Source organism: Leptodactylus fuscus, chromosome 2 (genome assembly GCF_031893055.1).
Source record: "Leptodactylus fuscus isolate aLepFus1 chromosome 2, aLepFus1.hap2, whole genome shotgun sequence".
Taxonomy (NCBI): Eukaryota; Metazoa; Chordata; class Amphibia; order Anura; family Leptodactylidae; genus Leptodactylus; species Leptodactylus fuscus.
Window position 1 is genome coordinate 402,251 of NC_134266.1, and position 72,089 is coordinate 474,339.

General features: G+C 46.3%; 1 protein-coding gene across 4 annotated transcripts; it reads right to left on the minus strand.

Moving 5' to 3' along the window:
- Positions 1 to 19,188: 19,188 nt before the first annotated feature.
- On the minus strand, positions 19,189 to 56,010 carry LOC142194252 (nectin-3-like protein). 4 transcript variants are annotated; one of them, XM_075263269.1, is made up of 9 exons: positions 55,955 to 56,010; positions 50,187 to 50,510; positions 49,025 to 49,336; positions 41,974 to 42,079; positions 35,785 to 35,945; positions 33,027 to 33,117; positions 32,513 to 32,575; positions 23,231 to 23,296; positions 19,189 to 19,243 (listed from the first exon to the last, which is right to left on the minus strand). In XM_075263269.1, coding segments are annotated over exons 1-9 (1,179 nt in total). In that variant the 5' UTR covers position 56,010; the 3' UTR covers positions 19,189 to 19,242. The 4 variants fall into 4 exon arrangements, with proteins under 4 accessions (XP_075119370.1, XP_075119372.1, XP_075119369.1 ...); XM_075263268.1 differs by lacking the exons at positions 19,189 to 19,243; positions 23,231 to 23,296 and adding an exon at positions 28,274 to 29,363; XM_075263271.1 differs by lacking the exons at positions 19,189 to 19,243; positions 33,027 to 33,117 and having other exon boundaries at positions 23,256 to 23,296.
- Positions 56,011 to 72,089: the final 16,079 nt, after the last annotated feature.

Here is a 72,089-nt window from a genome sequence, read left to right on the forward strand (position 1 = left end):
TAAAGTTATTTGCGCAGGTTTGGAGTCACAGAAGTCGCGCAGATATAAAACCTCAGATAGTCAAAGAACATTGGAAAGATGGAGATTATTCTTCTCCCATAGTCATTGTGCAGGAGCCCCCTTTACTCCCCTGGTGTGGGGCGGGGGGGGCGGGGGGGGGGGGGGTCCTGACCTCCGGGCTCTGCACTACTTTCGGGATCCTCAGGTTTTTCCTGCAGGGCTCATGGTTTTGCTCTCCATATTTGATTACAAGCTTCATTGGGCCGAGCACAAATACAATAATACTTGGCGGCCATCTGTAAGCTGTATACACTTCACTGGACGCCCACCCCCTCCCCCACCGCGCCGCTCCGATCATACCAGAGACATTAAAGGGACGGCAAACCCAAAGGTAAAAGTGAACACAAACTCTGCCATCATCTATATTCCTCATACAGTTGTCAGGTCCATCTTCCCTCCTCATACAGTTGTCAGGTCCATCTTCCCTCCTCATACAGTTGTCAGGTCCATCTTCCCTCCTCATACAGTTGTCAGGTCCATCTTCCCTCCTCATACAGTTGTCGGGTCCATCTTCCCTCCTCATACAGTTGTCGGGTCCATCTTCCCTCCTCATACAGTTGTCGGGTCCATCTTCCCTCCTCATACAGTTGTCGGGTCCATCTTCCCTCCTCATACAGTTGTCGGGTCCATCTTCCCTCCTCATACAGTTGTCGGGTCCATCTTCCCTCCTCATACAGTTGTCGGGTCCATCTTCCCTCTTCATACAGTTGTCGGGTCCATCTTCCCTCCTCATACAGTTGTCGGGTCCATCTTCCTTCCTCATACAGTTGTCGGGTCCTTCTCCCCTCCTCATACAGTTGTCAGGTCCATCTTCCCTCCTCATACAGTTGTCAGGTCCATCTTCCCTCCTCATACAGTTGTCAGGTCCATCTTCCCTCCTCATACAGTTGTCAGGTCCATCTTCCCTCCTCATACAGTTGTCGGGTCCATCTTTCTTCCTCATACAGTTGTCGGGTCCATCTTCCCTCCTCATACAGTTGTTGGGTCCATCTTCCCTCCTCATACAGTTGTCGGGTCCATCTTCCCTCCTCATACAGTTGTCAGGTCCATCTTCCCTCCTCATACAGTTGTCAGGTCCATCTTCCCTCCTCATACAGTTGTCGGGTCCATCTTCCCTCCTCATACAGTTGTCGGGTCCATCTTCCCTCCTCATACAGTTGTCGGGTCCATCTTCCCTCCTCATACAGTTGTCGGGTCCATCTTCCCTCCTCATACAGTTGTCGGGTCCATCTTCCCTCCTCATACAGTTGTCGGGTCCATCTTCCCTCCTCATACAGTTGTCGGGTCCATCTTCCCTCCTCATACAGTTGTCGGGTCCATCTTCCCTCCTCATACAGTTGTCGGGTCCATCTTCCCTCCTCATACAGTTGTCGGGTCCATCTTCCCTCCTCATACAGTTGTCGGGTCCATCTTCCCTCCTCATACAGTTGTCGGGTCCATCTTCCCTCCTCATACAGTTGTCAGGTCCATCTTCCCTCTTCATACAGTTGTCGGGTCCATCTTCCTTCCTCATACAGTTGTCGGGTCCATCTTCCCTCCTCATACAGTTGTCAGGTCCATCTTCCCTCCTCATACAGTTGTCAGGTCCATCTTCCTTCCTCATACAGTTGTCAGGTCCTTCTCCCCTCCTCATACAGTTGTCAGGTCCATCTTCCCTCCTCATACAGTTGTCAGGTCCATCTTCCCTCCTCATACAGTTGTCGGGTCCATCTTCCCTCCTCATACAGTTGTCAGGTCCATCTTTCTTCCTCATACAGTTGTCGGGTCCATCTTCCCTCCTCATACAGTTGTCGGGTCCATCTTCCCTCCTCATACAGTTGTCGGGTCCATCTTCCCTCCTCATACAGTTGTCAGGTCCATCTTCCCTCCTCATACAGTTGTCAGGTCCATCTTCCCTCCTCATACAGTTGTCAGGTCCATTTTCCCTCCTCATACAGTTGTCAGGTCCATCTTCCTTCCTCATACAGTTGTCAGGTCCATCTTCCCTCCTCATACAGTTGTCAGGTCCATCTTCCCTCCTCATACAGTTGTCAGGTCCATCTTCCCTCCTCATACAGTTGTCAGGTCCATCTTTCTTCCTCATACAGTTGTCAGGTCCTTCTCCCCTCCTCATACAGTTGTCAGGTCCATCTTCCCTCCTCATACAGTTGTCGGGTCCATCTTCCCTCCTCATACAGTTGTCGGGTCCATCTTCCCTCCTCATACAGTTGTCAGGTCCATCTTCCCTCCTCATACAGTTGTCAGGTCCATCTTCCCTCCTCATACAGTTGTCGGGTCCATCTTCCCTCTTCATACAGTTGTCGGGTCCATCTTCCTTCCTCATACAGTTGTCAGGTCCATCTTCCTTCCTCATACAGTTGTCGGGTCCATCTTCCCTCTTCATACAGTTGTCGGGTCCATCTTCCTTCCTCATACAGTTGTCAGGTCCATCTTCCTTCCTCATACAGTTGTCGGGTCCATCTTCCCTCTTCATACAGTTGTCGGGTCCATCTTCCCTCCTCATACAGTTGTCAGGTCCATCTTCCCTCCTCATACAGTTGTCAGGTCCTTCTTCCCTCCTCATACAGTTGTCAGGTCCTTCTCCCCTCCTCATACAGTTGTCAGGTCCATCTTCCTTCCTCATACAGTTGTCAGGTCCATCTTCCCTCCTCATACAGTTGTCAGGTCCATCTTTCTTCCTCATACAGTTGTCAGGTCCATCTTCCCTCCTCATACAGTTGTCGGGTCCATCTTCCCTCCTCATACAGTTGTCAGGTCCATCTTTCTTCCTCATACAGTTGTCAGGTCCATCTTCCCTCCTCATACAGTTGTCGGGTCCATCTTCCCTCCTCATACAGTTGTCAGGTCCATCTTTCTTCCTCATACAGTTGTCAGGTCCATCTTCCCTCCTCATACAGTTGTCAGGTCCATCTTTCTTCCTCATACAGTTGTCGGGTCCATCTTCCCTCCTCATACAGTTGTCAGGTCCATCTTCCCTCCTCATACAGTTGTCAGGTCCATCTTTCTTCCTCATACAGTTGTCAGGTCCATCTTCCCTCCTCATACAGTTGTCAGGTCCATCTTTCTTCCTCATACAGTTGTCAGGTCCATCTTCCTTCCTCATACAGTTGTCAGGTCCATCTTCCCTCCTCATACAGTTGTCAGGTCCATCTTCCTTCCTCATACAGTTGTCAGGTCCATCTTCCCTCCTCATACAGTTGTCAGGTCCATCTTCCCTCCTCATACAGTTGTCGGGTCCATCTTCCCTCCTCATACAGTTGTCGGGTCCATCTTCCCTCCTCATACAGTTGTCGGGTCCATCTTCCCTCCTCATACAGTTGTCAGGTCCATCTTCCCTCCTCATACAGTTGTCAGGTCCATCTTCCCTCCTCATACAGTTGTCAGGTCCATCTTCCCTCCTCATACAGTTGTCGGGTCCATCTTCCCTCCTCATACAGTTGTCAGGTCCATCTTCCCTCTTCATACAGTTGTCAGGTCCATCTTCCCTCCTTATACAGTTGTCAGGTCCATCTTCCCTCCTCATACAGTTGTCGGGTCCATCTTCCCTCCTCATACAGTTGTCAGGTCCATCTTCCCTCTTCATACAGTTGTCGGGTCCATCTTCCCTCCTCATACAGTTGTCAGGTCCATCTTCCCTCCTCATACAGTTGTCGGGTCCATCTTCCCTCCTCATACAGTTGTCGGGTCCATCTTCCCTCCTCATACAGTTGTCGGGTCCATCTTCCCTCCTCATACAGTTGTCGGGTCCATCTTCCCTCCTCATACAGTTGTCGGGTCCATCTTCCCTCCTCATACAGTTGTCGGGTCCATCTTCCCTCCTCATACAGTTGTCGGGTCCATCTTCCCTCCTCATACAGTTGTCAGGTCCATCTTCCCTCCTCATACAGTTGTCAGGTCCATCTTCCCTCCTCATACAGTTGTCAGGTCCATCTTCCCTCCTTATACAGTTGTCAGGTCCATCTTCCCTCCTCATACAGTTGTCAGGTCCATCTTCCCTCCTCATACAGTTGTCAGGTCCATCTTCCCTCCTCATACAGTTGTCAGGTCCATCTTCCCTCCTCATACAGTTGTCAGGTCCATCTTCCCTCCTCATACAGTTGTCGGGTCCATCTTCCCTCCTCATACAGTTGTCGGGTCCATCTTCCCTCCTCATACAGTTGTCAGGTCCATCTTCCCTCCTCATACAGTTGTCAGGTCCATCTTCCCTCCTCATACAGTTGTCAGGTCCATCTTCCCTCCTCATACAGTTGTCAGGTCCATCTTCCCTCCTTATACAGTTGTCAGGTCCATCTTCCCTCCTCATACAGTTGTCGGGTCCATCTTCCCTCCTCATACAGTTGTCGGGTCCATCTTCCCTCCTTATACAGTTGTCGGGTCCATCTTCCCTCCTTATACAGTTGTCGGGTCCATCTTCCCTCCTTATACAGTTGTCAGGTCCATCTTCCCTCCTTATACAGTTGTCAGGTCCATCTTCCCTCCTCATACAGTTGTCAGGTCCATCTTCCCTCCTTATACAGTTGTCAGGTCCATCTTCCCTCCTTATACAGTTGTCAGGTCCATCTTCCCTCCTTATACAGTTGTCAGGTCCATCTTCCCTCCTCATACAGTTGTCGGGTCCATCTTCCCTCCTTATACAGTTGTCGGGTCCATCTTCCCTCCTTATACAGTTGTCAGGTCCATCTTCCCTCTTCATACAGTTGTCAGGTCCATCTTCCCTCCTCATACAGTTGTCGGGTCCATCTTCCCTCCTTATACAGTTGTCGGGTCCATCTTCCCTCCTTATACAGTTGTCAGGTCCATCTTCCCTCCTCATACAGTTGTCGGGTCCATCTTCCCTCCTCATACAGTTGTCGGGTCCATCTTCCCTCCTCATACAGTTGTCAGGTCCATCTTCCCTCCTCATACAGTTGTCGGGTCCATCTTCCCTCCTTATACAGTTGTCAGGTCCATCTTCCCTCCTTATACAGTTGTCAGGTCCATCTTCCCTCCTTATACAGTTGTCGGGTCCATCTTCCCTCCTTATACAGTTGTCAGGTCCATCTCCCCTCCTCATACAGTTGTCAGGTCCATCTTCCCTCCTTATACAGTTGTCAGGTCCATCTTCCCTCCTTATACAGTTGTCAGGTCCATCTTCCCTCCTTATACAGTTGTCAGGTCCATCTTCCCTCCTCATACAGTTGTCGGGTCCATCTTCCCTCCTTATACAGTTGTCGGGTCCATCTTCCCTCCTTATACAGTTGTCAGGTCCATCTTCCCTCCTTATACAGTTGTCGGGTCCATCTTCCCTCCTCATACAGTTGTCAGGTCCATCTTCCCTCCTCATACAGTTGTCGGGTCCATCTTCCCTCCTTATACAGTTGTCGGGTCCATCTTCCCTCCTTATACAGTTGTCAGGTCCATCTTCCCTCCTCATACAGTTGTCGGGTCCATCTTCCCTCCTTATACAGTTGTCGGGTCCATCTTCCCTCCTTATACAGTTGTCAGGTCCATCTTCCCTCCTTATACAGTTGTCAGGTCCATCTTCCCTCCTCATACAGTTGTCAGGTCCATCTTCCCTCCTTATACAGTTGTCAGGTCCATCTTCCCTCCTTATACAGTTGTCAGGTCCATCTTCCCTCCTTATACAGTTGTCGGGTCCATCTTCCCTCCTCATACAGTTGTCGGGTCCATCTTCCCTCCTTATACAGTTGTCAGGTCCATCTTCCCTCCTCATACAGTTGTCAGGTCCATCTTCCCTCCTTATACAGTTGTCAGGTCCATCTTCCCTCCTTATACAGTTGTCAGGTCCATCTTCCCTCCTTATACAGTTGTCAGGTCCATCTTCCCTCCTCATACAGTTGTCGGGTCCATCTTCCCTCCTTATACAGTTGTCGGGTCCATCTTCCCTCCTTATACAGTTGTCAGGTCCATCTTCCCTCTTCATACAGTTGTCAGGTCCATCTTCCCTCCTCATACAGTTGTCGGGTCCATCTTCCCTCCTTATACAGTTGTCGGGTCCATCTTCCCTCCTTATACAGTTGTCAGGTCCATCTTCCCTCCTCATACAGTTGTCGGGTCCATCTTCCCTCCTCATACAGTTGTCGGGTCCATCTTCCCTCCTCATACAGTTGTCAGGTCCATCTTCCCTCCTCATACAGTTGTCGGGTCCATCTTCCCTCCTTATACAGTTGTCAGGTCCATCTTCCCTCCTTATACAGTTGTCAGGTCCATCTTCCCTCCTTATACAGTTGTCGGGTCCATCTTCCCTCCTTATACAGTTGTCAGGTCCATCTCCCCTCCTCATACAGTTGTCAGGTCCATCTTCCCTCCTTATACAGTTGTCAGGTCCATCTTCCCTCCTTATACAGTTGTCAGGTCCATCTTCCCTCCTTATACAGTTGTCAGGTCCATCTTCCCTCCTCATACAGTTGTCGGGTCCATCTTCCCTCCTTATACAGTTGTCGGGTCCATCTTCCCTCCTTATACAGTTGTCAGGTCCATCTTCCCTCCTTATACAGTTGTCAGGTCCATCTTCCCTCCTCATACAGTTGTCGGGTCCATCTTCCCTCCTTATACAGTTGTCAGGTCCATCTTCCCTCCTTATACAGTTGTCAGGTCCATCTTCCCTCCTCATACAGTTGTCAGGTCCATCTTCCCTCCTCACAGCACAGCACTATCAGCCTGGAGTTCCTGGCCCTCAGCTCTTGGCAATGCTAACTGCTTAACTTTTCAGCAATGTTAGCTTCACTGGTAACAGCCTGACATGTTTCCTTACTGCTCACTGCAAGTAATTCATCAGAGGCTTCTCTAAGATAGCTTGCCACTTCCTAAAATAAGTGATTGTTTCAAAACAAGGAGAGCCTAGTCACTGCCCCGCTCCCCCCATGGCTGCAAAAAAATGCCAAGGGGGGAGCGGGGCAGTTAGCATTGCCAAGAGCTGAGGGCCAGGAACTCCAGGCTGATAGTGCTGTGAATTTAGGCAGGTATCAGTGCCTGGAGCTATTAGTGTTAGTGTCAGAGTCCAGGCAGCTAAAGGCAAACTGAGTGTAGCGAGTGGAATATGAGGAAGCACTCTGCTATATTTACATTGCTGTTTTAAATAGTTAGAAACATTGTAACCAGCTCGTTTAGTTGCTATTTATACTGACACAGGAGTGAGATAACAATAGTATATAAGAGCATCCTGTGTATCTCCCAAAAGCAACTTACACATTGGATCTGATATGGGGTGTTGAAGGGATCTGAGGAAAGGAGGGGGAGGATCCTTGTTTATTTATATTTTTCCCCTTGACATCCTAGTAGCTGGAATACCTGTGTTGGCTACTATACCCCCAATCAGACCTATGCGACTATCTGTAGTCTAGCTATCCTACATTGTGATAGGTGATGGTGGTTCACTTGTGGGGGAGCAATTTTATAGTAAATGTTTTAGCCGGTACAGACTGAGCGCCCACAACCTAGAGATAGAGACGGGGCGATACAGGCAGACGTACAAGCTACGGGAGAAGAGACTGTGCCAGCACTGTGACCAGGGGGCCCTAGAAGACCAGACCCACTTCCTGCTACACTGCACCAAATACTCAGCTGTGAGGGCCGGCTACTACCAAAGACTCTCTGCCCACATCCCAGACTGGGAGAAGAGGAAACTCTACTGTAAGGATTGGAGTCAGGGTCAGGCAGTGCAAAGTGACACAGCTGGGAAAGCAACACTGTGCAACTAATGACAAAAGGGGTTGTAGGCCCTGCGGCTATAACTATGCTGTAGTATCTGAGATGAGACAGACCCATGCACTTCCTAATTGAAGTGCGCCTACCACAGCTCCTACACTTCTATCCCGGCGGCTAGGATAAGGGGAGAGGAGGCCCTGAAAGTCCTAGGGACTGGAGTCACGGGGTCACACCTAAACAGAAAGCACAGTGTAACTGCAATGCAAAACAAAAGACTAAACAGCATGGAACCAGGGAGGAGAACAAGTCCCAGCAAGACACAGAAGAGAAGGCAAGGTCAGACGAGCAAGAGGTCAAGCCAGGAGATATAATAAAGGTACCGAATCAGAAGACAAGGGAGAGTCAAAAATACAAACCGGGTATATAACCAAGGAACAGACCGAATACAAACAGACAGGGAATCAGACTGAGCAGAGGAACCAGGAAACACAAAGTGAATGGCTGGCAAGGATCCATGCCTGGGTGGGGATTAAATAGCAGCAGAGAACACACCTGATGGCTAACGGCATGGAGACTGAAGGTAAGGAAAAGATTAACCCTTAATGACCTAAGCACACCCAATAGAACTCCTAACACATCTCCCAGGGAGACGCCGCGCAGCAAGGAGACCGCGGCGACTCCGTATCCTGACATCTACATCCTACTGGGAGAAGAAGAGGCCACTGTGGAGATCGCTGCCCAATACGTGTCCAGCTGTCACCAAATGAGGGGAAGATGAGACTCCACGGACTGTTATATTTATCCCAATACACCCGCCCCACCCCCACCTCCCCATATAGCGGTCACCGACTAAGAGGAAGATGAGACTCCACGGACTGTTATATTTATCCCAATACACCCGCCCCACCCCACCTCCCCATATAGCGGCCACCAACTAAGAGGAAGATGAAACTCCACGGACTGTTATATTTATCCCAATACACCCGCCCCACCCCCACCCCACCCCACCTCCCCATATAGCAGTCACCAACTAAGAGGAAGATGAGACTCCATGGACTGTTATACCCCAAATCAGCTACCCAACCCCTCATACTCAACCCCCCCCCACACACACACACACACTTTACTAGCTTTGGGAATGCCAAATATACATTCGGACGTGCCAATAAAGCCTATTTGATTTGATTTGCCTTTATGGCATCCTCCGTACCTCGAGCACCTTGTACAGTATTATTTACCCTACAAGCAGGTCATTGGCTTGCATATATATATATACAGTATATACATATATCCCTGCAGGCCGCTGTTGTAGGATCTATAGACTGTATTTGTATTGCTAGTTCTTGCTTCCCTATGCTATATACTTACCCTGGTTGTCACCTATTCTCCCCTGTATATACAGTTGTACGTTGTATAGAGGTGACGTCCAGCAGGGGGGCGACCCATTAACCCATTAATATGACGCTACAATAGTCAAATCAAGTGAATCAGGGTCAGCGGAAATTTTTTTGAGAAGAGCAGAATGTGAGATGTTATTGAGGTATCGGTGATGTATATGAGCCCTGAGTCAGTGCGTGCGCCGCCTCGGAGTCCCGCTAAGACTGCAGACTATGGTGGAAATGTTAGGTAAGTGGAAGAAACACGAAAACACATCAAAGAATAGAAAAAGCCTGTCTCAGGTGATGTGTAGGGGGGAGGGGGAGGGGGAGGTCACAGGAAGCCGAATAATCAAAGAAAATCTGAAAGGAAAAAAATCCCTCAATGGTGAAAAAATTATAAAGAAAGTCGTAATAAAGAGCAGAAAAGGAGCAAACGAGAGAAAACCGAAAATGTGCTATAAATAGTGATCAATAAAAGTCATAAAATATACAGTGTATACATAACACAGTGCTGCATATAGGTGCTATACAAGTGCTATGTATATGATAGGGGTTTCATGGTGAAGAAGATCGCCCATATGTACTAAACACTCACAGCCGCAGGCTATCCCTCCTGACCGCACCATGGACATGCACACTTGGCTTAGCTCAGTCCTGTCCTGAACTCACCTGAGCCGACACAAATTTAGATTTTTGCTAAATTTGCTGAAAAACAACATTTCACAAGTCACAACATTTGCATCAGTCTCCTAATTTTCGGCTCTGGCCGTGTCCCCTGAGCTGCATCTAACACACCCCGACAGTAATAGAAAGTAATAGAGAGATAATGTAGCGGAATATACTGAACAGAGAAGAGAGGGATAAATAAAGACACACAAATAAAGTCTGCGCCTCATTCATGTAGTGAGAAGATTGTTTATTAAGTGAATATTAGAAAACATAAAAAAATATAAATTATAAATCGTAGCAACCCCTCCCCCCCCAAAAAAAAAAGATAAAATAAAACTCTTATCATTTATAGTGTTCATAGATAGAGATGAGCGAACGGCGTTCCATCCAATATCAGGCTGCTCGAGATATTCAATTACAACCGAACATCACGTGGCAAACGCAGTAAAAATCCGTATCCCCTCCCACTTTCCCTGGCGCTTTTTTTGCACCAATAACTGCGCAGGGGAGGAGGGAAGGAACTACGACAACGGAGGCATCGAAAAAAATCGGAAAAAGTAATTGGCGGCCGGAAATAGTGGATTTAATATCGGGGTCATATGAGACTGTGAGACAGGGACAGATGTACAGGCAGGTTAGCTAGGGGTTACCTTTATTTAGGGGGGGTGTCATAGTGGACTTGGTGACTCTCCTGAGGTGAATGGTGGGATCCCCTGACACGAAGCATTTTCTCCCATAGACTATAATGCGGTTCCATATTCCTTCCAATATTGAGCGGTTATTCAGAACGAATATCGAATCTTGAATATTTCAGTGTTCGCTCATCTCTATTCATAGAACTTAGAGGGGGAAAAATATTTTTTTTTTTAGTTTTTTTTGCAATTTTAAAAAATAAAATGCACCTTTTTATTTACAAGAAGTAACACAGGCAGATCGTGGAGTGTGAGAGCTGTGACGCGGCCGTACCAAGGCCACAATCCCTTCATGGGTTAATCCGCCCGCCTCGCTTTGTTGACGGTCGGTCAGGGAAAGGCAAATTTATTTTAGGCAATGACGTAAAAGATTCCGGTTTCTGCCGCACTGAAGGAGAGAAGACAGACGAGGCCGAGCTCATAGATAAGACGGGTAACATTAACCTTGTGTTCACATTGTACAAGTACAAACAATGCAGAGATGGGCAGTCGTCCATCCAGCTTATAGCGCCACCCCTGTCTTGTGACTCTACCTGGTACTGCAGCCTATACATGTAAAACTGCAATACCAGACAACACCCATGGCTAGGGGGGCGCTGGTTATTATATCTAGTCCCAGACAACCTTTATAGCTGGAGGTTTAGGCTGTGTCAGTGCTTTATATATTAAGGACAGATAGATGTATATAGAGAGTCGGGATTATTGGCCCTAAAAAGGGTTTGTTTAGAGGTAATGTGAAATGTGTCCCCAGAAAATGACCGGTTTCCTAAACTACTTTATTTTTACTTTCTATTTCTCTCTCTATTTTTTTTTAATACTATATCCTGCAATTTTCACTCTTCTTCTAAGCCTAATAATGTTCTAAGCCTTATTTACATCACAGGCAAAGTTACAATAGAAAATAACACCTCTATAGATAATAGTGACACGTCACGACATCACTACTGACAATAGATGATGTCACAGCTTAGCTCCTCCCCCTCCCTGCACTGAGCATGTCCTCAAAACGCTCCCATAGACATCAATGAGTCGGCTCCAGTCTATTGCTGCCTATGGCCATAACTGTGCTGTAAAGCAGATCACTAAATGCTGTAAAGGCGAGATGGCTGCCCCCTAATCATTTTAAAAAAATCTGCAATTAGAAAATAAAAACAGATCTGGTTTTAATAAATGAATTTAAAAAAATTAGGGATACATTTCTTTAAAATCTTGAGACAACCCCTTTAAGTGACTAAATAATGATACTATAGAGAGTGCATAAATAACACCGCCATAAATAACACCGCCATAGATAAGACCACCATAAATAACACCGGCATAGATAAGACCACCATAAATAACACCGCCATAGATAATACCGCCATACATAACACCGCCATAGATAATACCGCCATACATAACACCGCCATAGATAACACCACCATGCATAACACCGCCATAGATAACAACGCCATAAATAACACCGCCATAGATAACACCAGCATACATAACACCGCCATACATAACAACACCATAGATAACAATGCCATAAATAACACTGCCATAGATAAGACCACCATAAATAACACCGCCATAGATAAAACCGCCATAAATAACACCGCCATAGATAACACCGCCATAGATAACACCACCATGCATAACACCGCCATAGATAACAACGTCATAAATAACACTGCCATAGATAACACCGCCATAGATAACAACGTCATAAATAACACCGCCATAGATAACAATGCCATAAATAACACCGCCATAGATAACACCGCCATAGATAACACCGCCATAAATAACACCGCCATAGATAACAATGCCATAAATAACACTGCCATAAATAACACCGCCATAGATAACACCACCATAAATAACACCGCCATAAATAACACCGCCATAGATAACACCGCCATAGATAACACCACCATAAATAACACCGCCATAAATAACACCGCCATAGATAACACCGCCATAGATAACGCCATAAATAACACCGCCATAAATAACACCGCCATAGATAACAACGCCATAAATAACACCGCCATAGATAACAATGCCATAAATAACACTGCCATAAATAACACCGCCATAGACAACACCACCATAAATAACACCACCATAAATAACACCGCCATAAATAACACCGCCATACTGTACACATAAATAATGCCACTAATGCTATTTCTAGGGGATACAACCTGTCCTGGCCATGTGATTGGCGCTCTGGTCACGGCTCGGTGCAGTTATACGCAGTTGTCACAGGTACGGATGGTCACATGACTAGGGCACGTTGTTTTGATGGTTTTATTGAATAACAGTTATTCAAGATCTCGGCACACCATGTATGATAACGTATATTACATACAACACTGATGGTCATACACCATAACAATATCTTTGGGGCCGCAAGGGGTTAAACACGCTAGCTCCATTGTTCTGCTCCACGTGAGACTAATGACCTGTAATCACTGACTGACGCCAATCGTCTCCATGACTACCTGCCATACGAATCCCCCAGCGCCTTATGGCGGTATATCATTATCTCGCGCTCCTGTCCTCACTGTTAGGAATGGTCTTACTACGGGATTATTCACACAGGACTAAACTGATACTTTGCTGTGATTGTGGCAGAAATTGCAACTTTTTGCCGCAATTTGACCAAAACATGAAGAAGTAACAACATATATGGTAGTGTGACAGGGACACGCCTTCTTAAAGGGGAGTGTCCAAAGATTTCAATGTATTCTTCAGGAGTCTGACTGGGGGGTTGTCCGACCACTGGGCATGAGAATGGGGTCGTGAGGCATCAGCTAGTGCGCAGCACTCCCAAGACTGGCAGCGGGAATACCTGTCTCAGGCTGAGCCCCCCACGGCATACCTCCCAACTTTTGAAGAACCGAAAGAGGGACAAAATGTGCAGCAAATTTAGCCCCGCCCACTTTTGTGTTGACTCCACCCACTCATTAATTTTTCATGTGCCCGCACACAGTATAATCCTCCTACAGTCACCCGTAAATTATATGTCCCCCTTCTATCTCTCCCCCAGTTTCATATACACCCTTCATCTGCCCCCAGTTTCATGTCCCTCTTCCATCTCTGCCCCCAGATTCATGTCCCCCATCTCTGCCCCCAGATTCATGTCCCCCATCTCTGCCCCCAGATTCATGTCCCCCATCTCTGCCCCCAGATTCATGTCCCCCCCATCTCTGCCCCCAGATTCATGTCCTCTCCATCTCTGCCCCCAGATTCATGTCCCTCCATCTCTGCCCCCAGATTCATGTCCCCCATCTCTGCCCCCAGATTCATGTCCCCACATCTCTGCCCCCAGATTCATGTCCTCTCCATCTCTGCCCCCAGATTCATGTCCCCCATCTCTGCCCCCAGATTCATGTCCCCCCTCCATCTCTGCCCCCAGATTCATGTCCCTCCATCTCTGCCCCCAGATTCATGTCCCCCATCTCTTCCCCCAGATTCATGTCCCCCATCTCTGCCCCCAGATTCATGTCCCTCCATCTCTGCCCCCAGATTCATGTCCCCCATCTCTGCCCCCAGATTCATGTCCCCTCCATCTCTGCCCCCAGATTCATGTCCCCACATCTCTGCCCCCAGATTCATGTCCCCACATCTCTGCCCCCAGATTCATGTCCCCACATCTCTGCCCCCAGATTCATGTCCCTGCATCTCTGCTCCCAAATTCATGTCCTCTCCATCTCTGCCCCCAGATTCATGTCCTCTCCATCTCTGCCCCCAGATTCATGTCTTCTCCATCTCTGCCCCCAGTGTCATGCCGTCCTCTCCTTCATCTGCCCCCAGATTCACGTTCCACCTCCACATTAAACTTACCTTCTCCTCCGCTCCCTCGCCGCTGTCTGCCCGCCTCTCTCTCTGACACATGCGGCTGAAGCTGCTCGCGTGCTCGCTTCGCCGCTGACACAGGTCAGCTCCTCGCTTCAGCCGCATGTGTCAGCGAGAGAGAGAGAGAGACGCAGCGGCGAAGCGAGCACGCGAGCAGCTTCAGCCGCGTGTGTCAGGGAGAGAGGCGGGCAGCGGCGAAGCGAGGAGCTGACCTGTGTCAGCTCCTTGCTTCAGCCGCATATGTGTTCAACTCAGATCTGCGTCCTCTGGACGCAGATCTGAGTTGAAACCGGGACATACCTCCCTCCAACCGGGACCGCGGGACATGTCACCCAAATCGGGACTGTCCCGCGGAAATCGGGACGGTTGGGAGGTATGCCCCACGGTGCGGAAAGGAAGTGGTTTTTTGTTGCAGATTTTGTTGTTCTTTGTGACTAATTCCAATATACAGCACATATACACTCACCGGCCACTTTATTAGGTACACCATGCTAGTAACGGGTTGGACCCCCTTTTGCCTTCAGAACTGCCTCAATTCTTCGTGGCATAGATACAACAAGGTGCTGGAAGCATTCCTCAGAGATTTTGCTCCATATTGACATGATGGCATCACACAGTTGCAGTCGCAGATTTGTCGGCTGCACATCCATGATGCGAATCTCCCGTTCCACCACATCCCAAAGATGCTCCTCTATTGGATTGAGATCTGGTGACTGTGGAGGCCATTGGAGTACAGTGAACTCATTGTCATGTTCAAGAAACCAGTCTGAGATGATTCCAGCTTTATGACATGGCATTGCATTATCCTGCTGAAAGGAGCCATCAGATGTTGGGTACATTGTGGTCATAAAGGGATGGACATGGTCAGCAACAATACTCAGGTAGGCTTTGGCGTTGCAACGATGCTCAATTGGTACCAAGGGGCCCAAAGAGTGCCAAGAAAATATTCCCCACACCATGACACCACCACCACCAGCCTGAACCGTTACCGATACAAGGCAGGATGGATCCATGCTTTCATGTTGTTGACGCCAAATTCTGACCCTACCATCCGAATGTCGCAGCAGAAATCGAGACTCATCAGACCAGGCAACGTTTTTCCAATCTTCAATTGTCCAATTTCGATGAGCTTGTGCAAATTGTAGCCTCAGTTTCCTGTTCTTAGCTGAAAGGAGTGGCCCCCGGTGTGGTCTTCTGCTGCTGTAGCCCATCTGTAGCCTCAAAGTTGGACGTACTGTGCGGCGTTCAGAGATGCTCTTCTGGCTACCTTGGGTGTAACGGGTGGCTATTTGAGTCACTGTTGCCTTTCTATCAGCTGGAACCAGTCTGGCCATTCTCCTCTGACCTCTGGCATCAACAACGCATTTCCGCCCCCCACAGAACTGCCGCTCACTGGATGTTTTTTCTTTTTCGGACCATTCTCTGTAAACCCTAGAGATGGTTGTGCGTGAAAATCCCAGTAGATCAGCAGTTTCTGAAATACTCAGACCAGCCCTTCTGCCACCAACAACCATGCCACGTTCAAAGGCACTCAAATCACCTTTCTTTCCCCCCATACTGATGCTCGGTTTGAACTGCAGGAGATTGTCTTGACCATGTCTACATGCCGAAATGCACTGAGTTGCCGCCATGTGATTGGCTGATTAGAAATTAAGTGTTAACGAGCAGTTGGACAGGTGTACCTAATAAAGTGGCCGGTGAGTGTAAATAATATCGCCTTACTGTACCCCAACTAATGCCACTATATAGCACACGTAAGTAATACTGCCATAATAGTGTAATATAGACAGATAGATAAACCACAAGGTGCGGTCATTGTTCGGGTTCACGTACAGACCTGAGGCGAGTTACACCGCCATATACAGGAAGTACGTAGTATACAGCCTGGTGCTGCTCTGCCAATAACACTAATCTGCTATGGGGACAAAGAATTGGGCATATGAAAAGCCAACACGTCCAATCCTTCTTCCCATAGTGGTCAGTGTCTTAGAGGGTCGGTTTTGGAATGTCTTAAAGGATTAACAATTTCTCCTTCTGCATAGGAATATAAGGTATATATGCTGTATACCCCACACACGTATCACACCCCATATATACAAGTTACCGCCACCGCATACCAAGTGCTAGACACTATTTTGGGTGAATGCAGATAACAGACGGGGTTTATTGTTGTTGTTTTAACATAAAGGAGACAAAAAGAAACATAACAACTAGGGTTGAGCGATTGGCGATCGAGTAAATTTCACAATCGCAGTCGGAGGTTATTTCCCACAATACTTGGCTACTGGCCAAACATTGTGGGAAAGGCTAATGAGAGAGTACTATTCGAAACAGCCGCTTAACCCCCTGCGCGCTGGCTGCATCCATTCAGTCTAATTGGGAGTGTGCTATTCGAATAGTACTCGCTCACCTCTAGACTAGCTAACATCTCTAGTAGCTAACACTTACCTGCACAGATCCGGGGCTTGTGTCTTAGGTGTAGGCGGGTACTGGGAGGAGAGACGTGAGTGATGCACTCACATCTCCCCGCCCTGTACCCGCCCACACTCTCCTAAGCCATAAGCCCCGGCTACTCCCAGCATCAGTAACACTAGCCTAAGAAGGTGGGGGAGCGCACAGCGCTCTGAAGGCCTGTAAATGAGAGAGAAGAGGAGCGAGAACAACAGGGAGCGGCAGCGGATCTGTGCAGGTAAGTGGACACCAGGGAGACTAAGTAACCAGAGGATTTTTTTTAATCACTACACAGCGTGAAGTCTAATAATTAAAGCCTTCAATTTTTGGACTCCATGCTGTGTAGTGAATAGGATTGTTTTTAAAATCCAATCTTCAATTATTTAAAAAATCCCATTGATTTGCTTTAGGATCGGAATTGGGATCGGGATCGGATGGAAAAAGATCGGAAATCAGATTTTAAAAACAATCCTGAAATCTCAAGATCGGCTCAACCCAATAATAACAAAAACAAGCGAAACAGCAACACAACAAAACGGGGAAGCACCAAAAACCTAACGGGGGGCGGAGCTATAAGGAGCACAGATCCAGTCATCGCTGCCCAGTGAGGCACCCTTTAGTTTTTGGAAGGGGCCGGCCAGGGGTGCAGCTTGTACAGAATGGTAAGTGATATCTTACATGCTGGCATTGAGTAACAATCCCCTCCCCCCCCCCTCAGTGCCAGCGTTCCCCATGATCTCACAGTCTAACAATTCCACTCTCTAAAAGTATAAATATCTCAAAGAGCAAACACAACGTCACAGAGACAGGCAGAGCGCCGAAACGCCAAAAATATCCCCTCCAAATGGCTGAAAGAAGGAAAACATGAAATAAGTACAAACAACCTCTACGTTATACCGCCGCTCCAGGTCTGCGCCGCACCGTGTTCATTGATGTCCACGCTTAGAACAAGTCGGATTCCTTGTCAACGGATTTGACACAAATTATCCAAAAGTTTCAAGACTTTGAGGGCTCACTGCTCACGAATCTCTGTTATACTCTGCCACTTGGGCAATGCCAATGTTATGACTCTTGCGTTACAACGCCGTGAGGTCGGTGCACCCCATGTGACCACTGAGGCCCAATCACGTGACATCACCCAGTGGACTAGAGAGAGATAACAATCCCACAAAATTCTTTCTAGATTCCACCGATGGATTTTCAAAAATTGTAAATGATCATAGTTCTTTTTTTCACTAATGACCGACCCTATAGACAGGCCCCTCCCATCAGATTTGTGGGGTCTGACACAACGGCAGCTGATATGGAGAGAATGGAGCAGGAAGCAGACAGCGCTGTTCTCTGTGTGGTGGCAGAACTGGGTCATTGCACCTTAAGATCTGTTGGGTTGGAGTTGATCTGCATGAACTGGTCTGAGCGCAGAGCTCTCTGCTTCCTGCTCTATTCTCTGCGTATCACCTTCTGAGAACAGCTGATCCCTGGGGTGTGAGGCATCGGACCCCCCATCCATCTAGTAACATCTCACTGTATTCCGGTATCCACACAGCTGATAGTGCAGAGACAATAGGCGGACACGTCCTGTCTATTGTAGTTTATAGCTTTGCTGTATAGACCAGGACAGAACGACCAGAGTCATCTCATTACTCCCTATTGTAGGACTGGAGGAGCAGCTCAGGCGGCCTCGTAACACTCTCACATAGATATGGAGCTGTGCGCCGCTCCCTGACAGTCTTTGGTCTCGGGGAATTGTCCTCCACCAGATTCTGGAGATATTTACGGTAATTGAAATGTTTTTGGACCACATTTGTTTTTGGAAGGGCCCGGACAGTCCACTTTGTAGGTTTTTGGTAATAATTGTCTTTTCGGTTACTACTCCTGCTGTCCTGGATTCGAATCTGACCATGGATGTCCTCTGCATGGAGTTTGCATGTTCTCCCCTTGTTTGGGTTTCCTCTGGTTCCCGGGATTCCTCCAAAAACATCCAGATGGGCTCATTGGTGTCCTGTGTCATTGGCCCCAGTGGACCCTGAAGCCACTGTACTGCGCCACTGAATAGGCCGCAGCTCTATAAGCAACTGGAAATAAATTAAATAAATAGGTAAATACCTAAAAAACATCGAGCGGCGACCCCACAAGTATTGTGAGCAAACTACAAGTCCCCGGTACCTGAAGGGGAAGGCTCCAAAAATTGGCCATTCTAACTTGGCCATAATAATATTCGGAGCGTCCAGATTGTAAGCTCTGCGACTTCAGATCCCAAGGACTGGTGAGGATTGTCTCCATGGCAAAGACGCAACAATGGCGTCACCTTTAAGCAGGGGCGTCACTAACATGCGTGTAGAGATAGCAATCATATCAGAGCCACGTGCCGGGGGCGCTACTGCCCCATAAGTCACCAGTAGTAGTAGTAGGAGGACTACAAGTCCCGGGAGTAACAGCCCCACAGGGGCATCTAGTCATGGAGATCTGTCACATCTACAAGTCTGTACAGGTCAGAATCTGCAAGGAAGAAATGCATAATATTAGAATTATAGAAAATACATTGAAATACAAGCAGAATAGTGAGCGCAGCTCTGGAGTATAATACAGGATAAGTAATGTAATGTATGTACACAGTGACTGCACCAGCAGAATAGTGAGCGCAGTCTGGAGTATAATACAGGATAAGTAATGTAATGTATGTACGCAGTGACTGTACCAGCAGAATAGTGAGCGCAGCTCTGGAGTATAATACAGGATAAGTAATGTAATGTATGTACACAGTGACTGCACCAGCAGAATAGTGAGCGCAGCTCTGGAGTATAATACAGGATAAGTAATGTATGTACACAGTGACTGTACCAGCAGAATAGTGAGCGCAGCTCTGGAGTATAATACAGGATAAGTAATGTAATGTATGTACACAGTGACTGTACCAGCAGAATAGTGAGCACAGCTCTGGAGTATAATACAGGATAAGTAATGTAATGTATGTACACAGCGACTGTACCAGCAGAATAGTGAGCACAGCTCTGGAGTATAATACAGGATAAGTAATGTAATGTATGTACACAGCGACTGCACCAGCAGAATAGTGAGCGCAGCTCTGGAGTATAATACAGGATAAGTAATGTATGTACACAGTGACTGTACCAGCAGAATAGTGAGTGCAGCTCTGGAGTATAATACAGGATAAGTAATGTAATGTATGTACACAGTGACTGTACCAGCAGAATAGTGAGCGCAGCTCTGGAGTATAATACAGGATAAGTAATGTAATGTATGTACACAGTGACTGTACCAGCAGAATAGTGAGCGCAGCTCTGGGGTATAACACAGGATAAGTAATGTAATGTATGTACACAGTGACTGTACCAGCAGAATAGTGAGCGCAGCTCTGGAGTATAATACAGGATAAGTAATGTAATGTATGTACACAGCGACTGTACCAGCAGAATAGTGAGCGCAGCTCTGGAGTATAATACAGGATAAGTAATGTAATGTATGTACACAGCGACTGCACCAGCAGAATAGTGAGCGCAGCTCTGGAGTATAATACAGGATAAGTAATGTATGTACACAGTGACTGTACCAGCAGAATAGTGAGTGCAGCTCTGGAGTATAATACAGGATAAGTAATGTAATGTATGTACACAGTGACTGTACCAGCAGAATAGTGAGCGCAGCTCTGGAGTATAATACAGGATAAGTAATGTAATGTATGTACACAGTGACTGTACCAGCAGAATAGTGAGCGCAGCTCTGGAGTATAATACAGGATAAGTAATGTAATGTATGTACACAGCGACTGCACCAGCAGAATAGTGAGCGCAGCTCTGGAGTATAATACAGGATAAGTAATGTAATGTATGTACACAGCGACTGCACCAGCAGAATAGTGAGCGCAGCTCTGGAGTATAATACAGGATAAGTAATGTATGTACACAGTGACTGTACCAGCAGAATAGTGAGCACAGCTCTGGAGTATAATACAGGATAAGTAATGTAATGTATGTACACAGTGACTGTACCAGCAGAATAGTGAGCGCAGCTCTGGAGTATAATACAGGATAAGTAATGTAATGTATGTACACAGTGACTGCACCAGCAGAATAGTGAGCGCAGCTCTGGAGTATAATACAGGATAAGTAATGTAATATATGTACACAGTGACTGCACCAGCAGAATAGTGAGTGCAGCTCTGGAGTATAATACAGGATAAGTAATGTAATGTATGTACACAGCGACTGTACCAGCAGAATAGTGAGCACAGCTCTGGAGTATAATACAGGATAAGTAATGTAATGTATGTACACAGTGACTGCACCAGCAGAATAGTGAGCGCAGCTCTGGAGTATAATACAGGATAAGTAATGTATGTACACAGTGACTGTACCAGCAGAATAGTGAGTGCAGCTCTGGAGTATAATACAGGATAAGTAATGTAATGTATGTACACAGCGACTGCACCAGCAGAATAGTGAGCGCAGCTCTGGAGTATAATACAGGATAAGTAATGTATGTACACAGTGACTGTACCAGCAGAATAGTGAGTGCAGCTCTGGAGTATAATACAGGATAAGTAATGTAATGTATGTACACAGTGACTGTACCAGCAGAATAGTGAGCGCAGCTCTGGAGTATAATACAGGATAAGTAATGTAATGTATGTACACAGTGACTGCACCAGCAGAATAGTGAGCGCAGCTCTGGAGTATAATACAGGATAAGTAATGTAATGTATGTACACAGCGACTGCACCAGCAGAATAGTGAGCGCAGCTCTGGAGTATAATACAGGATAAGTAATGTAATGTATGTACACAGTGACTGCACCAGCAGAATAGTGAGCGCAGCTCTGGAGTGTATACATACAGTCCTATGAAAAAGTTTGGGCACCCCTATTAATCTTAATCATTTTTAGTTCTAAATATTTTGGTGTTTGCAGCAGCCATTTCAGTTTGATATATCTAATAACTGATGGACACAGTAATATTTCAGGATTGAAATGAGGTTTATTGTACTAACAGAAAATGTGCAATATGCATTAAACCAAAATTTGACCTGTGCAAAAGTATGGGCACCTCAACAGAAAAGTGCCAGTAATATTTAGTAGATCCTCCTTTTGCAAAGATAACAGCCTCTAGTCGCTTCCTGTAGCTTTTAATCAGTTCCTGGATCCTGGATGAAGGGATTCTGGACCATTCCTCTTTACAAAACAATTCAAGTTCAGTTAAGTTAGATGGTGGCCGAGCATGGACAGCCCGCTTCAAATCATCCCACAGATGTTCAATGATATTCAGGTCTGGGGACTGGGATGGCCATTCCAGAACATTGTAATTGTTCCTCTGCATGAATGCCTGAGGATTTGGAGCGGTGTTTTGGATCATTGTCTTGCTGAAATATCCATCCCCGGCGTAACTTCAACTTCGTCACTGATTCTTGAACATTATTCTCAAGAATCTGCTGATACTGAGTGGAATCCATGCGACCCTCAACTTTAACAAGATTCCCGGTGCCGGCATTGGCCAAACAGCCCCAAAGCATGATGGAACCTCCACCAAATTTTACAGTGGGTAGCAAGTGTTTTTCTTGGAATGCTGTTTTTTTTGGACACCATGCATAACGCCTTTTTGTATGACCAAACAACTCAATCTTTGTTTCATCAGTCCACAGGACCTTCTTCCAAAATGAAGCTGGCTTGTCCAAATGTGCTTTTTCATACCTCAGGCAACTCTATTTGTGGCGTACGTGCAGAAACGGCTTCTTTCTCATCACTCTCCCATACAGCTTCTCCTTGTGCAAAGTGCGCTGTATAGTTGACCGATGCACAGTGACACCATCTGCAGCAAGATGATGCTGCAGCTCTTTGGAGGTGTCTGTGGATTGTCCTTGACTGTTCTCACCATTCTTCTTCTCTGCCTTTCTGATATTTTTCTTGGCCTGCCACTTCTGGGCTTAACAAGAACTGTCCCTGTGCTCTTCCATTTCCTTACTATGTTCCTCACAGTGGAAACTGACAGGTTAAATCTCTGAGACAACGTTTTGTATCCTTCCCCTGAACAACTATGTTGAACAAGCTTTGTTTTCAGATCATTTGAGAGCGGGCTGTCCATGCTCGGCGACCATCAAACTTAACTGAACTTGAATTGTTTTGTAAAGAGGAATGGTCCAAAATCCCTTCATCCAGGAACTGATTAAAAGCTACAGGAAGCGACTAGAGGCTGTTATCTTTGCAAAAGGAGGATCTACTAAATATTAATGTCACTTTTCTGTTGAGGTGCCCATACTTTTGCACCGGTCAAATTTTGGTTTAATGCATATTGCACATTTTCTGTTAGTACAATAAACCTCATTTCAATCCTGAAATATTACTGTGTCCATCAGTTATTAGATATATCAAACTGAAATGGCTGCTGCAAACACCAAAATATTTAGAGCTAAAAATGATTAAGATTAATAGGGGTGCCCAAACTTTTTCATAGGACTGTATATACAATGTCCTTACCATTCAGATCCTTCCATGACTTGTACTTCACTTTCTTCATGTTCTTTAGTCCTTTCTTTTCTTTGCCTATAAATAAATACATTTATGAATAAATTATAATAATCTTCCTTCTCCTCTATTACATTCTACTCCTCAGTGATCAGATGGGATATTGGGGTCGGGGGGGGGGGGGGGGTATTTAGTTTAGAATAAAACATTTAATCAGTTCAGCCTGATGAAGTTCTCACTACATGACATGTTCGTCGCTTGCTCTCTTTGTTACACCATCTGCTCTGTCCCTATGCACTGGATGTTTTTAAAAAGATGAAATAAAGTCTTCTGCTGTTAAAGAACCCGTTGCTTGGTGAGTGCCCTGCGCTTTTTGCTACTTTTTGCATACATCTCAGTGGCCTCCATATAACACTGCACCTCTCCTGCGGTCTCTGATGGTACAAGAAGCAGATCTCATACTCTCAGCGGCGGCTTCTTACAGAAAGATGTCTCCAATAAGACAACCCCTTTAATACTCGTCTTCAGGAGTCCACAGGACTCCAGTGTTGCAAGGCTGCAGTGCTAACCACTAGGCCACCGTGTTGCCCTGATACATAACTTTATTGACACATCATCAATGATACATAACTTTATTGACACTTCTTCAATGATGTATAACTTTATTGACACTTCATCAATGATACATAACTTTATTGACACATCATCAGTGATACATAACGTTATTGACACATCGATGATACATAACTTTATTGACACTTCATCAATGATACATAACTTTATTGACACATCATCAGTGATACATAACGTTATTGACACATCAATGATACATAACTTTATTGACACTTCATCAATGATACATAACTTTATTGACACATCATCAGTGATACATAACGTTATTGACACATCAATGATACATAACTTTATTGCTATAAAAGCACCCATGTATATAAATGCAGCGTTTTCCTTTTGACCTATGAGTTTGACATCATCGTACAGACAGGTTAATAAATAGATAAAACAGCCAATATATTACAGAAAGGCCGATAATACTCATCGTTTACTAATAATAATAATACTAATAATTTACTCATCTAAAGCCTGAAGAAAAATATCAAGCATATAATCCTGATACGCATGACCCTACAGAGAACAAAGGGGTTAATCTCCGGATGATCAGTTTCATCTATAAGGACCTGTCACCTCCTCCACCATCTCCAAGTCTTTGCTTCCTTCTGTAGTCGCCGCTCCTCTGATTCAAACACAGTTGGAGTTTATTCTCTAGTCCCCACCGTTCCTGAGCAATCATTTCTGTTGTTTTCAGCACAACAATACTCTCTGCTGTCAGGTGGGCGGTCCTTCTCTAGAGTAGATAGTCTGGGACTGCCCACCTGACAATAGAAAGCTTAAATGTGCTGCAAATAGCAGAAATGATTGCTCAGGAACGGTGGGGGCTAGAGAAAAAAATCCCAACCGTGCTGGAATCAGAGGAGTAGAGACTGTTACAGGACAGGTGCATAGTAGATAAGGCTGGATAAAGACACAAGACCTTCAAGTGCAGCTTATAAATCTATCAAATTAACCCAGAGGAAGGTGAAAAACCCCAATCGGGGAAAAATAATCATTTCTAACTCCAGATATGACAATTGGACTAAGTCCAGTGGCGTAACTACCACCATAGCAGCGGTAGCAGCTGCCACAGGGCCCGGGACATCAGGGGCCCGGTGACAGCTGCTACCGCTGCTATCATTATTCTCGGAGGTCTTTTCGGACCCCCGAGTATAATGATCGGGGCCCCCTGTTGGTGGAATACTTTCCACCAACAGGGGGCCCCGAAGCTGCAGCAATGGCTGAGACACAGGAGCTGCAGCTCTGGCTCCTGTCAGCGCTGCAGGACGCTCACCCTCTCTCCCCCCTCCCTTTCTCTGCTGTCCTCTGCCCACCAATGAGAGTAGGAGGCGGGGCTTATCCCTGCCGAGCTCCTGCCGTCTGCACTGGAGGAAGAAAGGAAGAAGGAAAGTGAAACTAAAGCTACACAGGTACGTACTGGGGTTACTTATTAATGTCAGGCATATGGGGTGATTACTTGTGTTTTAGTAACTCCATGTGCCTCATATTAATAGCAGTTAACCCCATCATCTCCCTCACATTAACCCCTGTGTGCCTCACCATAAGAGTTACTGATATGTGAGAGACATGGAGGTAATAATAATGAAGATACTTTATTATTACCTCCATGTCTCTCATATATCAGTAACAATTATGGTGAGGCACACAGGGGTTAATGTGAGGGAGATGATGGGGTTAACTGCTATTAATATGAGGCACATGGAGTTACTAAATTGTAATGCACATGACCAGATTTTTTATCCACAATTTGTCCTGGTATAGCGGTCAGCGGGTGACGTGACAGTATTTAGTCCTGTAGGGGCCACTATGGGACATAATACTGTGTGCAGGGGCCACTATTGGGTATAATACTGTGTGCAGGGGCCACTATGGGACATAATACTGTGTGCAGGAGCCACTATTGGGTATAATACTGTGTGCAGGGGCCACTATGGGGGATAATACTGTGTGCAGGGGCCACTATTGGGTATAATACTGTGTGCAGGGGCCACTATTGGGCATAATACTGTGTGCAGGAGCCACTATTGGGTATAATACTGTGTGCAGGGGCCACTATGGGGGATAATACTGTGTGCAGGGGCCACTATGGAACATAATACTGTGTGCAGGGGCCACTATGGGACATAATAGAGCGCGCAGGAATGCGTAGGAGGGACTCAGTCGAGATCTTCGGTGTCGGGGGGGGCCCCATGTCAAAAGTTCGCCACGGGGCCCCGCCATTCCTAGTTACGCCACTGACTAAGTCCCTGGATCACCCTGTGCCAAAAAGCTCCAAAAACCTGTGATATTCTTACTGTCAACAAAGGCGTGCTGGAGGTGATGGAGGTGATAGCAGGTCCTGGTGGGTGGGTGGGGCTTCATTTTATTTTTGTTTGTCCTATTAAAGGGGGAGGCTCCTGCTGCAGCCAGTTGTCTTCTAGTGAGACACAGGAAAGTTTCTTTATATATTTCTCATATTGTACAGGTGAATAAAAAAGAAGAAAGATGAGGATGAAATGAAGAAGGGCTGCAGTAACTTTGTACATTCTCTGTGTTAGGTTCCATTGATCCCACTGATGAAGTGGAGCTCAGTGCTCCTGGATTCACTTCCTATGTGCTCAATGTGCAGCGCATGCGCAGTGACCCACGATGTACTGACTCTGACATTGAAGAATTGAATGGCAGCATGGGATCTGAGATGTTACATTCAGTTTCAGTCTCCTGTCTGGTCATGGATCAGCTCTCTCAGGGAGATCATTGGAGCCGTTCCATTGCTATGGCAGTCGGGAGCCTTCTGATACCGCCCAGGGCCTGCCAATGCTATAGGACTTCTCTGACCTACCTGTGGCAGGACTCAATAGTAACACAAGGATTTTACCATAGACTTCAATACTGTAACATTGCAGTCTATGGCATTAGCAATGCAACGATTGCAAGCTCAAGTCCCCTTGGGGGCTAAAAAAATAAACAAATGAATATTTTAAAAAAGTTTTCAAATATAAAAAAACACATAAAAATATAAAAACTCTAATCGCCCCTGGATCACATATAGATAATAAATAAACTAATACATTGGGTATCCTCACATCCCCACTATTACAGTGGTAAAGCCAATCAAAATGGCCAAATCTCTGATGACCAGCAAAAAAGATTTAACAAAAAGCGATGAGAACGTCGCACATTATCCACTACTAGACCACTAAAAAATACATCTCGTCTTGCAAAAAAAGACACCACACACAGTCCTGTAAGCAGAACTAGAAACAAGTTACCGGTGTCACAAAGTAACAACATTTTAGATTTGTTCAAAGATTTTAACAAAAAGTAGAAAAATAGATCATCTGCATTTTTTTCCCCCAAATAAAACCATACTGCGATTTTTTTTCCCAGTTTCCCATGACATTGTACAGAATAGTAAATGCTGCCACTCAGATGTATAATTTGTCCCACAAAAAATAAGCCAACACCGAGAATGGGAAAATAAAAAAGTTACGTTTTGGAACTAAAGAGAAAACAAAAATGAAAAATGTCATGGTCTTGAACCGGAATTTTCCAGGAATAGTAGCAAACTCTGGAGCAATGGTATTTTGGTATACAAAAAAGTCACTCCCCTATCCCTGGTGCTCCATTGTAGTCCCTGTCCCCTTCTGTGCCAGGACTCACCTGACAGGCTCACCTGGCCACTAAAAACCAGAGGTCACTGGGTTGGGACCTCACCCCACTCACATACGTCACTGGGTTCTTACCGGTGAACTCCAAGGCCTTAGCGGTCGTGTAAACCAGTCTGTCGAGCCCCGGCAAGGAAGGGTATGAGCACCAGGCCTGTACAACCAAGCGCTGAGGACAGGTGAGTATGACTTTTTTGTTTTACACCCACCCCCACTGCCTCTGAGTTTGCTATAATTTATAAGTTTGTCTTTTTCTCTGGTATCGGCAGTTTTGGGCCACCAAACCACCAGGGCATAAGGACGTGCTGGCAGATCACTATTCCCAATACTTGCTGAAAGGTTCCTTGAAGACTGAACAAAACAACTCTGCCCAGTCTTGCCCTCCAAATTCCAAAGTGTTGCCTTGATAACTTATGAGATGAGTTTTCCAGGTGTACTCATAGCGGAGAAATATGTCAGCAGGATTTGCCGACAACAAAGCGACAACTCCCACGCGGCATTCCTGTGTCCAACTCATCACAAAGATGTTACGCTTCCTAACTCGCCATCACTGCCGCAATCCTGTGGCCACGCCAACATTGGATGTGGTTCCTCTGACACAGAGCAAAACATTCCAGCAAGTAGATACAAATCATAAAAAAGTGAGAGTGATCTGACGTAACACGATACACAAGAGGAACAGTGGGGGAAGGTTTACGACAAGTGGAGGAGATCCATCAATAGGAGGAGGGTCCGATAATCAGGACAGTTGTTACTGATTCATGGAATTCCCTTCCGGCATCTCCAAGGCTTCTAAAGAAGTCCTCAAGTGCACAAATATAAAACAGAATGTAAAAGAGAAGATGGAACCCTCCATTAATGTCCATTTCAAGGTGTCTCGTGTTTTTATCCATTTTCTGGCCAATTGTCCATTATTAAGGATCTCTTGTAGTTAACCCTTCATTAACAAACTAATGGAAAGAGTACATTTCCGAAAAACTGACGTTAGAAATGGAGCCATAGACTAAGGATGGGCGAACCCCTAAAGATTCATCCATGAATACAAGGCAATGACAACGTTTGAAAACAAGGAACATTGCGTTGTATTGATTTACATCATTCCAAAACCGCACCTTCCAAACTAATGATAGTGCCGTGCCGGGGCCTTCAATGAGAGCAGAACAAGACCCTTGTGGTCACAAACAGATGAAGCAATACAGAGGTAATCAAATTCGATATGGATTTGCAAATCAGCTGGCAAGTGCACCAGAGGCGGGGCCTGGGTGTGTCTATAGAAGGCCGCAAGTGCTCCGGCTCTGCTCTGGATTCGTTGCCCAATGCCACCTATTTAACCATGACTGTCAATATCACCCTCTGTCTTTGTCACAGTTGTATGTGGCTTTTAGGCCGCCCCTAATGCTCTTGCAGGATGAGTTACATAACCATAAAAACATGACTTACCCCGACACTGATCAGTTTGTCAAAGCTGTTATGAATTTTGCATAAAATCCTAAACGAATGAGAATGGAGACAAAGCTTTGCACTTTGGGTTGCCCTTGCCCAGAGGTGAGGAGTTCGGTGCTCACCTGCTCCTGTACCCTGAGGAAATGCCCTATTTCTGGCTTCCCCTCAACTGCTGCACTTTCAGGAGCACCTTCTGGCTGGAGGATCTTCAGCCCGTCCTTCCTCTTGTTGTTCCCGTTATCTCTTCTCTCTTCCTCTTCTTCATGCGCCCAGAACATTTTTCTCTTTCCTTCTATACCTTCTCTACATTGGATCCATCCTTCCTTATCTTGATAAGCTCTAGTATTCCATTCCTTTGGTCTCCATTTATGTCCAACAGGAGAGATGGACATGGGCTTTGGACGTTGCTTGGTGTTGCATTGCATCTGTGGATAGGCCGATGAGAGGCTTTGTCAATCTATGTCAAAGGCGGATAATCATATGAATTACCAATTACCATTTAAGAAAACTTGGGCCTCCGGGGAGTCTTAGATCCTTGGTGGCCACTCAAACTATAGCGTGGTCCAAATTACTATTAGGTGGGCAAAGATGACAGCCAAGGCAAGCTGGACGTGTGAAGTGAAAATTCCCGGTGATCCCACAATCCTAGAAGTCTACGTGGAAAGGATTGGTATAGAGAACTGCCATCATATATTAAGCCTGTAATGTGTTGCCTAATGCTGATGGTGGCGCCAGTTAAGAATAAAAAGGTGGACTGCGACCACAGTCTTGAAATCCAATATGCCCAATCCCTGTTTCCTACAACATCTATCATTGAGTTGGGAGGCCTCCATATGTCATAGGCCAGGTTTTTTCCTTTCCTGAATGTGGTCTGGAGCCGTTTCGATGCTAGTTACATCCCTGTATCCCGTGTTATTGGTGGCTAAATATTCCACAGAGATTGCCATCACCAGTTTCTCTTCCCATTGGGGCTTTCAATGTCATTTCCCTGTCTCAGGTCCTCACTAGAGGGTCAATTATATACAGTCCTATGAAAAAGTTTGGGCACCCCTATTAATCTTAATCATTTTTAGTTCTAAATATTTTGGTGTTTGCAGCAGCCATTTCAGTTTGATATATCTAATAACTGATGGACACAGTAATATTTCAGGATTGAAATGAGGTTTATTGTACTAACAGAAAATGCGCAATATGCATTAAACCAAAATTTGACCGGTGCAAAAATATGGGCACCTCAACAGAAAAGTGACATTAATATTTAGTACATCCTCCTTTTGCAAAGATAACAGCCTCTAGTCGCTTCCTGTAACTTTTAATCAGTTCCTGGATCCTGGATGAAGGTATTTTGGACCATTTCTTTCTACAAAACAATTCAAGTTCAGTTAAGTTTGATGGTCGCCGAACATGGACAGACCGCTCTCAAATGATCTGAAAACAAAGATTGTTCAACATAGTTGTTCAGGGGAAGGATACAAAACGTTGTCTCAGAGATTTAACCTGTCAGTTTCCACTGTGAGGAACATAGTAAGGAAATGGAAGACCACAGGGACAGTTCTTGTTAAGCCCAGAAGTGGCAGGCCAAGAAAAATATCAGAAAGGCAGAGAAGAAGAATGGTGAGAACAGTCAAGGACAATCCACAGACACCTCCAAAGAGCTGCAGCATCATCTTGCTGCAGATGGTGTCACTGTGCATCGGTAACAATATAGCGCACTTTGCACAAGGAGAAGCTGTATGGGAGAGTGATGAGAAAGAAGCCGTTTCTGCACGTACGCCACAAATAGAGTTGCCTGAGGTATGAAAAAACACATTTGGACAAGGCAGCTTCATTTTGGAAACAAAAATTGAGTTGTTTGGTTATAAAAAAAGGCGTTATGCACGGCGTCCAAAAAGAAACAGCATTCCAAGAAAAACACATGCTACCCACTGTAAAATTTGGTGGAGGTTCCATCATGCTTTGGGGCTGTGTGGCCAATGCCGGCATCGGGAATCTTGGTAAAGTTGAGGGTCGCATGGATTCCACTCAGTATCAGCAGATTCTTGAGAATAATGTTCAAGAATCGGTGACGAAGTTGAAGTTACGCCGGGGATGGATATTTCAGCAAGACAATGATCCAAAACACCGCTCCAAATCCTCAGGCATTCATGCAGAGGAACAATTACAATGTTCTGGAATGGCCATCCCAGTCCCCAGACCTGAATATCATTGAACATCTGTGGGATGATTTGAAGCGGGCTGTCCATGCTCGGCGACCATCTAACTTAACTGAACTTGAATTGTTTGTCCAAAATACCTTCATCCAGGATCCAGGAACTGATTAAAAGCTACAGGAAGCGACTAGAGGCTGTTATCTTTGCAAAAGGAGGATGTACTAAATATTAATGTCACTTTTCTGTTGAGGTGCCCATACTTTTGCACCGGTCACATTTTGGTTTAATGCATATTGCACATTTTCTGTTAGTACAATAAACCTCATTTCAATCCTGAAATATTACTGTGTCCATCAGTTATTAGATATATCAAACTGAAATGGCTGTTGCAAATACCAAAATATTTAGAACTAAAAATGATTAAGATTAATAGGGGTGCCCAAACTTTTTCATAGGACTGTAAGAAACCATTTATCCTGCCAGTATATTTTTGGAGTCTGGGAGGAGACCCCTGAAAACACAGCAAGAACAAACTGTAAGAAGATGTTGTCCATGGTTGCAATCAAACCCAAGATGTCATAACTGCAAGTCTCGTACGGACTGTTCCTGTCTTATAAGGGTCAGGGAGTGTTCGGCTGAATATTTTGGGCACAGAGTTCTGGGAAATGTTCCAACCAAAGTCCAATTCATCGTTTTCTTAGGTTTCTTTCAACAATTGGCTGTATTTTTGTAAAACATAACTGTGGATACACCCAGATCTATATACCCAAGTCCTTACTACTTCTGGCCACCTCCACCTCAAAACCATCTCTTGTATCTGCTGTTCCATCAAGTCTGCAAAAATATTAGGGCATGCCCTCGTGATCTCAATCCAATATCCTTCTCTGTGTTCTCCCATCTGATGCTTTTGTGTCCCTCCAATCCACCAACACTGCTTCTTGGTTACTCCATCTCTCCTTTCATTTCTCCTCCCCCCCGCCAATCCTTACTCTTTGCCCACCTTATTCAATCCATCCACAACCTGTCCCCTAAATACATCTTTGATCTAATCTCCCGATACCTCCACCAACATAACCCCCCACCCCACAAGCCCTTCTTTTTCGTACTGCCACACGTGATCTTCTCCATGATTTCTCCCGTGCTTCCCCAATAGTCTAGAATTCGCTACCCCATCACATCAGACCTTCCTTCAACATTAAACATTCAAATGCAAATTTAAGACCCCTCTCTCTTTTTTGGAATGTCTACAACCTCTATGACCCCATGGGTAGATTATACCCTCCTCTATAACCTTCTAGATTGCAATCCCTTGGGGACAGGGTCCTCCCCCTCCCCATACAGATATGTGATTATTGTACTTGTACTCTATATATATAAACCTCTTGGTGCTCCAAAATAATTTTTTTAAAGAATCATTTACTCACTTTTCATGGTCTTGGATAATACCTTCCTTCATAATGGAACTTTCTTCTCTTCTTTTAGGAAGCCTGAAAAAAATAACAAACCATTTGTAAGGATGAGTCTTTGAGTCGTTCTCTTTCATTTAGTTCCAGTAGGTAACAACTAGGGATGAGACTGATTTTTCTATGAATTTCATTTCATTAAGTTTTTGGGGTTGGCTACCCATTGACCACTGTTACTCTGCAGTCCCTTTAGACCACATAGGGGTATAAACCTATTCCCGGGGGTCCCAGCAGGGGGGCATTATGCAATCGGCTTATAGTCAAGGGAACCTGCTAGTCAGAAGAGATTGTCGGCTCCAACATTGACTCAATTTGGATGAAGGGTCCACCACATGAGGGGCTCGGGTTGAATGTTTTTGGAATGTTTTTGTATTTCTCTTATTCATACCTTGCAGTGTAAGTGACAGGAACACAAAAGTATAATAAAATAGTAAAGAAGATTGATAAGTCCTATAGTAATGTCCATAACACCTACCTGGATAGGATTATATAAGAGACAATCAGGATCACAAAAAAAATCATAAGGCTTAAGCTTATTATCAGTCCAAAACGCTGGCGAGAGGAACCTAAAATATGGAAGAAAACCAACATCACTGAAAAGAAACTGGGACAATGCACAAGACACGATGCAGCGACCCTACTGTATACAGCAGCACATGCAGAGGATAGGACCATAGTGTAAGACATGTATTCCCTGTTTTAAGACGACTTTCCCACATTGTTGTGCACTTTTTGTTCACCAAACGAACCAGGAAAGCTCCCAGGACATATATCAGACGTCTCCATAGAGCCTGCGACACTTGATGGTGGCCAAAGAGGCTCCTTCTGGCCTCTGTTGGGCTGGTATTTGTGGGTGCCACTGTACACCTACACAATGTCACCCGAGGAATACTGACAGCAGATATATACCACCTGGCCCATCCATAGTGCACTGGAGGTGACAGACACTGCCAAAGACAGCTTAAAAATATGGCGGCCTACGTACCTGAAGCCTTAAAGCGCCCAATTACATGGGCTCTGCATGTTGTATATTCTAGACAGTGAATGGAGCCTTCACCACCACCTCTAGACAGTGAATGGAGCCTTCACCACCACCTCTAGACAGTGAATGGAGCCCCAACCACCACCTCTAGACAGTGAATGGAGCCTTCACCACCACCTCTAGACAGTGAATGGAGCCTTCACCACCACCTCTAGACAGTGAGTGGAGCCCCAACCACCACCTCTAGACAGTGAATGGAGCCCCAACCACCACCTCTAGACATTGAGTGGAGCCCCAACCACCACCTCTAGACAGTGAATGGAGCCTTCAACCACCACCTCTAGACAGTGAATGGAGCCTTCACCACCACCTCTAGACAGTGAATGGAGCCTTCACCACCACCTCTAGACAGTGAATGGAGCCTTCAACCACCACCTCTAGACAGTGAATGGAGTCTTCAACCACCACCTCTAGACAGTGAATGGAGCCTTCAACCACCACCTCTAGACAGTGAATGGAGCCTTCAACCACCACCTCTAGACAGTGAATGGAGCCTTCACCACCACCTCTAGACAGTGAATGGAGCCTTCAACCACCACCTCTAGACAGTGAATGGAGCCTTCACCACCACCTCTAGACAGTGAATGGAGCCTTCAACCACCACCTCTAGACAGTGAATGGAGCCTTCAACCACCACCTCTAGACAGTGAATGGAGCCTTCAACCACCACCTCTAGACAGTGAATGGAGCCTTCAACCACCACCTCTAGACAGTGAATGGAGCCTTCACCACCACCTCTAGACAGTGAATGGAGCCTTCACCACCACCTCTAGACAGTGAATGGAGCCTTCACCACCACCTCTAGACAGTGAATGGAGCCTTCAACCACCACCTCTAGACAGTGAATGGAGCCCCCACACCCTCTGTATATGTACAGGGAATGCTTGAGGGGCTTAATTCCCATTAAAATTCTGTCTTTCAGCCACCAAACAAGGTTTGTTAAGCTAAAATTCTATTCATTTGCCATCAGGGAGTCTCAAACATCTGTAACCGTCACTCGCCACCAGTAGCCATAGAAGTCAAAGGCTGAAGGTCTCAGTGTCTAATGGATGGGTCAGCTGAGGGAATCCGGCGCATGCGCATGACATGCAGTGAAGCACAGGTCAGTTCACCTCACTGGCCCTACTCTGCACTGCTAGTACATGACTTGTACTGACCTCAGTATCACTGTAGCAATGCGCATGCGCTGGAATCCCTCAGCGGACAAAAGGAGCCTTAATCTTTGACTGCTATAGATACCTGTGGCCAGCGGGGTTAGGATAGAGATGTGGAGACTCTAAACTCCAGCTCATGGGGGTCTAGTGGTCCCGGCAGCCTGACAGGTTCTTAATTATTAGAAGCATTTCAAGGTCTAAACAACAGGCCTGTTTTTCTTCAAGGCCTCGCTATTTAATCTCTGTACAATCCACAAGACCTCTTAGTTATAGGCCTTCCTATGGACCTTGGCCTGTGGCCTAAAGCAAATAAATCACAAGTCAACATTCCTTATAGCAAATGCAAAAATGTCAGTCATATCGCAAGCAGGCTACAAGCAGTATATATATATACACACTATAAGAACACAATATATTATAGATGGATTACTAGTAAAGGCTACAATGACTAGACTGAATATTTTTATGGAAGATCTGGAAAGTTACTGCAGAAGGCTGCGATGACCAGGGAATATCTCAAGTAGAAACAAGATTCAAGGGCCTGTAGAGGAGAGAATAGTAGAGAGGAAAATTGTCCACTAAGTAGTAAAACCTCTAATAAGAAGACGACCCTAAGGCTGGCATTAAGACGGACACCCACAACCTTGTCATCACACGGGCCCCTTATACCTTAGCTGCGCATCCGTCATGTAGTTAAACTTCCAACTCTGAACCTTACAGGTTTATTGGGCCCACAAGATAAAATAATTCTGCACCCCCTGCAACTACCACTTGGAAATAGACCATGATACCCTACAAATTTGGTGTTTTTGTTGGAACCATTACTATGCCAGAGTCTGGACCCACCGGAGGATCTTCTGGTAATCTTCTTCTGGTGGGCCAGTCCAATACTGGGGGTGGTCAGTGTTATAGTCAAGATACATATGTGCAAAATGTGTTCACCCTCGGCATATGTCACCACCAGGGTCCATGTAGGGTGTTACAACTTATCCCATTACCCATGGCCGAGTATTACTGTACAATAAGTAACAACTTACCTTTTGTTGGGTACATGTAGATATATCCTTGGTTTATTCCCATGGAGTTTGTGGCTTCGCAGATGTATAACCCATCGTCGTATGCACCGGTAAAGTTGAGAGTCCCCGATGTCTCCTGGGCCATATCCACTGGAATAACTTTACTCTCTCCTGAGTCGACCCTGTAACAAATACAACAAATCATGAGATGAGGTATCCTGTGCGTAATGTGCGATTATTACACCTCATTCTGGAATTGGAATCTTACACTTGCTGTATTATCTCTTAGACAGTGCGGCAGGGTGTGTGCGCTTTATGGCAATGGATAAGGAGCACTTGAAAGAGAGTTTTACAATCTCCAGGAAGTAGAGATGGGTGAACCTTGCAAGATTTGTTTCATGAATATTTGCAAGATTTTTAGTATACTCCGGGGCCTCTGCTTATAGCTCAGGGCCATCAATGCAAAATATGTAATGGAGCCCCAACCTACCTTGTGCTACCTAGAATCATGATATATTATACATTGCAAATAGTCTTTATGGACCCCCTCAGGGTCCTGGGCCCTGTAGAGACTGCTACCACTGCACCCCCCTATAGCTACACCCTAGCCCAGGGCTGGTGCGGAATCATAATAAACACTTATACTTACCTTGCCTCACCTCTCCTGGGCCCCCTGGTGGAGTCCAGTGCTCCCTTGGGACCATCTTGGGTTGTCTTTCAGCCTCCTGGGTAATGTCACCCACCCCAGCGGACCACTGAGGCCTTTGATTGGGTTTCAGCAGTCATGTTGGTGCATGCCAATGTCATGGTGGTTAACACAAGCATCATGGTCGCCACACCTCATGTAATATCACTCAAGAGACCAGAAGACAACCACGGAGGAACCCAAGTGTTGGATGTTGCAGGGGAGCCCTGGAGAGGTGAGGGAAGGTGAGTATAAGTGTTCTGCACCTTCTGACCTCCGATTATTATCTCTTCAGACCCCATAGTATATTAGAGGTTTGTAGATGGCCAACCCCAAATGTTTCAGCCTCGTTTCAATCTGGTTTGCTCCTCCCTACCAGGAAGTGATGGGGATTGGTCTTCCTAGAGGCCAGTGAGTGACGGGCTGTATGTCCCGTCTTATTTGTCTAGTGTATACCATGTATCTGCCTTATTTAGGGTTACAACAGTACAAGCTGCAATTACTGATACAATCCCCATCCATCTAATGATAATGAGAAGACTCTGCTCACGTGACTCGATCTGTACAGCAAAGCTGAAATGGGATCTTTAGAAAGCAGAAACTAACGGCCTATTGTGGCTACTTTAGTGGGCAGTGTAAAGTAAAATACTTCAGGCCCGGATGGAAAGTCACATAAAAAAGTCAATAAATGTATTTAAAAGTTTTGTTTAAAATTAAAATGTGAATCAGGTAATACAGTCCTATGAAAAAGTTTGGGCACCCCTATTAATCTTAATCATTTTTAGTTCTAAATATTTTGGTGTTTATAACAGCCATTTCAGTTTGATATATCTAATAACTGATGGACACAGTAATATTTCAGGATTGAAATGAGGTTTATTGTACTAACAGAAAATGTGCAATATGCATTAAACCAAAATTTGACCGGTGCAAAAGTATGGGCACCTCAACAGAAAAGTGACATTAATATTTAGTAGATCCTCCTTTTGCAAAGATAACAGCCTCTAGTCGCTTCCTGTAGCTTTTAATCAGTTCCTGGATCCTGGATAAAGGTATTTTGGACAAACAATTCAAGTTCAGTTAAGTTAGATGGTCGCCGAGCATGGACAGCCCGCTTCAAATCATCCCACAGATGTTCAATGATATTCAGGTCTGGGGACTGGGATGGCCATTCCAGAACATTGTAATTGTTCCTCTGCATGAATGCCTGAGGATTTGGAGCGGTGTTTTGGATCATTGTCTTGCTGAAATATCCATCCCCGGCGTAACTTCAACTTCGTCACTGATTCTTGAACATTATTCTCAAGAATCTGCTGATACTGAGTGGAATCCATGCGACCCTCAACTTTAACAAGATTCCCGATGCCGGCATTGGCCACACAGCCCCAAAGCATGATGGAACCTCCACCAAATTTTACAGTGGGTAGCAAGTGTTTTTCTTGGAATGCTGTTTCTTTTTGGACGCCATGCATAACGCCTTTTTTTATAACCAAACAACTCAATCTTTGTTTCCAAAATGAAGCTGCCTTGTCCAAATGTGCTTTTTCATACCTCAGGCAACTCTATTTGTGGCGTACGTGCCGAAACGGCTTCTTTCTCATCACTCTCCCATACAGCTTCTCCTTGTGCAAAGTGCGCTGTATAGTTGACCGATGCACAGTGACACCATCTGCAGCAAGATGATGCTGCAGCTCTTTGGAGGTGGTCTGTGGATTGTCCTTGACTGTTCTCACCATTCTTCTTCTCTGCCTTTCTGATATTTTTCTTGGCCTGCCACTTCTGGGCTTAACAAGAACTGTCCCTGTGGTCTTCCATTTCCTTACTATGTTCCTCACAGTGGAAACTGACAGGTTAAATCTCTGAGACAACTTTTTGTATCCTTCCCCTGAACAACTATGTTGAACAATCTTTGTTTTCAGATCATTTGAGAGCGGGCTGTCCATGCTCGGCCACCATCAAACTGAACTGAACTTGAATTGTTTTGTAGAAAGAAATGGTCCAAAATACCTTTATCCAGGATCCAGGAACTGATTAAAAGCTACAGGAAGCGACTAGAGGCTGTTATCTTTGCAAAAGGAGGATGTACTAAATATTAATGTCACTTTTCTGTTGAGGTGCCCATACTTTTGCACCGGTCAAATTTTGGTTTAATGCATATTGCACATTTTCTGTTAGTACAATAAACCTCATTTCAATCCTGAAATATTACTGTGTCCATCAGTTATTAGATATATCAAACTGAAATGGCTGCTGCAAACACCAAAATATTTAGAACTAAAAATGATTAAGATTAATAGGGGTGCCCAAACTTTTTCATAGGACTGTATATCATCGTCTGGCGAAACAATCCCTTTAGTCAGCGCCTCAGCGCCATCGGATGCGAATCATTGAGTTTTGTTGTAACAAGCAATGAAGTGAAGCCAGACAGTTTGCTTTACAAACTCCAGCTCCGCTCCGTGACGTGAATAATGTTACCCCTCTGTTATCTCAGCTGTGACATCTGATTCATAGTCTGAAGGTGACCTGGAATATCTGCAATGTTTTCTATTTCACTGGACGCTTTAGGCCTTGCATGTCCTGCCTGGGAAACCCTCAAGGATATACGGTAAAGCCCCATTAATGGGATTATCCAGGTTATTAATAGTGTTGAGTGAATACTATTCGAATCCTAGATTCGAATACCTCTGCTCCCATAGGAATGAATGGGAGCGGCCGATCGCGAAGTGGTTAAGCGCTGGCAGTGCGCTGGCTGCTCCCATTCAATCCTATGGAGCGAGGTATTCGACACTAGTGTTTCGAATACTATTCGCTCATCTCTAGTTATTAATATTGAGGACTGAGCCTTAGGGCACAAACTGTCCATCACCCGTCCCGTGGAGATTCACTATGGAGGAAGCCGCAGCTCTGCTGCCATGGTTTATGGAGAATCATTCAGATTGGATCTAACTGTATATGGAGATAGTGTCCCTGGCAGGGTTTGTGAAGGCACAATCAGGTTGGCAAGGTCAATGGAGGCCCAATGTGGAGAGCATGGTTTATGGAGACAGACTGGTTGGCATAAGAGGATCACTCTGACAGGGGTTATGGGGCACAATATGGCTGGCACAGATAATGGAGGCCTAATGTGGTTGGAATGGTTTATGGAGACAGTCTGGTTGTCAACTCTGGGGATAACTTGAATTGACACTGTTTGGGGAGACCCTATGGTTGGCACAGTGGAAGCGCACTCTGACTGGCTCCAAATGGACCAATTTATGTAGATACACTATAGTTGGCACAGTTTATGGAGGGGTATATTGGTTGTGGAAGCACACTCTATATGTATATATATATATATATATATATATATATATATATATATTGAATATGAACTGTGAAGGACAGGACTTCCTTCCTTATCCTGCACTGTACACACCAGTCCATATAGTTCCCACCATGGAGGGTCATGGTGTAATATTTAGAGTCTGGTCTGTGATATCTAATTGTAGCTAATGCAGCAAATCCCATGAGAAAGAAATTCTGAAATTTGAAGATCTTACAAAACAATAGAATTACATCCACTCTACATCTGGGCACACAAGTAGCTAACCTGTATCTCACCATGTAGGGGTCTTCATAACTTATTAATAACATATCTAGACTTGTCCACCAAAGGCAAGACAGAAACATCGAAGGCTAAATAGAGACCACAATACCGCGTGCGCAACGCCAAGACCTCAACCGAAGTCCTAAGAAATCACCAGAAAATTGACAAAATGGCAGCGCGCCAAAATAGAAAAGCAGTCATCCGTTGTTGCATTGTCTGAGTCCTGAATGGCGTCTTCATAAGATATATGCGTTGGCCACGCAGCTCGTATACAGCAAGCAAAAGGTTTTATTCTGTTTCACCAATACAATCTGCACATCCAAAAACACATTGCAAAACCCAGGGATACGTATTAAAGGGAAGGGATCATAGAAAAGAATGTGCTCATTACAAGTCAGAGATGATAAGAAGTCCTTGAGGTCTATATCCTCCTCCAGAAGAGTCACCAGTCCATGAGCTTCCTCTGCATCTCCATCAGCGAAGAGGGAGGTATACTCGGTAAATATTCCTTAACCCTGTCTGCCCATACAAAGTATAATGATCCACCATAAGTCTACTGTATGGGATGGGCCGTCGTGTCACAAGAAGACATCTCAGCTTCATATAAGCATTTGCGTCCAACCCTGGAGTCTGAACCTTCACGCCCTCGCTCGTAAAAACATTCTCTGTAGGGTCCCCCACACCCAAGGGAGAGGCCCGGTCCTCATCAACTCTTGGAACGGATTGGAAGAAGGCAAAATACTAGTACAGTATGTGAGTCTAGAATATACTGGAAATACATAATAGAATCACAATTTAAGACTCTGCCACCCATGGGAAAGAAGTTCATAAATTTCCTCATTACGGTTCCGAACTTACAAGGACCAAGTGTTTGTTTCCCCCTACAACCCACTTCAATGAGACCTGGGCCAATCCTTATTGTTTGCCAGCAATGCAGTTCCTTTAGGAAGGTTCTTGTCACCCAGTCGTGAAGGTTCTTGGCCACCAAGGCCCCATAGCAGTGGTATGGTCTGCTTCGGTGGTATGTACCCCCTTGCTCACAAGAATATCTTTCAGGCGAATTGTAAATTCCGGCACCAGCTAAGTTCAAAAGAAGAGTTTTTGGCCCGTACACAATAGTTTCCTTGGGATCAAACAATGGAAAGGTTAAGCAGAACGTTCCACCCCGGTGGGATGAAAGGGGCTGTAAACCTTCCTGGAGCCAAGATACTCATGACCACACCAAACCATAACATTGTATGAAGCCGTGGCCAACCCACACGACCTTGTGTCGTAATGAAACTTTATAACACAGAGTTGTATATGGCCATGCAATTGTTAGGCGTGTTGGGACAATCCTTAGATTTATGTTGGGCCTCCATTTATTGCTGTTCTGGGAAGAGATGACTTTCATCCAGAGCCCCCACCCTTTAAGGTGTTCTAAACTTTTGGAGAGACTTGTTAGAAGAGACCATTAACAATAAGGCGCCATGTACATGGGCAAATATGGTGTGCAAAATCTGGACCATATATTGATCACATTTCCCAGTTTCCATATGGCATGGAGACCAGGACTCCTTGCATCGTGGTGATCTATGACGCTCGGAGTCCCTTCCTCCTGAAGACTCTACTGTCCCATACTGTATACTGTATTGGGTAGTGGAACGGAAGGCCCGCAGAGTCAATGTATCTCATTGTGGTGTGATTTTTCCACGTTTGTCCTGCATTTGCACTATTTTGGTGGTATTCAACTTTGGGAAATTCTACTCTAGCCCCATTCCTAGCCGACCCCTACCTGACCCGTATCTGTAGTATCTGCTGTACAGACTTTGTCAGACTCTTATCAGATCTTTGTCTTCTGGATTTTCATATTTGAGAAGTTTTATGGATTCATTTGGAGTTTTATATTATGTTGATTTCTTATACATGACAGTATTATCGCGTCCCTCTCTCTACCTACCTCTTCCAGGTGTATTTGGGTCTTGGGTTGGCTTCAGACTTGCACACAAGCTGTAGGGCGTTGTCTCCATTTTTAAGTACTTCAATGCGAACCTTCGAAGGTGGAACTAAATGACAAAGATAATCGTAAGAGAGACAACATTCATCTATTATCACCACGTTCTATGTCTGTAGTACACACCAACCCCATTACTGGGCACACCCAATATTGGGGGGTCTCTCCCTGTCCTTACACAAGGAGGGGGTAAGTTATATAACATCAAATAAATATCAGTATATGTCTGCATGATGTGTATATACATAACCGGCTTCACTAATAATACTGTCTATACATCACGAGGGCCAAATTTTGAAACGGAGAAGCCGTATGCCCCACCCATTAATATAGGATTGATGTAAGACAAGACAGAATCACAAAAAGTCTATATTCCAACATCCCAAAATGGACACAACCCCGGACCAGAACCCTATAATGAATGTAGGATTGTTAACCCCTTAAGAGGCAAAGACACCCTAAGGCACTGACCCACAGACACAGATGAAAGCAGCGATTTCTGGCAGTCAGACCACTTCCGGAACCAGTGGCAATGGTAAGACCGGCACCTGACAGCATCCAAAGCGGAGGTTATATAGCCAGGAGCAGGAGTAATAAGAAAGTAAGAAGAAATGCCCCCAGCCTGCAATGAGTCCTCAACACTTAATCACATCAGAGGCAAAGACACACTAAGGCTAAGGCCCCACTGGGCGCAAACGCAGCAAAAAAAGGCAGCGTAAAAAATGCGTTTTTCATCGCGTTTTTTCAGTTTTGTGCTGTGGAAATTCACATGAGTTTTCTGTAGAGTTTTCATGGCATTTTAGCTCGAGTTTCTCATGTGCAATGAAGGTCATTGAAAGGCTATGTAGAAAATCCTAAGGAATTATGGGCCTCTGCTATTTAGGCCGGGGCCCCACGGGCCAGAAACGCCGCGATTTGGCCACCGTGGAAACGCCACGGGACAAATCATGGCGTTTTACAGTACTTGGAAAGTGGATGGGATTTTTGCGAAAAAAAATCACAGCATGTCAATTATATCTACTGAATCGCCGGCGGCTTTCGCATGGATATAATCGTAACAGAAAGTCTGCGGAGGAAAACTCTGAACTTTCTATTCAAAGCGCTGTGGCAAGAACCATGATGTGTTCACGCCGTGATTGTTCCCGCAGCGCTTTAGCGTGACGCATCGCATGAGGCTACCGCAGGGACTCCCTGCCCAGTGTGAACGTTCTCCTGCAGCGCATCAGAAGATTCATGTGCCAAACGCCATTGAGTCACTCCACACCTGAACCAGACAGACTGAGACTGTGAAGACCGGGTCATAACAAGAAGCCAGAGCAGAAGCCTATAATGGATGGAGACTAGACGTGTAATACAGCACCATAGTAATATGTAATATAGTAATATATCCGCAGGAGAGGGCGACTGACCCAGCCCATACACTGCACGTATCACAATGCACAGGTACCAGGCGGCACAGTATACGCCCGGGATAGATATGGCACAATAGAGCGATGACACCTAAGAATAGATCAGTCATTGGGTCCCTAGGCTGAGGTATTTTTAGCAGTAATCGATCTATCGTTCCGGAATATTCTATTCTGATCCTAGAAGTGCAATAGCCTGATGTAATATCTGCAGTATATTGGCGCTGTCAGTTTGGCTGTCTCCATTCTGCAGCTGATGAGCCCATGTATTACGTCATGTGTATTATGAGACGGTATATTAGTGTATTAGGTGTCCTATGAGCCGGTGTATATCAGTGTATTATGTGTCCTATGAGCTGGTGTATATCAGTGTATTATGTCATGTGTATTGTGAGCCAGTATATCAGTGTATTATGTGTCCTATGAGCCAGTATATCAGTGTATATTATGTGTCCTATGAGCCGGTATATCAGTGTATTATGTGTATTATGAGCCGGTATATCAGTGTATTATGTGTACCACTAAAATATATATAGACCAGAGCCCCGTAACTAATCCAGACCCCCTAAATAAATCCTGTGATAAGGACTCCAATCTAGACCCCCCTAATACAGACCCCAGACCCGCTCTCCTGATACCTCTCCCAATTCCTTCAGCCCTTTGGTCATCCTGACTGCAGGTGGTGGGAGAGAAGACCCGGGACTTAGAAGATTTGTCTGACCTTCTGGGAGCTCTGGAGATATATCCATTTTATAGGAATTTTCCTGGAAGTTGACAGATACAATGTATATATAAATATGTGAGTATATACATAGTCGGTGGATTGATCTAGTGAGGTGAGTGTCTATGTGTATATTACACGCACCACTTATGTATCAATACGTGTATACCACTTATGTATCAGTACTTACAATACGTCTAGTTCTGTGTTACGGCCTATACACTGTATACACTCAATAGGGATCATATTTACTTAGTGGTTAGAGGAGGAGGAGGAGGAGGCCGCAGGCTACGTGGAGGATTTACTTACATTGTATGGGAAAGTGGGTTGGTTGGGTAAAGGATCGTGGGAAATAGAATCCTCCACAAAGAGAAGAGAGTCCAGAAGCCATGTAGTGACGGAGCAGGATATCGGTTACGTTGCGTTTATTGTCTTGGCCGGGTCCATTTCAGGCCTTCAGGACCCAACAATTTATTTTCTTTTTGTATTTCCGCTTTCCGAAAGCCAAAACTTCTCAATCTTCCCATCGGTGCTGTATGAGGGACTGGTGCTTATTACACCGGCTCATTTTGGGGGGACACGTCAATTATTCATAAAATCTTTTACTGTAATTAATATTTTTTACATATATATATTATTTTTTTTGTCTTGGTAATTTGAAGCTGTGACGCTGACAGCCAATGTATGAGACCTGATCGGCCCAATCTCGTGATCTGATGGACTTATTTAGGTCCCAACTTCCATAGACAACCCTTTATCACCTCACAAGGGTTCCCATGGACTGACCGAGGGCGCCCATTTGTCTCTTTAGATGCCTTGGCCACTATTGACATCTAAAGGGCTATATGGAGGGATTGGAGGTTTCTCCATCAGATAAAGCTTATACGCTTGTAACATCACCGCAACGTCGTGTTACATGCTATTGTGGTTAGGTTACAATTACTAAATAATCCACCAACTTGTGATAAGGTTTTACCCAATGGATCAGTTATCTAGAAGGATCTTTCTCGGGAACCTTTGTTCAGTTGATGTTTGTCAGATCATTCAAGGTTGGTCAGCAGATGTTGTATAAACTTCGGATGTGCTCCAGATATAATAGAGCTCTAGAAGGGGAAAGAACAACCACAGTCGCGAGTCTCCCCCCCCATTGCAGCTTGTATCGTGTCCATGTAAACTACGATGCAAACAAGTGGTGATCGGGTGATATCATCGAGGCGTCATGAAAGTCACTGCTGGAACAAGCTCCAGTAATTCCCACGATAAATGACATATAGACAAGCGAGCTGCAACGTCCCAGCCATCCACCTGAGCAGAACACTGAGGTTTGGTGGTGGACAAGTTGTCTCTTTTTGGTTTAGAGAACGATAGACTGGAAATAATTTTATGACTGCTGGTTTGGAGAACAAGAGACACAGGAGTTACAGACTATTATCTTTTTGTTTGGCGCTGTTGGTTCCCACAAGGCTGCCGATCTCCAGACGCCGTTCCGTTCATTTGGATAATGAGAAGTATGGCGGAGGATTTTCTGGTGGGACAGATGTTCTTGTGTAAATTTGAGCCCTGAGCGGAGTCCCTGGAGGAGAAGCCATTCCACCGGGATTCCCAGCTGTTGACAGTGTCGCGGTGCAGGAAATTTTTAACCCTACTTGAAATATTCTTAATTCTTGCAGTTCCTGTGAGGTTACGATAGAGATTATTGGAAGAAGAAAGTATCAGGGAAGGTTGTAGGCTCCGCATGTCCAAGTGCTTGTAGGACACTCGGGATGTGTAAGCTCTGGGGTTTATCGAGAATATTTGTCACTCAACTTTTTTGTTAACATTGTTTGCAGTTAAGCAGGTGAAGAGTTGAACAAGAGGCCGAGATGGGACACTCCTCTGCTTATCGAGACACTCAGGCTGAGTGGATGAAGAGATGGGTTTGAGAATGGCAGACGTCCAAGGGAGAAGGATCAACAAGATCCGGAGGATTTGGCTGAGTTGTAGACTGTGTATTATTACCCAAAATAACAGGCTGCTTTTAGTTTTGGCTCAGGTCTGTTTTTAGCATTTCCTTTGAAGGTTATTTCTAGAATATTATGTTCCAGAACAGTCTGCAATTTATGTCTATATGCAAATAATATGCTGCAAAGTAAGAATGTTGTCAGAAACTCGCCATCTTGGAGAACTTGCTCCAATCCGTCTCTCTCTTCATTTCATCCCAGGCAGACTGGGCTATATCTGCAGGGGCCAGATCATCACTTCCAGGCTCCTCCTCCAAAGGGCAAAGGTCACACCAATACTGATGGGATTTACATTTCACTTGTGTCCTAGTTTTTCTTGCCTAAACCGTTCCCAATGTTTTGTTTTTACTTCCGTCTTATATCACTATTGCAGTAATGGAAAGTTTAGATAAAGAGTTACACAATGTGACCTTAGACGGGCGATTTGAATCCACACCAGGGCTGACGCTGGAGGACTCGTCTGGTCCTATCTCTACACTCGTCTACGTTTATACCAAGTTCTAGTTACTTGGAATCAGAATTATATCATTTTGTACATTGGTGCATTTAGAGGGAGTCTGTCAGCAGTACCCAATGAATGACAGTACATTGCAGGTTACTTCTACACTTTCCAAAGATGCCATTGTTTTGCTTTGCAGCCCCATTTTCAGGAACATTAACTTTGCAGTTGGGGCAATTGTTTGGAGCGGAGAAAAAATCCCCAGCAGGGGCAGGAACGTCCCTAAAGCCCTTTTCAGCTTCTCTGTAAGGTTCTGACATTAGTTTGATATCAATGTTCCTGCTGACAGACTCCCTCTAAGCCACACCCCCTTTTCCTGAGTAGTCACACCCACCTGTCTAACAATTAGAAAAATCCTACACTAAATGTGCCACATTGCACCAACGATGGTCCACGTGTCTGGATTTAACCATAACGATCAATATGGGCCACGGGGGCGGATTTTTTTATGCCTTTTTCTCATGCAAATTTTCTGGCATATAAGACAGTTTTTCAAAATTTTATTTGGCACAAAATTCCGATTTTTGTGACTTTTTAACCTCTGCACGGTCTTCACCACTTCTGCAAAAGTGGCTTTGGTTATGGCCAGATATATCCTCATTTACATACACGTCCCCTCCAGACGCCGACTCCAGGGTAATGAAGATTCGCATTAATAACACCGGTCTTCGTAATTGCGCCCCATTGTCTACAGATTGTTGGCAAACAACCCCACAATGATCAACCTGAGCCCGCCTAAAATGTTGGAATATTTAGAGTCAGTCACTTGGTAAAACTATTCATGTCACGATTGACTGAATACAAAGAATCTCGTGGTATTATCTGATGTCGTCCCAATCTACCGGACTCAGTCAGGCATGTTGATGGGGGGGGGGGGTTGTTGGTTGTACAAAGGTCTGAGGTCTGGGCCATGAACCGTAACTGAGAAACTAGAAGAATGTTTAATATCTAACCTCAGGCCATGGTCCCAGGGTCTGAAGCCTGACATGGCGTCTTACAAGAGTCCTCCCTTCCTGTTTGGAGAAGATCTCTCATGAACGCCCTAGACACCTGTATAAACAGTCACTGAGAAATTGGAAGACCCTGATGTAAAAGGGAGGAGTAGCAGTATGTCTCTGATGAAAGAAGAGCCGTACATCCAAGAGCGAAACCCTGAAAGGGTTGTCCAGACAAACGTGGCTTATATCTTCCAAAAACAGCACCATGCCAATTTAAAGGTTGAGCGTATTTTTGCAATTCAAAAACTTTTTGCAACTTCGGTGGAGTCAATGTGCAATACCAGTTACTGCCCATGGACAGGTGTGGCGCTGTTCTTGGACGAAAGTAGCCATGTATTTCTAATTCTGGACCAGCCCTTTAACCAGACTCTGAGGCACAACATGAAGCTCCTGGTCCCCACTGCTAAATTTGTACCAGGCCCCTTGAGACGTAATGTATGGTTTACAGGACTGGTCTACTACTATTGGGAAGGGGCACCTGGGAGTCATGGCACCCTCTGCACCTCCTCAAGCTACAACCCTGAAAAGACTAGACAAAAAGACTATCACTCAAAGATGGTGGAATAAAATTCCAATTGGGCCTCAATGATGACCCTGGAGTGCACAAAATCACCCAAGAAGCCAGAAGACCCAAAGGGAGCACTGAAGAGACCCAAGAGTGTAATAATTTCACCTATGGTTCGCAGGTGATGAACGCCCAAAGTTTCAGGTTTGGGTCAAACTTTTGGGAAAATTTGCGCCAAATCCAGTTCTATCCGAACCAGTTCACTCATCTCTAGGCTCGACCCATGAACAGGTGAGGTCCTATTTCTGGAAGGAAACAGCCATGTTAAGGGTCCCTCCGAATATAACTCTTGGGCTACATTGTAGGGCTACCTATGTGGTGAGGATTTCCTATCTAAGGGGGCATTCACACGGAGTAACGCCAGGCGTGTATCACAGCCATACACGCCGGTGTTACGAGCGCTCCCATTGAAGTGAATGGGAAGTGTTCAGCAGTCTGCCGTAACGCCAGCGTGTACGGCTGTGATACACGCCCGGCGTTACTCCGTGTGAATGCCCCCTTAGTGTGAGAACAGGAGAAAAGACCAACCATAGCGGCACCCGTACGGTGAAGAAGTATTACTGACCTCCAGCTTCACACCCTTCCGGCATTGGGCCATCATGGTGGACTCTGAGAGGATGTTGTTTTACTTATCACTTGACTGATAGGTTGTGCGTTGATTTCATTGAAAATTATCAAAAATTATGAAGGAAGACTGCAAAAATTACAAAAATTAGAACATTACAACTCCCTCCATAGTCACCGGTCATGTCTATAACTCTACCAACCCCAAGAACCTAAAAAGCCATCCAGCCGCATTCATACTTACATTGAATGTTGGTCAAGGTGCCATTGACCGTGAAATTTTTCTGGTGTTCTCCTGGGATCTTTGGCTGATAGACCAAGCAGAGTATTTCCTGGCCGTAGAGCTCCGGTGTCGACATCATATACAACTGGCTCCTTGTCGTCGTGGTCCCATCGGGATGTGTCATGTCCTCTTCTTTCGAGGTATAATTTATCCCATGTGTAATCCATTGGATCTCCGCAGCGGGTTTTGCTGAGGACGCCAAACACTCCGCCACCAAATTGAAGCAGGAAGTCCTGACATCTTGCTTGAGTTCTTGTTTGACTGAAGGTAGAACTGAGAAAACCCCCCCATAAATGTACAGGTTAGTGTCACGTATGTAAACCTAGTACATCAATGTAATACGGTAGCGGTGGCCGTATGTATGAGAAGAGTGTCGGCCTAACCCAATAAGTTCACCGACTGTATAGTGGGAATGGGGGTCTTCCAACTCTTCCCTGGCAGCACCGTTTAGGGAGGAGCGGGTCCTTAGGTTCCAGGGGTCTATGGCCACAGCTTTCTCCGCTCCGCCAGGTCAGTACATCGGGGGAGTTGTCAGTTATCTAATAAGACTCTGTTCACATAAGTGTCATGGCTTTCCCAGTTTATACTCAAAGCCATCATGCCATACTTGCCAACTCTCTCGGAATGTCTCGGAGGCTTCTGAAATAAGGGGACAACTAAGGTCCTGGAAGAGCGGGCAAATGTCCTGGGACTCCATTATTTTTCTATTATGCCCCGTCCCAGGCAGAAAATGGGGGAAGGGGCCTGGTCGTGCTTGATGTGCTGTCCCTCAAGGTAAATGTTGTCAAGTATAAGATAAGATAATCCATATATACATGATATACATGATACGGTGACAGATATATTGGTCTACGGATACAAATGGCCACCAATGGGCCACATTGAGTTTCATGGAGCGTGTCAGGGTTTCAGGATTTATCCATTTCTGCAGCTAAAAATATCAAAACGGCCGACCAGATCCCTGACGGACGCCCCTAACCCATATACAGAACCTACAAAGCGGCAAGGCTCATCTGATAGAACGTAATGTCATCAGGTTCTCAGTAGTGCAGCCTCAGGCTTTGGGCCTGTAACCTCGAGCAATATAACATTTCGATAATGAACGAAGTTAAATTGTTCTTACCAAAAACCTGTAACTGGATTTCTCCTTCGATGGTTCCGGACGGGTACGTAGTAAAGACACATTTGAAGACGCCCTCATCGGTCAGGGAGACATTGAGTATCTGAATGGAGCCATCTTTGTTTCCATCACCCCTGAACCTGACTCTCTTTCCATACGATGTCGGGAATCGGGGTCCGGTATCATTCCTATAGGTGAGGAAGGTCACGCTGTTTCCGTTGACTTTCCTTTCCCAGGTGATCTGTTTGACCTCTTCCTGGGTGTCGGCTCGGCATTGTAGGGTCACGTCTGAATCCTGCCATGTCTGCACCACTTTATCGACTCGTACTGAAATAAGAAACAGGTAAAGGAGAGCTCAGGCCGCCATATATACAGTAACAGGGCAGTCAGAAGATTGTCACAGCCCCTCTAGATGCATTATAACTGTAGATACAATTTCCTTGCAAAGGTGGACATTGCCTTTAACCTCTTAAAGGAGTTGTCTTATCTGGGATATGCCACTTAAAATGCAGCCGATCACCCCGGGGCCCGATCCTGGCCAATAGCTGTATATGCCAGAAGATGGCAGGTTATTCCCATACAGTAACACAAGAATGACCCGAGGTGCCCGTACCGTAGAGCCTAGTACAGATTGGAAGGTTTCATAGCCCAGGAAATACACAAGTAATATATCCAAGTGTCTGAAGGTTTGGAGAATGCCGGATGGAAATATGGAGGGAAGCAAAAGAGAAGCCTTGTATATAATGGGAGGTCATTGGCAGAGGCGGTGGATGGGGGGGAGTAAATGAGTATTTTTAGCTTTTTTACTGCATTTTGACTCTACGTTTTAGTAGTGTGGGCCGTACTGTGTCCATAAGATGAGAGATAAGATAATCCTGTAATAGTTGCACAGTGCGGATACTCAGTATGTTCCAGCAGCCTAGTAATACAGATACAGGATAATACACAGGAATATATTACAGGACTGAGGAGAGAAGATATACTAGGAGGTCAGAGCAGCTAAGGAGGAGAAGAAGAAGGAAGACCTCATAGTCATAATCATTAGTTCTCTGTGCTGAGTGTCTGCGCTGGGTCTGATGTAGATTATACAGCCTGGTCGCGGTTGGAAGGAAGGACCTGCGATAGCTCCTTCTCACACTTGGGGTGCTGCAGACGGTCACTTACACTGCTGCCAAGTCCCATCAAGGTCTCATACATGGGGTGGGATTTGTTCTCCCGCATGGAGGTCACCTCAGACAATGTCCTTCTGTCACCCACCACCTGTACTGGGTCCAAGGGGCTCCCCAAGACAGAGCTGGCCCTCCTGTTCAGCCTGACAAGTCTATTTCTGTCCCTGGTAGATATACAGCACCCCCAGCAGGCCACACCGAAAAAGATGGCTGAAGCAACCAAAGAGTTGAAGAAGGCCCTAAGAAGTGTCCCCTGGACTCCGAAGGCTCTAAGAAGTGTCCCCTGGACTCCGAAGGCTCTAAGAAGTGGCCCCTGGACCCCCGGCCCTAAGAAGTGGCCCCTGGACCCCCGGCCTCCTGAGCAGGTAGAGTCTGCTGTGGCCCTTTCTGTGCAGCGCCTCCAGGTGATCAGCCCAGTCCAGGTTATTATTGGGGAATGCACCCAGATACTTATAGGTCCTGACTATCTCAATACATGTCCCCTGGATCTCCACCGGGGTCGGAGCACTTCTCTGTTTACTACCACACAGTGCCCCACCGTAACCTGTCAGCTACATAATACCCCCATAGCAATGCCATAAACATATCCTTCCATACTATTGCTAACCATACTATTGAAACTGCACAGTGCCCTGTATATCCCCGCCAGTCACACTGCTGCAGTATAGCAGAGCCGGCCAAAGAGTTCCCATCACTAAACTGCAGCTGCAGGGACCCTGTAACCGTGCCAGCCTATAATACCACCGAGCCTGTAATACCACCGAGCCTGTAATATCCCCCAGCCTGTAATACAATACCCCCCAGCCTGTAATACCGCCCAGCCTGTAATACCACCCAGCCTGTAATATCCCCCAGCCTATAATACAATACCCCCCAGCCTGTAATACCCCCCAGCCTGTAATACCGCCCAGCCTATAATACCCCCAACCTATAATACCACCGAGCCTGTAATATCCCCCAGCCTGTAATACCGCCCAGCCTGTAATACCCCCCAGCCTGTAATACCGCCCAGCCTGTAATACCCCCCAGCCTGTAATACCCCCCAGCCTGTAATATCCCCCAGCCTGTAATACCGCCCAGCCTGTAATACCCCCCAGCCTGTAATACCGCCCAGCCTATAATACCCCCAACCTATAATACCACCGAGCCTGTAATATCCCCCAGCCTGTAATACCGCCCAGCCTGTAATACCCCCCAGCCTGTAATACCGCCCAGCCTGTAATACCCCCCAGCCTGTAATACCGCCCAGCCTGTAATACCACCCAGCCTGTAATACCACCCAGCCTGTAATATCCCCCAGCCTATAATACAATACCCCCCAGCCTGTAATACCCCCAGCCTATAATACCGCCCAGCCTATAATACCCCCCAGCCTATAATACCGCCCAGCCTATAATACCGCCCAGCCTATAATACCACCCAGCCTATAATACCCCCCAGCCTGTAATACCACCCAGCCTATATATACCTCCGAGCCTGTAATATCCCCCAGCCTATAATACCCCTCAGCCTATAATACCCCCCAGCCTGTAATACCACCCAGCCTATATATACCACCGAGCCTGTAATACCCCCCAGCCTATATATACCACCGAGCCTGTAATACCCCCCAAACTATAATACCACCCAGCCTGTAATACCCCCCAGCCTGTAATACCCCCCAGCCTGTAATACCCCCCATCCTATAATACCGCATCTCCTGGACAGCCTTGTCTTTTAGAGCTATTAGAAGGCAGACAAGTATCTCCCTGTCCTGATGCTTGTGAGCTGCCCCCTCCTCAGCCCTCCGCCCCCTCCTCAGCCCTCCGCCGTATTGAATGAATTCTTTGTATTTACCATGCGGCTGACTAAACACCAGGGTTAGGGAACAAAGGGGCTAAATTTGCACTCTGATGCCGCTTTTTATTACCAGGTAACATTTCAGTCAGGGATCGCACTTGCGCCAAAGTTGTTTGGACGACATTGATGTCTTTTCTGTTGTATGAAAATAAAGTGCAAGGAAATAAATCAACCAAACCCCACAATACAGATCCCGACTTGTCTACAGGCGAGTGTGAATGGAGGGCGAGCGTGGGGTGTATATAGTAAATAAGGCTAAGTACAGACATGTATATAGTGAATGGATAATGTAGGGTGGGTCCAAGTGCGGGGGAGTGGGGTCACTTATGTCTTTGTGTCTTTGGGGTGGGTTCACACGCTGCATAATTTGGAAAGCCTTTGCGGTCTTTAATGTAGTTTATTGAGCACAGGCCGTCCGTCTCGTCTGTCTTGTCCGTCTTCCGCAATATGCCTGGTGACTTGGACGTGTGACCTCATATGGCGAAAAAGCCACCGGGTAAATTTAGATAAAATTGCATTTTCTGTAGGATTTTTTCCCCAAGCAGGGAGGGGATTACATGAAATCTCTCTGATATTGCCAGGACTCTTCTCATAGTGGCGTCATCCTGAGGGAGTATATACATGTGCAGGTGATGCAGGTGATATACCGCCAAATGGTCACAACCTGCCCTGCAAGCCCTTATGCATTTTATTACTAGTTTTGCAGGGAAACACATTGGAAAAAAATGTTCAATAATTCTTAAAATGTGTTAAAATTATTCTAAGACATGTGCAGCTCTGCGTCTGTTTATGGCCGGTGCAGCGCACTCTCCTGCTGCGTGAGTGTTAGAGCCATGTGCGCACCCGTTATCTCTCGTGCAGCTGTTTGCCTGCCACGTATATCTTATCAATCCTGCCAACCGGCCACATCAACATGGCCGACCGAGACCTTGTTTTCAGAGGGACTCGCTGTACAATCTGGGGCTTCCCCTCCATTCTTTACCCTGTTCATCGCTGTCCTATATGAAGTGTATATACTGTACAGGCCGCTGTGTGTACATGGGAGAGGGATCTGGAGACCTTGGTCAGGTCCTCCTAAGCACAGGGACACCCGCTCCAAGGAATAAACCAGTCGGAAAGCCATTCAACGTTTTAAGGGGGCTCCTACTGAGGTCATTGCTTTGCCCACTGGGATTAGAGTTCTCCCAGATCGTCTTGGGACCCTGACGTTGTATAACCGCACGTTTCTGCTAATGATCTTACAATAATAACAGGTCCCAAGAGACCCCCGAGTGAGTGGTGGTGCAACATCTGGCAGGTTCTCACCATCTACAATTTGACATTGGGCACCAAGTGGTTAAATTAGAAAACTGTTTGCACTAGATTGTGTATATCTGTATGGAGGTCGTGGGAGGGGAGTCCTGGAGACTGGACCTTGGGTTACACCAACATGATGTAGGACAAGAAATACGGTAGAAATAAGAAATAAGAGGAGATCCAGGAGAGAGTCTGGAGGTGCAGAAAATGATCGACGGAGCGGAGATCGAGAGGGGTCAGTGTGGCGTAGTAATCAGGATATCAATGTGAACGTCCCCTAAAACTAGATCCTACATAGTATAAGTATACAGTCAGACCCAAGAGAAAGCGAGAACAGGTCGTACAGGTAGACTGTCTAGTGCAGGGATCCATCTCAGTGATCACCATGTCGTGGCAGGTGGGGGGCGCACAATTTGGTCACAATGTACGCTAAGACCCTCAAATACACAAGTAAGGTAATTACACTAGTGAGCAACATGTTAGTGCTGACTCTGTGTGTCTATAGGGGACTACGAGAGGCCTCAGGTCGGGATCCTCAGACCGCCACTCCCTCCCCTTCCAGACAGCCATGGGTGAGGTCAGGGTGCTACCACATTGACCCATTCACTGCTATGGCAGACACATGCACACGACTGGGATTTCCACCAATCACACGCGTGACACACATTGATGACATATTGTCCGTTTTTTGCTGTTCTAATGCCCTTTAAACCATCACCTGGGTGGTCTGACAACAAAAGAATATGTGAGACGTCTTAAGACCGACCTTACACATTAGATATCACGGGAGCGATCCCACCATGAACATTAACCACTAAACCAGGCCAGAGAGCCAGCCAGTCATCGAATCGACCATATCGGCCAACCAGAGTCTCATGTGTATGGCTGGAGTAAAGTTGGATTCAATGATTTTAACAAAAAAACAAAAAAAAATTCACAAAAATACATAAAAATGTTAACAACCTACAGATTCTACAGATTATAGAGTTTCTTACGTCTACTACGACCTGACATTTTCACGTTATATAGGTTTGTATCGTTCTTAGACAGTTTAATATAATTGGGGGACCTGAAAGGGTTTACAGACAGGCCCCCCTCTATTGTGTCTCCCCCGCACGTCCTATACAAAGCCATGTGCTACCTGCCATATGGGACTTATATACGACCCAGCCAGCGTTAGATGGGATCATTAGGGATTATTACAGACACATCTAAGACCTCGACAACCAGACAGAAATCTCCCGAGAAAGTAACGGAATCAGAACGACAAAAATTCTGCCTTTTTGATACAAATGTATCAGAGAATCTTATGGCAAACACAAGTCTGCGTGTTCTATATTGTAAAGCCGGAGCTATAAGGTGAAGCAGCGAAGACGTGAACATGGCAGATTAGAGAAAAGCATCCAAGAGAAGACGTCAGATACAGAGAGCGGGGCAAATACAGGGTTATAATGGTCATCTACTCACCCTGACAGCCCCCGAGGTGTAATATACAGGACACGCACAGCAGCAGCAGCAACATCTCCGAGCCCCAGCCACAAATAGTCTGACAGTCACATCTACTGAGCACTGGGGCAGAGGCTCCTCCTCCTGATGACATCACAACAAATACACACAGTCGTAGAAACTGAGCACAGCTGAGTCATGAGAAATCATAGAAGTCTATCAATTCATGAGATCTTGTATCTGCTCCGATCTCCTGGCAGTGATGTCATCTTGAGGCTTCACTGGACAGGCCCAGCATGTGAGGATCCCCCAAAGCTATAGGTGACCTGGAGCAAGGATTCACTCCGACTCCACAAAAATACTCCGACTCCGACTCCTTCATAACTAGCGGTAACACAAGAACATCAAAGCTCCTCTACTTCTGAAAAAGACCAGGAAGAGAGGAACACACCCCAAAAAAGAGACTTAGACAAAAAAGTCCACCCAAGACCCCGACATGACGCCCAAGAATATCAATAAGGGTAAGATTTAATATTTCATAATGATTCGTTTTATTTTGAATTTGGATTCATAAACTTTCCTCCATCTCTGACCCAAAACTAACCCCAGCTCCCAACTCCACAACTCCGACTCCACCACTTCGATTCCACAACTCCGACTCCACCACTCCAACTCCACAACTCCGACTCCACCACTCCGACTCCACCACTCTGACTCCACCACTCCGACTCCACAGCCCTTATGTGTATGGGCGATTTTAGATTTCAATCTCATGATTTTTGATAGTTCAGTGAACGGGTACCAGAAGGAGGGGACGGTATAGTTGATGCCGGCTCCTTCATCCCGACACTCACCTGAGACTCCATTTAAAGGGGACCTTTCACCAACTCCGCCAACTCCAACTCTTTGCATCCTTCAATAGACTCCTTTGATTCTGGGGCAATTGGAATTTTTTCTCTAGCGCCCTCCATTCCTGAATAGTGATGCTGTTAGTCTCAGTACAATTATGATCTCTGCTGTCAAGTGGGCAATCCTTGTATTTCTGCTAAAGCCAGGGACCGCCCACTTGACAGTACAGCACATAATTGTATTGATAGTACCAGAAATGATTGCTCAGGAGTGGTGGGGGCTAGAGAAGAAATTACAACTGCACTGGAATGAGTGGAGTGGTGACTATTAAAGGATGCAAAGAGTTGGAGTTGCAGGAGGTGGTGAGAGGTCCCCTTTAAGAGCCAATACCACTACAGATTCTGTTCTCAATGCGGCTGTGCTGTAGGGGGCCAATGACGTGGGGGCGATGGAGATGCTGAGGCTTCTCTTCTGTGCACTGCGGGTCTTCTCCCCGAAAAAGATAATTTGATGATAAATTGATCCAATTAAGTTAATTCAATTTCCAGATCTAATACAACCCAAAAAATAAGCCCTCGCATAGCTTGGTCGACAGATAAATAACAAAAATTAAAGAATTTTGGAAGGCGGAGAAAAAAGTTACCGAACATCAACGTACGGGGTTAACACTAGTGTCATGACATTGTCGTCACATGACCACTGATGCCCAATCGGAGAGCTCAGTGTTCCCCAGGTAAATCGTACCCTCACTAATGGGGCTAGAAGATGGGCCTAAGGGAGCGCCGGAGAGGTGTGAGAGGGTGTTTATTACGTCTCTGCCCCCCGCCCGGGCCCCCACTTATTATACTCCAGGCTCTGAAGAGACTATAGAGTATAAGACCGGTTACCTATGATTGTGTGATAACTGCTGGGCCTTGATTGAATGGCACAACCCGCGCATGCGCGGCACATGGATGTCATCTATGAGCCGGCCCCATGTACCCGCCCCTTACATTCATAGGAGCCACGGAAGCACGGCCACAATACTGGACAGGAATAGGACCAGTCCTGAGTTATGTGGCCCAGACTGTCACCCAGAACAAGGGACCTTGTAATTCGCGGCCGTGTGTGTGGTCCGACAGAAATGAATGGGTCGGTGTGAGAAAAACCTGGATAGCGCAGAGACCTGCGCCACCGTCACCTGCAAGGCGCCCAATAGTGATTTGTGGAAACCCCATTCGTTTCGGTTTGGGGTCGAGCCCACAACTTTTGTTAAATTTGGGTCTAATCCGTCTCGCTCCTCTCTACTGCTTGTTGTATGATGTTTTTTTAATTCATCTTGAATCGCGGTGGAAAATAAGATTAAACCGAAGACCTTTAAGAATAATCTAACAGCGCGGAGACGGCGCGCCGGGAAAATCTGCGTCATTCAGTACATGTTATAAAAGATCCCTAAAGGGGAACAATTCAGACAATAGTGAATGGAACAAGAGATGAGGAAGAGGAAATCTGCGATGAAGCGGAGGGCGGGTTATTGCAGGTCGAGTTCTGTGTGAATATAATCCTAGAAGTTACTGTACACACTGGCACATGCCCGTGTTATTTCAGGATGGGGCTCTAGCAGACCCTTATAGCTGTATGTGTTTGCAGTAGAGCGCCAACTAGTGGTGATCACACAAAAAGCACCAGAATTATGTCTTAAGGGGGCTTTCCAAGAGTTAAATATTGATAGAATAGGCCATCAATTTCTGAGCGTTGGGGGGTCCAACACCCACAGATCAACAGCTCGAAGTGAGCGCTGCTTCCAAATCACAGGTCAGGGACATCACGTTCATTCATCAGGTGGCCCTTTTGCTGCTCAGTCCCATTCAAGTAAATTGGCTGAGCTGTGATACCAAGCACGGCCACTATACAATGTACGGCGCTGTGCTCGGTATTCAGTAAAGAGGCCGCAGTGCCCAACCTATCACTGCAGCCCCTCTAAGCAGCTGCTCAGTGGGGGCCCCCGGGAACAGACCTCCACCGATCAGCTAGTGATAACTTGGCGACTTGATTTTTGCGTAACAAGTTGTACTTGATGATGTCACCATTTATAATTCTGTACAGGGAAACGGAAAAAATTCGGAATGGGGCAGAATTGAGAAAAAAACGCAATACTGCCATTTTCTTACAGGTTTTGTTTTAACGGCTTCTGCTATGTTAGGTTTCATCTCTGGATCGGTGCGATCGCGGTGATGCGTTGATTATGAAGATAATCTGTTTTTCCTTAGTCCTAACAGCAGCACTAGTGGGGTATTCTGCCCCTGTGTGCTGGTAGGACAGATGGAATTTTTAATTAACAATTAATTCATTACAACCCGGCCCTATAAGAGGGCACAAGGACCCCCCCACGTGTTAATACACAAGTCCAAAAATTACACAATACCAAGAAATAGCACAAAAATAATCGGGAGGAGCCTTGTGCTGCTGTTATGACTAAGGGAACACAGATTATCTTCATAATCAACGCTTCCCTGTCGTCATACCAGCAGCACAAGTGGGGAGATAGCAAGTAATCCCCCCTTAGGGAGGGTTTCCTCGGCCCATGGAGGTCAGGCCCGGCCCGAAGGCCGTAGCGTCGGAGGCCCGAGAGTTTAGACGATACAAAGGTGAGAGGTGAGGACCAGGAGGCGGCCGCACAGATGTGCTCTAGCGGAACCGCCGACCTCTCTGCCCAGGAAGATGAAACCGCTCTGGTAGAATGAGCAGTTAGGCAAGCTGGAGGGGAAAGGTCCCGGGACGAGAAAGCCGTCCTTATGGCCTCCCTCACCCAGCGGGATATGGAGGCCTTTGAGGCCTTCTGACCTCTAAATTAATCAGAAGGTGCTCCGACCTCCTAAAAGACCAGTTCAGGTAGATACGGAGACATCTACCTAAATCCAAAGAATGTAGTCTAACCTCCTCGGGGCAAGAAAGTTGGTAAGGAGATCAGCTGGTTCAAATTCGCCAGGGAAGGCACCTTGGGGGTAAACCCTGGTAGAAAACGCAGCTGAACCCTGTCACTAAAGAAAGAGATGTAAGGCTCTTCAGAAGACAGGGCTTGAAGTTCCCCAACTCTCTTGGCCAAGGTGATGGCCAACAAAAAAGTCACTTTACAGGTTACAAACTTCAGGTCCACCTCTTCTAACGGCTCAAACGGAGGGTCGCACAAAGCCGCCAGAACAATCCCAAGATCCCATTGTGGGACGGGGGCTGATACTGAAGGTCTAATTCTCGTAGCACCCCTAAGAAATCCTTTTACTGAAGGGTGTTGAGATAAACGCCTCCTCAGATAGGCGGACAAAGCGGCTACCTGTACCTTCAAGGTTGCTGGAGATAGCGCTTGGTCTAGGCCGTCCTGGAGGAACCCCAATATTGATTCCACACGGGGGTTGGACACTCCTATCTCGTGATCCAATCCCTAGGATTTGAAGATGTTCCAGATTCTGCGGTAGTTCCTGTTTGTGGATTCTGCTCTGGCGCAGGAGATAGTCCTCAGGACGGCCTCTGACAGTCCACTATGACCTAATAGGGACTGGTCAACCTCCAGGCTGTCAGGTTGAATCTCCTCAGATCCTGGCTTGCCTGGCCTCCTTGAGTGACCAGGTCTGGGAGAGCCTCCAATATACGCCGCGACTCATGCCTATGAGCTGGGCGAACCAAGTCCTCTTGGGCCAGAATGGTATTATGGCAATTGCCTGGACTTGGTTCTGTCTTATTTCCATCAGTACTCTGGGTATGTTGGGTAATGGAGGGAAGATGTAAACCAGCCTGAACCTCCATGGGATGGACAGGGCATCCACTGCCAAGGGATCGTCCTCCTGGTACACAGAGCAGAGCTTCTCCACCTTGGCGTTGAGTTGGGTTGCCATGAGGTCGATGTCTGGAAGACCCCACATCTGGACAATTTTCTGGAACACTTCTGGATTGAGTGACCGTTCTCCTGATACGGTAATACCCCGACTCAACTGATCCGCTACTATGTTCCGGGAGCCCTTGATGTGAACAGCGGATAACTGGGACAGGGTACTTTCTGCCCAGGATAGAATTTGATTTGTCTCTCTCAGGAGAATGCTGGACCTGGTTCCTCCCTGTTTGTTCAGATACAACACTGTCGTCATGTTGTCCGACCGGACCTTGATCGCCTTCCCTCAGAGGTAAAGGGCAAAGTGTTGTAACGCAAGGTAAACTGCCCTGAGTTCCCTCTGGTTGGAAGAACCTACTTCCGGGCTGCTCCATCGGCCTTGAACAGTCCTCTCGTCCACATGGGCTCCCCATTCTGAGTGGGATGCATCCATAGTCAACAGAGTCCAGACCGGTTGGACTAAGGACCTTCAGGTGTATCCACCGTCTGAGGGAAAGACGAGCACTGGGAGAAAGGCAGATCATCTTGTGGAGCCCAATATATGTCCCACCGGACCAGAAGTGGGTGCAAATAATGGAGTCCCCAGCAGGAGGAACAAGGACGTTCCTCCAAGATCCAGCCACTGAATCCCCAGGGAGCGTAGGAGGGGACTCAGAGACCCCGCGGCCTCTGTAACGCTGACGGAGGTCGCGGTGGAAGACACATCACTATGGCGCGCTGCTGGCCTGCAGCCGGATTCCAATCCGACCAGGCTAAAGGAAAGGAGGGACAGGAGGTAAGAAACAGAACCTGTCCAGAGAGGACACAAGGACACAAGGTCCTCCACCTGTGCTACCATCCACAGGACAGAAAAAAACACCTAGGGGGGAGGTCCTTGTGCCCTCTTATAGGGCCGGGTTGTAATTAATTAATTGTTAATTAAAGATTCCATCTGTCCCACCAGCGTACACGGGCAGAACACCCCACTTGTGCTGCTGTTAGGACTAAGGGAAACCTAATTTAGAGAGTGTTTTTCATGTTTTAATAACTTAAAAATTCTATATTTTGAAGAAAGAAAAAATAATTTCTCTGACTCCGCGTATTCTGACTATGTAACCTTGTTATATATCAGTGGGCAGAGCTGAGTGAGGGCTTTGTTTTTGTGGGACAACCTGTAGTTTTTATTGACCCCATTCTTATCACAGGTTCTAGCCCCGTCCCTGACAACACAAAACTATCTGTCACCTACAAGAAAATTACCAGAACGGGGGGGAAAATATTTCAGGACCACTTTACACTGATTACAAAAGAAAAATGGTAAAAATGTGAAAACAGACGGATATTAATAAATATGTATATAATAAATGATATCGAATAAAAGCCCAACAGAGACACGAAAATTATGGGAACAACCTAAATGAGAAAACAAAGGAGCGCACCAAAAAGATAGAGGTGTCTGGTCATGGAGGAGTTAATGAGAACCTGCTGATCCTGGACGGGGGAGAAGTCATTGATGTATTGAGGCCTCTGTAATGAAAACGCTGACGGATCTCAGGCTGGAGCGCGGCCGCTGCTGACACAGGGCGAGCGCAAGGGCAATATGTTGTTTAAGAAAGGGGAGGCTCAGCAAATAAATGTTATATGTACTGGAAGTCATTGTTTACCAGAGGATACAAATCAGTCCGTGGTCATGTGATTTACAGTCCGTGGTCATGTGATGTACAGTCCGTGGTCATGTGAAATACAGTCCGTGGTCATGTGATGTACAGTCCGTGGTCATGTGAAATACAGTCCGTGGTCATGTGACGTACAGTCCGTGGTCATGTGACGTACAGTCCATGGCCATGTGACGTACAGTCCGTGGTCATGTGAAGTACAGTCCGTGGTCATGTGAAATACAGTCCGTGGTCATGTGACGTACAGTCCGTGGTCATGTGACGTACAGTCCATGGTCATGTGACGTACAGTCCGTGGTCATGTGAAGTACAGTCCGTGGTCATGTGACGTACAGTCCGTGGTCATGTGACGTACAGTCCGTGGTCATGTCATGTACAGTCCGTGGTCATGTCATGTACAGTCCGTGGTCATGTGATTTACAGTCTGAGGGTAACTACTACTAAGTGAACATTTGGGTAATTTATCGTATTTGATGAAGAATGGGTTCTGGAGATCCCACTGTGGGGGGGGGGGGTAGATTGATATCTATCTGAGACATCAAGACCCCGAGAGAGACATCACTAGGCCGTGGCCGTAGCTGTGTCATCATATAGCTTTACCTCCCAGTGCAGGACACAGTCATCTCTTCCCATTGTCTCTGACGGGGCCGGCCTTTGCACATTTCCTGCGGTGCGGCACAATGGCTTTGCTTTATATGTCGGTTTCCCTCTGACTCATATTATTTTATTGTCCTATTTACAGTCATTTCTGGAAATCCATCATGTCATAACAGACTCCTCTTCTGTACTATACAATATCTCCCAGTTGTGTTGGACTCAATGTCCTATATGTCGGGTGAGATCATCGTCCATGATCAGGAAGTTCCCGCCGCCACCTTTGTCCACATCCCAGAAATGTCTTTAACCAAAACGTCAATACTCACCGGTAGAGATGAGCGAACAGGGAAATATTCCAGATTCAATATTCATTTCCAGTAGAGCCTCAATATACGACTACTCGATGGAATATCGAATCCTATTATAGTCTATGGGAAAAAATGCTCGTTTCAGGGGAAACCACTATTCGACTAAAGGAGAGTCACCAAGTCCACGAGTAGCAGGAGGAGAGTGTTTAGGAGGAGCGCTGTGCAGTTATTATAGTCTATAGGGTCCGTGCGCTTGCAGTTGCGCTGATAAAAAGTAAGCTCCCTCGTAACAGCAAGCTGCCAGCTCTCCCGACTAGCAAGGACGAGCCTACTGCAGAACCAGTGTTGATTTGCCGCAGGCTCGTCCTTGCTAGTCAGGAGAGCTGGCAGCTTGCTGTTACGAGGGAGCTTACTTTTTCTCATAGGGATGCATTGACCAACGTTGATTGGCCAGTGTACAGCATTCGGTCAATCAACGCTGGTTCTACCGGAGGCTCGTTTTTGAGGAGGCGGAGCTTCTGACAGAACCAGCCTTGATTGGCTGAATGCTGTACACTGTATAGCATTCGGCCAATCAACGCTGGCTCTCAATCGAATATTTACTGCGAATAGCTACAATTGAGTACGAATATTTCTGATACCTACTTGATCAAATACTACTTGAGTAGGTATTCAAAAATCTATTTCAGGTTTTCAAACTCCTTCCCCCGGGCCGGATGAAGAGACGGGCAATTTTTACATTTTTTTTGCTAAACTAACAAGGGAGAGTTGCTGCTGCTCCTCCCGCATTGGTTCAGACGCCTGAGTTTCAGCGCAGGTGACGTCAATAGCCCGCCTACGCTGAGATGCAGACGTCTTACTGCCGGGTGAAGAAGAGGCGGCAGCAGGAGCAGCGCTCATGTCGGTTTTTTTTGTTTTATAATGGGCCGCTACCTGCTGGAGTATCCACAACATATAGCGGCCTATTTCTGGTCTTGCCGTCTGGGAACAATGTACCAACACCAAGGAACTGATCACAATAAGGGCTCATTCACACTTCGGATACGCTACTGATTCTGAATGTTAAAACACATTGAGAATCAGCGCGTATAAAGCAGATCCCATTCATTTCTATGGGAGCCGGCATACGAGCGCTCCCCATTGAAATGAATGGGCTGCTTTTTTCTCTATGGGCCCCTTCACATGGTGTAAGCGCTCGGCTCATTTCGAGCCATACACGTGAGCGCTTCCCATTCACTTCAATGGGAGCGCTCGTAGAGAAAAAAGCAGCCCATTCATTTCAATGGCGAGTGCTCGTATTCCGGCTCTCATAGAAATGAATGGGATCTGCTTTATACGCGCTGATTCTGAACGTGTTTTAACATTCAGAATTAGTAGCGTATCCGTAGTGTGAATGCTCCCTAACATGGATTGTTAAAGTGGTTTTTGTATATTTCCCTGCAGTAGTGGAGTTACACTGGGACGTGTCTGCCCTGATCTTATAAGAGGCGTCTGCAGCAACTGCAATGCAGAGGATTACTGTATGGGGAATGTCTATAGGTATGAAAGGTTTCCAGGCAGCTGGGTGTTGGCGGAGTTCACATGGTGAATAGTTAGTAAGACTACGGCAGCCTGAGGTACAAGGAGTTTGTTGTACACACTAGGGAGATTTTCTGAAGAATTATTTTTTTTGTCAAAAAACTGGATTTCCTGAAATAAACTCCTTTGGATTCTTTTCATCAATCAAGGCCTGAAAAATCCCATGCTTCACAACTCCCGCGTCCCCTTGTACTATAGGCTGCGGAGGCCGGCAGTGAGTAGGCCCGGGCCAGGCCGCGATCCCACTGCCGCCATTATTATATTCTGATACTCTTTTCAGACCCCCGAGTATAATAATCGGAGCCCCAGGGGAGGTGACGGAACATAATAATCAGTGTTACTCACCTCTCCGGGATCCGATGTTACTCCTAGCAGGCTTCGGGTCTATATGGTAATATACCAGACCGTGTGACATCTGACATATTACCATATAGGCCCGAAGCCTGCTAGGAGTAACATCGGATCCCGGAGAGGTGAGTAACACTGATTATTATGTTCCCTCACCTCCCCTGGGGCTCCGATTATTATACTTGGGGGCCTGAAAAGACCCCTGAGTAAAATAATACCTCATGGGCATGCAATTGTGGGCTTAATATAGGCTGCAGGGACCGCTATAGGATATATATATATATATAGGGGTCGGGTGCGTGGAGAAGTGAGGAGTCAGAGATGTCTGTGTTGCAAACTTTACAGAGTCAAGTCACAACTGGAAGAAGTGGTAATGGCGGTTCAAAGGGAAGAGACAGAAAATTTGGGGAGACGTCTCCGGTGAGTATTACTGCACTGTATTTCCCCCCCCCCCCCCCGCCCCAGACTCAATTTCTTCATATTAAACACTTTACAAATGAAAACGCAGAAACTTATTTGTAACAACTTTTATTTCCAATCAGTCGGATAATGAGGGATTGGTGATATTTCTGCCAAAATTTATAAAACTTCTATTACATTGTTCTTTAAAAAAGAAGGTGCAAAAAAAAACATTTTGGCAAAAATCTGTAAGCTCGCAACCCACGTCAAGGGTCCTCATTGTCCTGCGAGTCCCTACACTAACTAAGGCTGCGTTCACATGGAGTTATTTGGTCAGGAATTCCTCCTCCTAAAAACGCCTCCCCATAGGGCTGTATATAGAGCGGTATATAGGGCGGTATACAGGACGGTATATAGGGCGGTATACAGGGCGGTATACAGGGCGGTATATAGGGCGGTATATAGAGCTATATGGTGAAGCGTTTTTTGGAGGAAGAATTTGAGTCCGTTTCCTGACAAAAAATCTCCATGTGAGCGCAGCCTAAGGGTAAGTTCACACTGAGTTTTTTGGACCGGCACTTGAGGTGGAGGCGGCCTAAGGTTCCGATCCAAAAACCGCATAGCCGCGACTGAAGGCCGGAGCACTGCACCAGTATCCAGCCGCGCACTCCGCTCCGGATTAGGCCCAATGAATGTCCGGAGGAAGGAGAGTCTTCAGGCCGCACCGCGAGGTGACTCCGCCTGAAGAATGAGCGCGTCGCTCCTGAGCGGCCATCTTTTTGGTCAGGGTTTTGAGGCGATTACGCCCTGACCAAAAAATCCCGGTGTGAACTTACCCTTACAAAGCAAACCTAACTAACTAAATGGCGGTAAAGGGAACGTGCGATGTCTTCTATTGCTTCAGTGACTGATGGAGGAGACGATTTAGTATCACAGACCAGTGACCTGTTACTAGACCGTCTGCTCCATCTGACCCGGAAACACATCATGTTCTCCCTTTATTAGCAGTAAGCAGAGGGGCCATTACTAATAATAAGGCCTTGTATTATATCCTACTAAATGATGGGGGTTGTGCTTCTTCTCTCAGGTCCATGGAGTCGGAGCTCCTGTGATGGTCCATCTGACCCTCCATAAATAAGGTCCTGAGATAAGAACCCCAACCCAATGATCCAGAGGAAGGCGAAGAAAACCCCGGAGATCTGAGTCTCAGGGGAAAAAATAATTCCTTCCTGACCCCAAATATGGCGATCGGCGATATAACCCTGGACCATGTCTATCCCTCTGCCTACTGCTGAGCCGAAACCTGCTCCGAAGAGCTTACAGTCTAGAGATACTGCCCGAAGGCTCACAATGTATATAGATGTGTATATAACAACATAATATCCAAATGACCTACATTGCCCCCCATACCCAACCAGTCCCTCCCCCCCATACCCACCAGTCCTCCCCCCCCCATACCCACCAGTCCCTCCCCCCACGTACCCACCAGTCCCTCCCCCCCCCCCAACCTCGGGTGAGGCACATGGAGTTACTACAATTATATTAATATCCAAATGCCTGACATTGCCCCCCCCATACCCACTAGCCCCCCCTTCCCCCCCCCCAGCTCTTCTCCTTTCCTCCTCTTCTCTGCAGTCGGAGCTCTTCTCTCCTCTTCTTCTTTGCAGTCGGAGCTCTTCTCTCCTCCTCTTCTCTGCAGTCGGAGCTCTTCTCTCCTCTTCTTCTTTGCAGTCGGAGCTCTTCTCTCCTCCTCTTCTTCTTTGCAGGAGCCTGAACGCTCACGACGTATATATACATGTATATAGTGACATGTATGTAATATAAAACAACCCCCTCCTGCTCCGGAGAGCTTACAGACTAATATAAGGAATCCTCTCTATGATAATACCTAATAAATGGTGACCATGATGGCGGCTTATCCCCGGAGCAGGGGCTACACGACAACTTCAGCCACAACACACATCACACAGTCAGAGACCACCGTGTCATGGTCAAATACCGGCATCACAGCCAGTGACATGAATGTGGTTGTGTCTCGATGACTCACAAGGGCTCAATGACAGTCAGACCGCCATTGCAACCACCGCCAGAACATAGCAGATGACTTGCTCGTCATAACCCAACCACATTCACTTCCATTAAACGGAAAAAGCGCTAACACTACGATATCCAACCACATGACACATGCCGCAGCCAAAGCCGCCATGTAGCCCCGACCTCAGAGATAGAAGCCATCCCCAGGGCAGGAGCTACTCAGCAACTTCATGCATCTAAGCACACATCACGCAGCCAAATACCTATGTGTAGTGCGGCCGGCAAACCCCGCCAGTAACGCGAATGTGGTTGTGTCTCGATGACTCACAAGGGCTCAATGATGGGGGGACCACCATTGCAACCACCGCCAGGACATAGCAGATGACTTGCTTGTCATAACACAACCACATTCCCTTCCATTTAATGGAAAAGACCTGAAACTGTAATCTCCAAGCACATGACATATGCCGCAGCCAAAGCCGCCATGTAGCCCCGACCTCAGAGATAGGAGCCATCCTGGTGACCATTAGCCCTGGACTAAAGAGAGGATTCCTGCCAATAAAGTCAGTATTGATTTCAAAGGCTTACAATCTATTCCGGAGAGTTCCTTCCAACCTTCCATGATAAGACCAGCCCTGCTCTTCTGAGCTTACAATCTAAAGGAAACCATCATTAATGTCTGCCCTGCTCCAAGGAGCTTACAATCTAAAGGAAGGAACGCTCCATTCTAGTCTAACACCTGTGTGTGTGGAGAAGACTTTGCGTAAAGAACTTCTGAAAATAAAAAAACAAAACAAAGGGAAAATGAAAATTATTTCTCTCCACTGCACCCTGACTGCCATAGCCCCACTCCTGAGCTTCTAAGCCCCACCCCTGAGCTTCTAAGCCCCACCCATGAGCTTGTAAACCCCACCCCTGAGCTTCCCAGTGGAGTATGACGCTCCAGTACTTACCTCTAGAAGCTTGTGGAGGTGGCCGCTCCGTCCATACGCTTATGGAGAGGCTGAAATAAAGTGATATATAGAAAGTGAGTGATTGTAAAACATGACATCATCACCATTACACAAACATCAAGCCATTCACAATACAATAGACATCATGTGACCGGCTCAGGTAATGACATCACAAGTGAGGGAGGAGTTATCTCTGCCATTGTAACTGTTACTTTTATGGTATAAAAAGGGGCGGAGCCTCCCATAGGACCTCAGATTTCTATAGGTCAAGAAATAATTTATGGCGCCAATATAGTAGAGCTCATAGCTGGCGCCTGAGGATGGTGGACAAAATCTACATCCCCTCCCCAATGTCTCCCCCATACCTCTCCTCCTCCAGTCCCCGGCCCGGACCTTGTCTATAGTAATAAGTTACAGTGTAAGGTGTGTTTATGCAAATCCATCATTGTGATGTCACATGGCCTGGTGATGTCATACGAGCGAGTGATGTTCCATGGGAGAATTCATCTCAGGTTGTTTGGAGTTACTAAAGTGGAAAATTTTGGCACTGCCGACATTTGCACAAAGATCCTTTATTAGTGGGTGTGGCTTATCGGACTGGGCGGGGCCTCCCTGATCCTGACAAATTCTCTATTGCCTCTCCCCAGACTAATATGGGCTGACAACACTCCCTAATAAATCCCCCCCCCACTTCCAGTGTTGTTCCCTTCACTTGTGTTTGTAGAATTTGGCTCCTCTTTCCCGGGCCTATGGGGGGCGCTCACAATGACCCCTATGGCTATAATCACACGGGCAGTTTTGGAGCAGTTTTTACTGCCAGGAGTGGATCCAAATGGAACGGGACAGATAAAGGAAGAACAAATCTGCCTGTGTGATGTCATCCATAGTGCGGTATTACTAGTATAATAAATAGGAGCCACAGGTGCTCCGGCTATGTGTACGTACTAAAGGGGAACACTGGGGGCGCTGCAATAGAGGAAGCTTACATCTAGCTACAGTGAATCCCAAATTCCCCCCAGCATGGACGCCCCCTATAGGACAGACCTGTTCCCCCCAGCATGGACGCCCCCTATAGGACAGACCTGTTCCCCCCAGCATGGACGCCCCCTATAGGACAGACCTGTTCCCCCCAGCATGGACGCCCCCTATAGGACAGACCTGTTCCCCCCAGCATGTACGCCCCCTATAGGACAGACCTGTTCCCCCCAGCATGGACGCCCCCTATAGGACAGACCTGTTCCCCCCAGCATGTACGCCCCCTATAATACATACATGTTCCCCCCAGCATGGACGCCCCCTATAGGACATACATGTTCCCCCCAGCATGTACGCCCCCTATAGGACAGACCTGTTCCCCCCAGCATGGACGCCCCCTATAGGACAGACCTGTTCCCCCCAGCATGGACGCCCCCTATAATACATACATGTTCCCCCCAGCATGGCGCCCCCTATAGGACATACATGTTCCCCCCAGCATGGACGCCCCCTATAGGACATACATGTTCCCCCCAGCATGGATGCCCCCTATAGGACAGACCTGTTCCCCCCAGCATGGATGCCCCCTATAGGACAGACCTGTTCCCCCCAGCATGGACGCCCCCTATAGGACATACCTGTTCTCCCCAGCATGTACGCCCCCTATAATACATACATGTTCCCCCTAGCATGGACGCCCCCTATAGGATATACCTGTTCCCCCCCAGCATGGACGCCCCCTATAGGATATACCTGTTCCCCCCCAGCATGGACGCCCCCTATAGGATATACCTGTTCCCCCCCAGCATGGACGCCCCCTATAGGATATACCTGTTCCCCCCCAGCATGGACGCCCCCTATAGGATATACCTGTTCCCCCCCAGCATGGACGCCCCCTATAGGACTTACCTGTTGTAGTTCTCTCCTCAGTCTGGACATCTTCATCTGTCGCCATCCTCTGAGCGGCTCCTGTAGTGTCAGCTCTATCTATACCATCGCCACCGCTGTGATGTCATCATGTTCTAGTGATGTCATAATGGCCTTGGAATTCCAAAGCAAAAGGTCAACCTCATTTGCATATGTCACTGACATGAATCTGTGTCTTACACCCTGGAGACCCCTTTAATCCTGGGCCGGGGTCTTGTGTATCTTTCTCTTGTTACATTCTAGTAGAATCCTCGCGGCTTCGCTCGCAGATAATCTGTTACATTGTTGCTTATGGTGACGTCACATTCTCAGTGTCGCAGGAAATCTTTTTAATTAGTCACCTCTATTACAGAAGTGTCTGACCTCTGTATAAGCAATGCCGCCCCTGCTACCTCTGATGCCGCCCCTGCTACCTCCTATATCATCCCCTCTACCTCCGATGTCGCCCCTGTTACCTCTTGTGTCACCCCCTCTACCTCATAGATTGTAAGCTCTTGTGAGCAGGGCCCTCAGTCCCATTGTGTGAAATGACTTTCTTTGTAATGTATCTGTCTGTATTTGAACCCTACAAATTGTACAGCGCTGCGGAATATGGTGGCGCTATATAAATAACATGTATTATATATTATTATTATCACCAGGTCCTAATGTGGAGAGATATTTGCACAGTCGGAGCATTTCCCACCCACGTAGATGTAAATTTTCTTCTGCAGAAGTTCACTGGTCGGGTTACGGGAATGTTCCTGCCTAATATTATGTGGTAAGGTCCGGGTTCTGTAGAATGTCTTGCAGGTACGTTACATCACGGATATGTTGACATTTGTGAAGATTTGGCTTTGTCTCAGTTTCCTACTTGAAGCCGTTCTTACTTAATGTAGCGGCATATATTAATGGCTGACCTTACACAATCGCTTTCATCTGTATTAATAGAGACTGAGAAGCCTCGGCCTATGTTGGCGATACCTGGGGCTCCTCCCCCACACCCTGCATGAGACATCACATGACCCCGGGCAGACTTCCTCTAACTTCTCATGTGGTCACAAGATTGTGGCCAAATATCAGCAGTCACATTAGATAAGAGCACCGTGCGGTAAGATCAGCCCTGGAGACACGTCTTACATATTACAGCAATGCTCACTATAAGGAGTGACAGGAAGAACTTACAGGGGACCCCAGAACCTGACAGGATGGAAATACGAAATCTGCAGCGTGTACATTAGGTCGTACAATTGTAACGCATATCTGGGCCCTCTATTGTCTGACGTGTGCAGTGTCTAGTGAGCATGTGCGGTGTGTATGATGAGGTTCTGCAGCAGCTGAGGTCTGTATGATGAGGTTCTGCAGCAGCCGAGCTGTGTATTATGAGGTTCTGCAGCAGCTGAGGTGTATAATGATGTTCTGCAGCAGCTGAGGTGTATGATGAGGTTCTGCAGCAGCTGAGGTGTATGATGAGGTTCTGCAGCAGCTGAGGTGTATGATGAGGTTCTGAGCAGCTGAGGATTATGATGAGGTTCTGCAGCAGCTGAGGCGTGTATTATAATGGTCTGCAGTAATATTCGGAGGTTCCGCTGCACCATGTATTGTATAGGGAGAGGTTCGTTATATTAGGACTAAACATCTGAAGCTTTTCCATTCGTTAATTACAAGGAAACGTTTCTGGTAACGACTTAC

Bases quoted from the DNA above. Each gene is read 5' to 3' on its own strand.
- LOC142194252 (XM_075263268.1), bottom strand. From the start codon at position 56,009: ATGTTGCTGCTGCTGCTGTGCGTGTCCTGTATATTACACCTCGGGGGC. The intron at 49,337-50,186 runs GTAAGAACAATT...GGGTTTTCTCAG, and splicing joins AATCCAGTTACAGGTTTTTG to TTCTACCTTCAGTCAAACAA. The intron at 33,118-35,784 runs GTAAGTTGTTAC...TCCATATTTTAG, and splicing joins CTACATGTACCCAACAAAAG to GTTCCTCTCGCCAGCGTTTT.